The sequence below is a fragment of the Gavia stellata genome, chromosome 1 (genome assembly GCF_030936135.1).
Source record: "Gavia stellata isolate bGavSte3 chromosome 1, bGavSte3.hap2, whole genome shotgun sequence".
Lineage (NCBI taxonomy): Eukaryota > Metazoa > Chordata > Aves > Gaviiformes > Gaviidae > Gavia > Gavia stellata.
In genome coordinates this window covers 83,142,982-83,203,929 of record NC_082594.1, presented here as the reverse complement: position 1 = coordinate 83,203,929, position 60,948 = coordinate 83,142,982, and the positions used below count along the sequence as shown (strand labels likewise).

Sequence of the window (60,948 nt, the reverse complement as noted above, 5' to 3'; positions counted from 1 at the left end):
GAGAATCTGAAAGGGAACTGGTAAATGGTCACTTGCTAGAAATGCTCCGAGACGGGGACGCGAAGTCAATGTCAGTTCTCCGTAACACCAGTGTAAATCAAAGTCTCAGTAGTGAAATCAGATGAGAAAAAGATTTACATAAACATGGCTGAGAACAGAATGTGTCTCTGTATCTTCAGCAAAAAGCTTGAATGCCAAAGCTGTGATAAATGATTAAAAATGTTCTTGCCTCCTGACTGAAAATCAAAGAAAGGCAGAATTAAAAGTATCATTATTAAAAGTATCATTAATCCTATACAAAACCATCATCTTTTTTTGATTTATACCTCATATAGCCTTTTTTTATAGGTTTGTAAAGCACTGAATTGGCCACAGGATAGTTTTGTATTAAATCTCTGTGATAATATGATGGTAAAGACAAAATTAAAGGTGGCAACAGTTCAGAAACCCTTTATTAGCATGGCTGAATAAAATGGATTTGCTCAGAATTATGGACATTTTCTGGCACTGACTTTAAAACATGATTTTTATTATTGCATTTCCTGCCTAGGAAGAATTAGATCACATTATTTGGTCATAATGTTTACTTCCTGAAGACCTGGGGTTTGGAAGGGGGAGGGTCAGAGAGACTGAATGTCTAACTTCATTGAAATCAAACTTTGAAGTCAGGTATTTGAGAGGTTAATAACTTTCAAAATTAGAAATTCTTTTCCATCCGAAATCTTTTGCTGTGATGAGCTTTTATGTAACAGTACACATATGACCAAATAAATTATTATCCATACCTTCTTGTTATTTACCTTTTCATTAATATATTGTCATGTATTTCAATACCTCCAGTACATGCAGTGTATGACTCTGTCCTAAAAAATATAGGAATTATGAAGTAAATATGAGTGGCAATCAGTCATTGAAAGCATCTCTTCATTATCTTCATCTTTATGATCCTTAAAAATTGCAGTGGGGAATCCTTATTTAGTGTATATAAAAAAAGTCTAATAGCTGGACAATGTTTTAAGTTCCTTTTGATTGCAGGTTACAAGATCATCATCTTGTGAGAACATGTCTCAGCATTTCCATGTATTCACGGTTGACAAAATGAAATGTCTCCTTTAACTCTTTTGGCAGTTGAAGAAACGTGATCCAAAACTTTTGTTATACAAGTTTAAGATTAAGTGATCACATCTGTTGAGCAGTTTTTGAAGGATGTATCATAGATTTGGGTAATTAGCTAGAAGCTCTTTTTTTTTTCATTAACTTGTAGGCAGGGTACTGTCTCCAAAGTTTATTATCAGACTTAAGAGTTGCAAATGATGTTATCAAAGTTCGAGCCACTTTATTATAGCATACTTTTAACATTTTAAAATACTCCCAGTGCAGTTTCCTTGCTGTCTAAAATAATCAAGCAGATAATGGATTTCACATTTCAGGAACATTTTGAGGCATTAATGACTGTGGGCATAATATGCCCTTTAACTGTTTTCATCTGAAGGAGAAACATGTAGATTTGCCCTAAGCAGTTGCATCTTTTGAATGAATGTTGCAAACAATACCAGTTAATTTGCTGATGCGCTGATGTGGTTTATATGAATGTCTATACATAATAGCTTTATTTTGTTGCTTCTGCAGAAGCTATCTTTGAATTTATTCACAATAAAAAAGGCTTCAGTTTTGCTCTTCAGTTCTTATTCCGCTAGAATTATTTTTATGATCTGCTGTGATGCAAGCTGTCTTGTATCTGACAAACCATTGCAAACAAATGAGAAACAACTTCTGCATCTACTACAGAAAGCCTTATGGCAGCTATTGCAGTCTGTACTGATCTGTGCAAATTATTTTCTTACTCGTTCCATGAAATGCAAAATCTTTTCTTTTTATCCTGTCTTTTGGATAGAATGTTACTACTGAAGTAACTGTCATAGTCATGACTCATGGTGGGCTATGATTCAACCAACAACAAATAAATGTCAGCATATTTGTCTCCATATCAGACTATGTTCATTGTGTTTACTCTTTATTGTTTGTGTATCAAGCAAGTAGTCTTTAGATGTTCTGCCTTCCACAGGCAGTATTTATCTTTCCATTCCAAATAACTGCCAATGCAAGAAATGCCTACCTGCACTTTTTTAGGTAGACTTGGTTTGCTCCACATATATATTTCAAATATATCATTTGCACTGTAATGCTTGAGACTGTAATAATTCTTAGGCTTCTTAGGCTTTAGGGGCACCGTGTATGTGTAAATTATTGCTGTTTGAAGCTAGACACAGAATCTGATTTCAATAAAATTGATCTTTCTTTTTCTCGGTCTTCAGTAACGGTAGTTCAACTTCAGAGAGTCAGATGAGGAGGAGTGAGTCCAGAAAAATACTTGTTTCACTTTTCTGCCTCATTCTGACCAGGTTCTTTAGGCATCCTGAGATCACAGTCAGCACCCGATCCACTTCCCTTTTCTTTGAAACTCCCAGAGTCTTTGCATGAGATTGAAGAGAATTTGGTTTTCTCAAGTCCTTATTCTGTAATGCCCTCAGCACCTCCAGAGACACCAGGAAAGAAATTCATATGTCAAAGCTGAAGTCCATGTACAGTTCTCAGAGTACCTGTTTCATAACACAAACCAGTTCTAACAAAGAGCAAGTATTTCCTTATTACATAGCTGTTGTGAACTTTCCAGACATTTCCAGTCTTGCTTACCCTTTCCTCAGCTGTGCAAAAATAGGTGCTTCATAGGTGCAATTCAAGGTGTTTGAACTTTTGGAGTTGTATTTTGTTAAAAAGCTTAGGTTCGTATAGGCTGAATTCTTCAAGGCTCTTTAGTGTTTCTCTATAAAATTCTATTAAATTGTTTTGGACGTCCCCTTCTTCATATAAGAAATAAAATCCTTTTTTTTTTATTTTATAAAATACTAATAATAAACAGTGAGCAGCCAACCTAGAAGGGGATACACAGAGCTAACCAAGAGGGAAATGCATGCACACACGTTTAACTGATCATTGCCTGAACCAGGGCTTCTCCATTGGCATCTCTGTCCTCCTGGGATTCAGACTGCTAGGTACTTTCAGAAGAGATCACAAGACAGAAGAAGATGATCTTGTCCTCCACAGCATTGTCATGCGACTTCTTTTCAGAAAAGGTGGAACCTGGATTCTAGACCCTCCTCAGACATGTACATCTATGTGCCTGTGTATGTGTGTGTACATGTATGTGTGTGTGCATGGGCGAGCATGGTGGGAGGTGGCAGAGTGGCAGCTCCTAGTTTGTGGGAGAAGGTTCTGCTTATCGCCTTGCTCCTGGGGATGGCGGATAGTGTCCATCCTTTTTGCTGAATTTTGAAGGGACATGAAGGTACTCGCAACAAAGATGTTTTTTTTCAATTGTGTAAGAAGGAGCCTTATTGGGTGACCACTGTCTACTGGAAAATGAAAACTGTTCTTTCATATGGGGTAAAGTAGGCCTACAATCCAGCAGGCACCCATTTGTTCCTGAAGGTCAGTACATAATATGAAGCTTCTTAAGTGCTAATAATGGGTCATTATTTTTGTTCTTTTTTTCAGTGCTAGTTGGTAACATCATCTGTTCGTGATGAACATTAAATGCTTATAAAACTATAAAGGGATCATTTCTAAACAATGATTTGTGTGACTCAGACACTGATGACAAACAAGATGTTTTACATACTTTATTAGTAATAAAAATATTCGTCAAAGACATGACTCCACTTACAACTTCCGTAGCTCAATCAAGAAGGAAATGAAGTTCCTCTCTTTCCTCTTACTTGTTGAATAGATTGAATATCTACACACTAAGTGGGAAGTTAAGATTACATCACCAGAAGTAGTAACATCCTCTTATATACTGCTTTATGTTCTTGTGGAGTAGAAGAAATGAAATAGAAGACTTAAGAATAGCCTTGAACAGAACTTCAAGGAATAAAAGCATGTGGGATTTGTAAAAAAGCTAGACAAATAATACTTTAGAAACCCTGACCTTGAATTATAAAATACAGTAGTGCTACACTCAAAGCATGTATTAGAATAACTCATAAAAAAGTGTACTCTGCATCTTGCACATGTCAGTTTTTCTGTTTTCATTGCTGCATTAAGTTCAAGGCACAGTTTTTATGGTTTTGTTTTTTTATAAAGAAAATGATACAAAAATACACTACTAGTAAGGCAAATATTAAAAATAGGATTAAATCCAGTATACTCAGATATCCATTATCAGGTATCTTCTGGGCATAGACCAGAAATTAGTATAACATTGTCCACTCCAATTTCTCCAGTTTTGCCCTTCCCACGTTCTGATTCAAAAGTGACCTGTCATAACAAAAGAGATGTATTAACAGTGAAAATATAGTTTATCCAACCATTTAGCAACTCTTAATGTCTATTAGTTATAATGCTATATCTGAGGAATGTTTTATCACAATACAGGACTTAATGACTTAAACCCTTGCAGTTTTTAGAGTTTCTGTGTATTATTTGAACTAGACTGCTAATCCTCTGCACAGATTTACAATACCAAATGGATTCCTTTAATAAGATTACTTATTTTCATTGTACAAAGAAAATGCAAATTGAGTGAAATCCTATTATAATAATGTAGTTTTATCACAATATGTGATGTTAGTGCACTCCTTTTCTTGAAGGCATTACAACTGTCCATTTTTGATTTTTTGATCTGTTTGGATCCTTAGGTTTTGGGTGTATATACTGTATATATATCTCTTTGCTTTCTCTCTATATATAGTGTATAAAATACAGTATGTATACTCTATATAGAGAGTAGGTTCATTTTTATGAATAGGATGCCTGGGTTTTTGTTTTATAGTCTAATTCTCATTTATGCACGGGCTTTTCTACATCATTTCAGCAATGCAAAGAACCTGAAAAGGGCTTGCATTTCATTTATAGTCACAGGATTCAATTATATAGTAGAAGCCTTTACACAGCTCTGAAAATGTTCAGTCATGTAAATGAAAACCAGGCCCTAGCATTTCAAGGAGAAACTTGCTGAAGCCCTGATTGAGGCAGTTTTCTGTGCACAGTGTTCCCTATTGGCTAGTATGTCCTGCTCCGAGGATAATTGCCCACCCTTGATTATATATGATATCTCCTTTTGCACTAATTATCTGGTTTAGTGTGGTTTGACAGCATCCTCTTCTATGAAACAGGGATAATTTTCATTCTTCCACGAATATATGTATGCTTCTCTTGCATGAGATATTAAACAGAGATTCTCATTGTTTGTGTTAATTCATGATCTGATGCAGTTTTTACAACATGACAGGATTACTGGCATCAATGTTCAAACCAACTGGGGTAATTCAGTTCTGAAATTGCAACCAGATAATAACTATTCTGGCTTGTAAAATCTGTGCTCCCGTTTCCCATTTCAGATAAGCTTTTCATTTGCCAGTAAGCAATGCCTATAAAACAGTTAGTGGAAAACTTGAAGTTTAGGAAATTAAGCTGTTGATTATGGTATTTGGCTTATAAATTGTGTTATACTTACACTGTTCGTTGTTTCAGCCCCCTGAAATATCTCTATTTTTCCAGTTCTCCACCTTTCATCTTTTCCTTTGTTCTGCTCCCAGACAGGAGCGTTTTTTTTGTTTGCCAAGAACACTCGAAGTTTCCCCACTCTCTCGCCAGCAAGCCGGTAACTGAAAATCAAGCAGTAGCTGCTCTTTGGTTTGAGGTTGGTGAGGAGAAGTTTTAGACGCCCCATATCCTTCTTGTGCCCCACAAAAGCTGGAACTGCCATGTAGTACCCATTGCCTTGTAACAAAAAAAAAGAAAACACATCTTTAATGGACTTGTGTTATTAGCAAATTGAATACATATTTATCATCTTTGATAAATAATATCTTTGCTGGCGACATGGACAGTGGGATGAGTGCACCCTCAGCAAGTTTGCTGACGACACCAAGCTGTGTGGTGAAGTCAGCACCTGAAGGGAAGGGATGCCATCCAGAGGGACCTTGACAGGCTTGAAAGGTGGGCCTGTGCAAACCTCATGAAGTTCAACAAGGCCAAGGGCAAGGTCCTGCATCTGGGTTGGGGCAATCCCCAGGACAAATATAGGCTGGGCGGACAGTGGATTGAGAGCATCCCTGAGAAGAAGGACTTGGGGGTGTTGGTTGATGAGAAGCTCAACATGAGTCAGCAATGGGCACTTGCAGCCCATAAAGCCAACCAAATCCTGGGCTGCATCAAAAGAAGCGTGACCAGCAGGTCGAGGGAGGTGATTCTCCCCTCTACTCCACTCTCATGAGACCTCACCTGGAGTACTGCATTCAGCTTTGGGGCCCCCAACATAAGAAGGACATGGACCTGTTGGAGAGAGTCCAGAGGAAGGCCACGAAGATGATCAGAGGGCTGGAACACCTCTCCTATGAGGACAGGCTGAGAGAGTTGGGGTTGTTCAGCCTGGAGAAGAGAAGGCTCCGGGGAGACCTTATAGCAGCTTTCCAGTACCTGAAAGGGGCCTACAAGAAAGCTGGAGAGGGGCTTTTTACAAGGGCATGTAGTGATAGGACAAGGGGTAATGGCTTTATGCTGAAAGAGGGTGGATTTAGATTAGATTTTAGGAAGAAATCCTTCACCATGTGTGTGGTGAGGCACTGGAACAGGTTTCCCAGAGAAGTTGTGGATGCCCCAACCCTGGAAGTGTTCAAGGCCAGGTTGGACAGGGCTTTGAGCAACCTGGTCTAGTGGAAGGTGTCCTTGACCATGGCAGGGGGTTTGGAACTACATGATCTTTAAGGTCCCTTCCAACCTAAACCATTCTATGATTCTATGAAAATACGTGAAAGCTGTGTTACAGACTGGAGAAAAGCAGCAGGGAGTGTATTTTGCAAGGAATAAGCTTGTGCTGTTGGAAGTCAGATCAGTTTACAGAGGAGCTGAGTTCATATTTCACTGGCAATTACAGTCATTCTTCCTTGCACTATCTTTGAAAGGCAAAACCATCTCAGTTTTTCAAATGCAACAGCCTGAAACACGCTGCTGTGCCTCTGTGGTCAAACCATTTCCAGTACTTGAGGTAGCGCAATACTCTCTCCACTGTCCTCTGCAGTGATGACAAACTCGTAAAAGAACTGATAGCTTATTCCCCAAATTCTGGAGGACCAATGAAATGACAGAGACACACAAAGTCATAAAGGGATAAAACACCTGGGACCATAAATAAAGTCATAATCAGCAGATGTAAGTTCAGGGAGATGGAGTAAGGTCAGGGTATGGTCTTCCTGGAAGTGACATCACAGAGAAGGGACTTGGGGAAAAGGAAATACATGGAGCAGGAGAGGAAGGATTAGTGAAGAAAGAGTGGGATGGAAAGACTGTGAGGGAAGAGGGAGAGAATGTGTGTGTAGTAACTGGAGCAACTGGCCTGCAAGATCTGCAGGATCCACCGGTCCCTACTGCAGCAACTTCTGCAACATTTCCCATGTCACAGGGGAAGAGTCATCCTTTCAAACAAGTTTCTTCAGCCACACCTTTTTATACACGCCAGCACAGCAGTCACACATTGCATTCATGGAGCTCTTTCTGAGGTTTTAGCAAGCCTGCAGCTGGTACCAGGTCAGGTATGGGTTGTTCTTGAATAGCCCCCTGCCCTTGGCTCGTTCTGAGGAATGATGTCACTAGTTCGTCTTGCAGAGTTTGAGATTTCTGAGCAGTTATCACAGCGTTGTCTAAGCCATGTGAGTGACTACATTGCCACATCCATCTAAATGGCAGACGTGTGGTTAAATGCCCTACCAGTCTTGGAGAGACACAATGCATAACTAACAAGGTTTCCACTGCCTTGTACCTTGCAATTCTGAACAGTTGTACCCTAATAATTTTTATAATCTTTTGATTTGTTTGTGTTGAAATATGTTGCTGATTACCAGTTGCCAATGGATATTTCAAAGAAACAATTTCCACTCCCAGCATTCTCTGCCTCCTTTTTTCTTTTATAAAGATAACCCACTGATAGGAAAGCTAATTCTTGATACTGTTTTCCCCTCCATCCCCCTTTTTAGGAGGGGCCGAGCCATGACATCAAAGCACAGCTAGAGGACAGATATTTAAATACCTCTATCTCGATCAGCAGGATTCCAGTCAAAGTCATCATCAGCATCTTGTTTCCAGTCACAGACCCCTCGACTGAAGCTGCAATCAACTGAAAAAAAAATTGGCAATGGAGATTCAGAGGTAAGAGGTGCACTATATCATAAGTACTGATAAAAATAATTTTCTCTTTATTCACCCAGTTATGAATGTGTAGGTCATTCTAAAATTATCTACAATCTGAGTTCAGATAGTGTTGACCTAGATTAAATTGCAAAAAAGAAAAACATTAGAATTTATGTAGTAATTCTTTCTTTAATTCACAAGAAAATCTGTTGTGTCTTTTTACTGCTAATCTCCCATCTGCACATGAATTATATGCTGTGACTCCTGTATACTGAGTGCCTGCTGATCGCCAGGTATAGTTGAAGGTGTTAGTTTTGAACTCTAGCATCATAAATGGTTTGGGATCTGCCAACTTTAGACCTTCCCTTTCTCCATTTGTTTACAATGGAGATTACAACTGCTGTAGTTGTAATCAGCTGAGATGCTCAAGCTCCAGTTCTATCCATTCAAAGAGAGAAGCTGGCCTCCCATGAGAGGAATCCTTTACATCAGCACTTGATACTCATCCTACGTGGAGCTGGGAATAGCCCAAATCAGTTGACCTTTAGAGCACCTTGAAAAAGGGTATCACCCAGAGCACACCACAGCCTTCATGATTGTGCAGATGAAAAGCATTACATGCACAAAGAAAGAAACACTGTGCAATGCAAGCATGACAGATCAGATTAATACATCAGCCATCCGAATTTCCTCAGAAAGAAGCATCCTTCTTGTTCTTTTCATATATTTTATCATGAGACAGAGATGTGCTGTACATGACATTTAGAGAGCTTTACTGTATAAATCCATTGTTTCTGAGACTACTGCTTTCTGAATAGGAAAAACCCCACTATCTTACCCTTCATGTCAGCCAGAATATCTGTCTGTTTGGGAGTTTTTTTGTTTTCTTTAAGATTTGGAAGCATTTGTGTATTGTTCTTGCGTGAAACCCACCTTGTCCTAAAAATAATCTCAGTTACAGCCAATCCTAGCACTTCAGCCCCTGCCCACTTGGCTGGTAACTCCCCAGGATGCTGCTGCTGCCCTGTAAATGCATCAGCCTAATACGATCTATCAGTCCCCCCTTTTGGATTCTGCTTTTTTCCATGGTTCTCATAACCTGGTCGTTAAAGTCAGCTTCATGATTCTGTCCAACACAGGAAAACTGTTTCCTACCAGGAGAGCAGGGGAGAGTGCCCTTTGATCTGCCTTTATGCTCTGCTTTGACCAGAGCTACACCGCAGTCTTTTATAGTTCCCAAGAGGCAGTGAAGTTTTCTGTTTGAAAATGTGTGAAGCAGTTTCCTAAGGCATGGCAGAAGCTTCAGTTGTGTACATAAATTGGCAGGTCTTGGACCTTGCATGCTCCCGTAACTGATTTTACAGCATTTTTTTAATGTGAGAAAGAACAGGTGGTGTCATCTTACTCTGATATCCACAGGACTTACTGATGAATTGGGAACTATCATAAATTCACAGCCAGGCTATTTAAGATTCAGGGTAAATATTTATTCAGTCTTGTTCAGGGGAAATTCCTATTGACTTCTGACAGAGGACCAGGAGAAAACCAAAGAGAATATGGCATATTTTTGCATGCTATGCAACACTCTCCTAACATGGTTTCATGTTATAGACAATAGAAATTACTTTATTTTTCCATGACTGTGAAATAAATCAAGTGAAATTCAATTGCAACTCAAGTTTCAATGGCTTATGAACAGTTAAAGTGTGCTTCAAAAAGGACACAAAACCAGCTTTTGACATTGGAACTGGCAGAATGGTTTGGCCAGATACTGTCTCTAACATGCTCACCAAACCTTTGTTTTATGTTAAAGGCTTTTAAACTGGTTCTGGCTTGGTTAATATAGATTGTCATGAAAACACACAATACACAGGAAAATAAATACTGTAGAATAAAAATAAGGTACCTTCTTGCTCTGGTCTTGACACTGGAACTTTCCTCTGTGCCAGGAGAGGGACAAAGGCAGCTGCTTCTTTCACCTTGGGAACTAGGGAAAACAACTTGTCAAGTGCTGAGTCATCACAGGAGCAGAAAATGGAACTTTATTCCTTTATACCAGTTGCCATCATTTATTTAAATAACTCAGTGTATGTGTTTTCCACTCCAGCACCAAACTCACATTCCTAACCCCGGTTAGATACTAACTCTGATTTTTAAAACTTGTCTGAATTGCTGTTTTCCACAGCACTGTGCCTTCTAAGCAGTGGGCAACGGAGCTACAAGATTCACAGGGTCGTAAAACATTGAACATGATCTTTCTTTGGTCTGGTGATCTGCTTTCTTGCTACAAAATGTCAACTAATGATCGAAGTACCTGAACTCTACCAGACGGTGAAGACGATGACTTAATGGCTTGGCAGCACTTTGCCAACGGCAGCCTCAAAAAATGAGTAATGATGTCAGAGACTTTGTAAAAGCCATAAATGTTGGGGGATCAAAGGCCCACAGCTCTGTATTCAGATAAGTGGTAGCTGGTGCTGCTGTAACAGAAGCCCCAGGAAATTATTTTTCTGAAGCTGTACTCTCTGCTGGGGTACATGTTCTCCTGCAACCCTGATCAGCTCTGCTGTCTGTTGGGAAGGAAGGGTGCAGCAACTGCCCTACCTCTTCCTCACCCTCTCTGCAACATCTGGCAAGCACAGCCTGATGTTTTGATAACCAGTCCTGGTAGAAACCCCCAAACAAGTCCTTTTGTAAAAATTGGTTGACGTGTCTTGTGCCAAACTGGAAAAGTCAGTATAGTAGCATGGTCAATGAATGTTAGATGCATTCTTTAAGATAGTGGCCTAAAGGAGGTAGTTACTCAAGAAGCACTATTTTGCAGCAGCAGCCTCAGCAAAACCTCTCCTGTCTGATGAGCTACGAAGATAAAGAAGCTGGCAAACTTTTATTTATTCTAATTAATACTCTAAAATACTCTTTTAAAGTTCTGTGATCAAGCTTCTTTTGTACTATTTTAAGTGATTAATAGCAAAGTGCGCTCACTAAAAAAAAATTATAGTCTCAACTTCTTTGTGCACAGCCTGTGTAACTAATCACACATGAGAGAAGGGCAAGAACTGCTTTCAATGGCAGAGGATTCTATCCTTTGCAAGCACATATGCAAATGATACCTATGATATATACATAGACACCTATTAAAACAGGAGGAGCTTAAATGTGCCATTTTAGAGGAGTGAGGGAGGATCCTTTGGTTTACTGCTTACAGAGGGTGTTAGTGGAAAACCTGACAGACTGAAGTTCACTTTTCAGCCACACCATATGGGCAGCAGTGCCAAGAAAAGCTCGGATTTCCTCAACAGTGCCAGATGATAGGAGCTATGGAAATGGAAATTACTTTTCCCTACTCAGCATTGTATCATACATGCTATTAGAAAGTCGCAAATGCCAAATATTTTAAAAGTCATTACTTTCACATGCAAGCACATTTGTTCAGAGGAGAGTTTGTTCCCATGAGTTCCACTGAGCTAGGGCTTTCCATCGAAATACTCCAACATACTCATAGTCATAAGCACATACTCAATTTTAAGAATATACTTACAATCCACTGCAATCCAGAGCCTCCTAGCACCATAAAGACTATGCCATCTACTTAATCTTTCTTCTCCTTCAAAACTGTCAAAAATTGCTCTGTGTGTGCACCGGAGAAAACACACACTAACAAAGAGGCCCTGAAGGCACTTCCAGAGGTGCTGAGTTGAGCCAAGAAAGGACACTCATGCAATCTTACGAACTTTCTGATGAATTGCCAGGAGCGTGTCCTCTCTTGTTGCCCTTGCAGCCTTCCCCTCACCCAGACCATTGCTTAAATCACCTGGATGATATTCTTACTTAAGGCAAGGATTAATATATCTTTCTCCAAATTAATATATGTCTACATATACACATTTAGGAACAGGCACATAGAGATTAGGTGTTAAGTTTACTGTCATGCTGTAAACTTGGCCTTGTACTTAGTGAAAGGGGCTCAGGCTGTGAACACCCTTGCCAAAATGAAGAGAGCTATTAAAATATGATCAGTTCTGCAAAGAGTGGAGTGATTTAACAGAAGAAAACAGCTGCCAGAATGATTTATTTATTGAGTCATTGAATTACACTTGAATTCACTTGAGGGATATACATGCAGGTGTAGCTGTGTGCTGCAGATGCTTCAAGTGAAGAACTGTCATGCACATAAAGAAAGCCAAATTCTGTATCCAAATCTATTTTTGTTTTCAGTATCAGGCAGTACACTCAGGTTCTCCACTTACTGGAAGATATCACCTGTGTATTATGAGAAACTGCAAGCTTCAGCTTACAGAAAGGTTTCCAAGAAACCTTACTTCTTGGAATGTGCCTACGTTTTACATCAGACCATCATTGGGCATAGCCAGGATCCAAAGTTTACACTCTCCTAAGTACTAGGCAGGAGTCAGGATTGCTCTTTCAAGGTCTTCTGCTGTCAAGTGGTGCTTGCAGAAAGGCAGGGCTCATCTCACGTTCCCTAAGAACATACTCTCACCAACAAAAGCTCACATATGTTCCACTTTAGGCACAGCAGAGTCTATTCTTCTTTCTGTACTGCTGGTGCCCACCCATCTACTTATCTGCAGCACTAGCTACTGCATAATCTTTACATATAAAACCCTTCATATCATGGTGCCACACATTCTTAACTGTCATCATGATGTCATCATGATACTCTTATGAGGTAAGATGGGTTGATCTTATGAGCGGGAATTAGTGGCAGAGAGAACTAATGCCCAGGTCTTCAGAAGTACCTGTGTAACTAACTACCACCAATTTCCACAGGAGTTGTGTTTATGAATGTCTGTGATGAGCTGAGCATAAGTAAATTGGTGTCATTCTGGTCCTGAGAACAGGCACCTTGTTGCTGACAGAGGTTCTCGCATCTGCAAGAAATTCAGTGTTGCTATCTGCAACATGTTTCAGAGTATTGCCCCTGTTCTGAGGAGGGGGATTCTCTTTGAGCCATGTTAGATGCAGTTTGTCAATTGTATTATATATCAGGAACTGCAGCAAGGAAGGAGACTTTCTGCAAAATAGAATGGCCAGATCTACCTGGCTGCAAGGACTTCCCTAAAAAATAATAGGACTCAAATAAAACAACTCTGAAACTACTTGAGGATGTCTGCAACCATGGAAACACTTCCTAGCAATAACCTCAGAAAATGAGAAAGTAGTGCTGAAAAGAAGCATTGAGACATTGTTCTAGTATAAACGTGCCTAAATAGAGTGCCATGAAGGGGATTTAGAAAGAAATTTGTACATGAAACTAGAATTCTACATTAAAAACACCAGGCTTACAGGGAGCACTGCGCATAATGAAATAGATGAGGTTTGAGAGCCACCTCCTAGCTATCCCCCTGTCAAGAGACCTTTAGGCAGCTAAGTAAAGACAGATGACAGACTGACACTAAAAGATATAGAAAAAGAGCTAGTTAAGTTCAAGCATATACTTTTGTGCAGTGCACAGCAGTGTCCTCCTAGAAGTGCAGGCAGACACCAGTTCACTCTGCCTGTCAAACAGGTTTGTTAGCACTGGTCTGCCAGTTGCGCCAACTCTGACTACATGACTCCTTGGTTGGAGCTGGCTTGTACCTGGCTTGCTTGGAGCACAACTGCAGTGAGCTCAGGTCCACCTGAAAAGTGCCATGTAATCAGACCCTCAAGTCAATCTGTAAGTCAGATAAGGGCCAATGAGATCATGAAAGCAATAGGAAGCTTCAGGAGCACATCTGGAAAAGCACTGCTTGGACTTAGCGGCAATATTAAAAGGTTCAAAGTAAAAAAAAAAAAAAAAGCTGAAACCCCAAACCCAACAAGCAGAAGCTCAGTAGAATAGGTCTGTGGAGCACTGTTTTATGGGCAGCCTTCAGAAACAGTACAAAAGCACTGGTAAGTGACTGGTGAGTGACTCTGTGGTGCTAAAGGAGCTTACTGAAGACAATGATAGATTTTCCTTTATGTGCACTTGGTTTCACCTCTCTGCTTTGCCAACTGCTGTATATAAAATTACTTATAGTCCATTTGGAAATGACATTTTTGTCTGAAAAAATATGGCTTGGTTTATAGCTTGGAAGTAATTTTCTATTTGTCTGCAGTAATGCATGTGCTGCCCTTGAAGCTTTAATTCCTCTTTTTTTTTCCTATTAGTGGGACTGTATTTCTTATAAATCATCTGTGGCATCCCATTGAGCCCTTGCTGAGGCAGCTGTACTCGAAGAACAGATATATAGCAGAATATAAACACCCATGTGTTTAAGTGTTCTAGTTGTGGGCAATGCGGTATATTTTTATTTCTTGTTACGGCTGTTTGATTTTTCTGTCCCCTGGAAAATGCCTATGCCTGGTTTTGCCTAGGAAGTCTAGTTAGTCTAAATGTAAAAATAACACACAAAATTTGGAAAAAGTAGCTCACTGTTGGTAATTCTACCACATATAATTCTAAAATGCCTGAAACTGCAGAATGTGGGAACTCTCACAGAAATTGTACTCACTGTCTTTCTAACACTGCTCTCTGATGTTCAAAGCCCATTAAAAAAACCCCAGAAAACCAGAGTGGGCACTGTAAAAAAATCAAGCAGCATATAAGAGGTAGTAAAATGAAGACTAGCTTCCTATATATACAGTATATCACTATGTTGGACTGAAAGGAATATGCCACATCTCTGCTACCACATCCCCCTCTGAAAGAATGACATTTGCCAGATGTCTGACATCTTTTGAGCCCTTTATCTATTAGCTGTGGTTTGAGCATTATTCACTCACAGAGTGGTCTAATTATCAGAAAAGAATAAGATTAAGAGCAAACATCCTGTTTAACTGAGAGAGTGCTCTTGTCCAGAATTAAGAGCCTAGAAGCCGTAAGGGAAACAGTCCACTTTTAGTATTGCCAAATAAACCAGAAAACCAAAACCTCTTTATTGTTCTTGGTGCTATCAAAGGAAGGGGCTTTGTAATTAATACAGCTGGCTACATAATACTATGGGAGTGTTTTAAGCACAATATGAGTTTCATAAACTCATGAAGTACAGAATATGGAATTTAGTTGCAGTTGGCAATACCATTCTGGATCATGAATGGTACACGAAAAGCACTGAAATGTTAGAAAATGACAGAATTAAGGTTGTGCACTGTAAGTTCACCTCTAGCTTGAGTGCAGCATCTGTACAGTCATTGCTTATATAGCCAAGCACTTTGGTCCACCTCTCTGGATCTTCTTCCATGTGCAGAAAGGACATTTCTCACACAGTAAGGAACTTTCCAATACTTTGGTTTACTCTCATTTTCTATACATCTGAAGTTTTTGCACTGAATAGGACAGAGTCCTATTTATTAAACTGCACCTTTCACAGCAGGACAGGTCCTTCCTTCATACTGAACAAGGTAAGGATGCCATGGAGAATAGTGATTTAAAGTCATTACAGACTGTATCATAATGTATAAAAATATAAGAAGAAAAATTTAAGTTTTCACAGATGACCTTAATGTTGAGGGCTTCACTTTGCTATCTTTAACTATTGTGTTTTTTTAAAAAACTGTGAGTAGTAGTTTGCATTAAGGTCCTGTATTTTGATAGTTGGCCTATTTTAATAATTTCAATCTCCATATAATAATTCCTTTTTTCCCTACAGTATTTTTCTATGGCTCCTTATACATTTATTATGTAGTAAAACTACTGTGATAAAATAATATCTAAATTTAAAAATAATAATTAGGATCTCTGAAAAGTGTGACCTATCCATTTTTCCTAATTAACTACTCTTCCTGGAAGACAAACAATGCCAATATTAATAATACAAAAGGCAGATGCTGTGTGAATACTTGAGGGGATTATATGGAAGAACTTAATGTGGTAATAAAGGGATCCCTGCTGAATTAGACATCAGCAGAGGAGGAAAAAAAAGTGTAAATTTACGAGCTGTAAATTTGAGCTAATCATGTACTCCAAAGGATCATTCAATATCATTAAAAAGTAAAGTGTTTTTAAAGCCAAAAGTTCAAGCAGTTAAGTGCTTGAATCATGCCTGAATTTTTATAACAAGGATCAAGTACAGCATATGAAAATTTAAAAGGAAAGGAAACAGTTAACGTATACCACACATCCTGAAAGAAAAATGCAAATGGCACAATGCCTTAAGTCCTATACATAGTTGGTATCAAACAAGAAAGCCATAAATAATACAAGTTCACATACTTAATGAAACTACATCTTGGGCATACTAGTATCCCTGTATAAAGAAGCACACCAACCTTCTGCCAGTATCCTCTGGTGAAATAAAATCTCTCTGGCATGATCAGCATATAAATCCTTTATATTAATAATGGAAAATTCCAGCCAAATGTGACTGGAACAAAGACAGTATATGCAAAAATAGAGATAAAACACAATGCTTTAATATTTCCAAGCAATGATATTGTCACTGCTGTCAGTTGTAGTGGCAATTTTGTAGAGACAGGTAGTGTCTGCCTAGCCCAGGTATGTGGTGTTCAAATGTTCTGGTTTGGTTGAGAAAGTCCTTGAAAAAGAATCTCACCAAACATCACAACAAAATGATCTCATTTATTATTTTGACTTGGCTTTTCCTATGGACAAAGGATCTTTCCTGTGTGCCCTCACTGAAATTTAAATCTGGGAAATAAATCTATTCCAAACAGTGCAGCACCGAGTACTCAACAGGAAGGTTCCATGATCCACCCGTTGCAACTGGGTCAAGTCACGTAGCCCAGTACAGGAGAGCACGGTCCCCTTGTAAAATCTGGCACAGAGAGCAGAGCCCTATGTCCTTTTAACCAAAAAAGACTGTGACCCTACCCTGGGAGCACTATTTCTGGCAATCCTTCCTGACTTGTCCAAGCAGGTTACAGAAGAAACCTGTTGAGATGTCTGAGCTACCTCCCCCAATCCATCAATCCATCCATCCATCACAGAAGGACAGAAGGGGTTTGGAGGACTGCCTTGGATGATTTTTTGTTTTCTAACAGGCTGCCTTGCTCCACAATTGAGGAAGCAGAAAAGCCAACAGTCCTTTATGGCACAGAATTTTGAATAAATGTATCTATAACTAATAACACTATTACTTATAAGTATTTAATTCATTATTTATAATAACTATTAAGATAACCTATTAGAACTATGCCCCTAAAAGTGCTAGACAGCAATATTCTTGCAATTCTGTTTGGAAAGAAAAGCTTTTGTCCCTACAGATATCACAACTATGGGGAAGCACACTCTGTCCGAGTAAATATCCCTTCGGGTTCCACTAGCATTTTGCAGTTAATTAGTCAATCTTTTTGAGTCCTTCCCAGCCTAACCACATTTAGCTGAACGTGTCTGGTACTGCCAGTGCTGGTCAGTTCGCACCACTCTCTTGGCACATGCAAGCTCCCCATCAACCTAGCTTCATGGAGAAGCTTGAGTACCTGAGAACCTAGTCTTAACAAAAGTCGCTATATATATTGCAACTGTCTTCTGCTCACTTTCTCCATACTTCCTGAAAAATTATGGCCAGCTTTGGATTAATTAGCATGACTGGGAAGAGTTATGTCCTTCTTTAGGATAGTATTTCAGTGGAAATTATCTAATTGTAAAAGTATGAGATTGGCCATAAGAAGACTGGGGTTTATTGCTTCTCATGAGAGAGCAGAGGCAAGTCACTTAATCCTTTGGTCGGAGACTCTCAAATGCATTTGGCAGTACCAGCATGGTGAGGCTGAACCCCAAGGATAGCTTCCCATCCAGTGAAAAGCCCAGTTTGGCTTCAGCTTCTGTACCTGCTACCTCCTTTAGGTAAGTGGTTTATGAAGTGATCCTTAGAAGATGGATAGGCAGTGGCATAAGCTTGTCAGGAGTGAAAGGCTGAGTAGAGATAGGCTGAGGCTTAGGTAATGAATCTGGTGTGGTTGGCCAGAGGGAGAGTGGCATCCTGAGCACAGGATTCTCAACTTTGGAGGCATGGCACCATTAGCCAGAAACTTTTCACAGAGAGCAGAAAGATTGAGTATAGCCTGGAGCTTAAGACAGTCATTGGAGAAGGTAAGGTGGGTTGAAGTCCCTGCTGTCTGTGCAACACTGATTTTCAATTAGGGGGGATCTCCTGTATGGCAGCTGAGCTTCCTGATTTATCAGATGGAAACATGAACATGCCTCTTTTGCTCTGGCTGTTGGGGTTTTTTTGTTTTTGGTTTTTTCCAACCTGAGTATCCTGCTGTTCTCTTTTTGTGTTGGCCTGTATGCCAACTGCCTCCTACCTCTGACAGTCATAAGGTCTGATGAGTGCTGTCAATACACCAAGGTCCCACCATGAAAGAGAGAGCTTTATCTATCATTCCCTCACTTTGGTAATCCCACCCTGAGCTTTTTTTCTTGTGCAAGGAAGGGCTTGAAGTGGCATGTCAGTCCTGAGTATTTTCACCATTTGGTCAGGTAAAAAGCTGACATGCAGAAGTGTATTTTTGCATGTGGCTAGGTGGCAGCTCTTCATATTTTGGAAATATCACTGATTCCTGAATTGTGAGCTTATGTCCTTACAGTACCAGAGAGGCATCTAAGCATCTTCCAGGATGCAGGTCTACACACACTGGATACCACTATTTTCTAAACTGCTTTGAAATGCTTGGTTGAAAGTATAGAATGAATCATAGAATCATGTAAGTTGGAAGTGACATCTGTAGGTCACCTAGTCTGACCTCCTGATCAAGAGGTTGCTCAAGGCCCAGTTCAGTTATATTATGAATATCTCCAAGGATGGATATTTCACAACCTCTCTTCATACCTGTACCAATTTTTGTCCGCCTTCATGGTAAAATATTCTTTTCATTATATCTAATCAGAATTTTTTTTTCCAACTTGTATTCATTATTTCTTGTCCGATTGCTGTATATTTTTAAGAAGAGTCTGGGTGTGCCTTCCCTATAACCTTCCATTAGATAGTTGAAGACAGCTATAAGATCTCCACTTAGCCTTCACGTCTTAAGGCTGAAAAAGAGTTACTCACAGCCTTTCCTCATACACCATGTTCTCCAGGCCCCTGACCTTGGTGGAGCACTGCTAGACTCATGCCAGTATGTCCACATCTGTCTTGTAATGGAGATCCCAAAACTGGACATAGCACCTCAGATGTGCTCTCACAAGTGCCAAATAGAGGGGAAGAACCACTTCCCGTTTTCTATAAAGCTTCTTCTTAAGCAGTCATCCCATGTCTGTAATGTTGCATGAGGCTTTTCTCTCCCTTTGCATTTGCTTTTGTTGAACTTCATAATATTCCTGTCAGCCCATTTCCACAGCTGGACCAGGTCCCGCTTAACAGCAGCACTGCCTTTTAGCGTATGGGTTTGTTATTGTCAGCAAACTTGAAATATGCCATAAGCACTCACTGTTAATATTTGCGGGAAGAGAGGAGGTTGGTGAACAAAGACCTGACTTCACTCTGTTTGTCAGCTTGCTAGCATAATTTGGGGAAGGAATATTAGTGTATAAGTCTATATCCTTAGCCTGAACTGAAACAGGCCAATTACCACTAAAATGAAAAAAGGCAATTTTAGGAGAAGAGTGCCTTTGGCAAATAAGCTTGTATTCTCAAATGTATTTAGGTGAATAATCACATTTTTTCTTGGCTTTCTTACAGTAGCAATATTACAGACCATTTTTTCCAGAGGACTTTAAAATGATCTTTCCTTTAAAAAAAATTATGTGGCTTTCTAAATCAAATAGCAACAATTTGATTGCTAACTTGAACTTCATTTATGTTCATTTTTATTGCTATGAAATATGCTGCATAATTTTAATCGCCGTGGGATAGTATTTGTTATTTTTCTATACTTGGGAAAAGAGACAGTATCATGAATAAACTATTAGCAGGGTGTATTTTTCATATCATATGCTTTTGCCACTACCTTGAAGAATGTTTGACTGAGCCAGATGTACTAAAAGCCAATTAAAATGCATTTGAAAATTTTAAAGAACACAGCAAGAAATTGCATAGCATACAAGATAAAAGTTGGAAGGAAACACCTGAAAGCAGACTGAGGAAACCTATATCAATCTTCTTGATAAATGACTAATGTCAGAAATTAAGCAAGACTCCTGTTCAAATACCATCAAATGCTTTAAATTTGAGAGTGTCCATTCAGATAAACTCTCACATTTAAACAAAAGGGATAAAAAAAACCCCTCTGTGATTCACGTCGTTACTTTTCTGTTGGCAATGACATGAACAACAGTGGTACATATTATATGGTCTATATTACTTTAACACACGGACACCGAAGTCTATGTTTTTCCTCTGAACAATGCACACTACTTAGGATGATGAGTATGCCTATCACAAATCAAAGCTAATTATTGTCTTACTCGTAATGAAGCAGCACACTATCTTGTTTTGTTGGGGCTTCTGTGAAGAAAATGGGGACAAGCTATGTGCTATGTCTAAGCTGCTCTGAAAGCACAGCCTGCAGAGGGGCTGTCAGGATGGCCTACTCCCTCTCTGCTCATACTGACTCCAGACAGATTCCCCTAAAAGGGAGATTCAGTACCTTTAGTCTCACCAATAGGCATGTTAGGTTGATTTTCATTTTCTACAAGTAAATTCTGATAAAATGGCTGTAATGTTTTGTGATGTTTTTGATAATGTTTATATATATTTTTACATTGAAACCAGATTTTTTAATAAATTAAGAAACTTACAAAAGACGTCTCCTCTAAGGCTTTGCTCATGGTCAATTTGATTCTCAAAATCTTCCTTCTCCTCTTTGTCTGGCTCTTCTGTCTCTTCTTCTGCAGTAGGTTCAGTTTCTTTCCCTTCCTCACTGTGGCTCTCACCAAGATCGGTTCCACCTTCATAGTCCAATAACTGCAAGTGGGTCTTAGAAGCCGGTGTCACGGCTGCTTCTGGGATCGCATTCTTGATTGTTTCATGCTTTTTCACACTGTTTTTATGTGCAAGAAGTTTCTTAATTGTGTCCTTAGCTGTTCCAGGGGTTCTTGCAATTTCCTTCACTGACTTTTCAGGGATAACTAGAACCAAGAAGAACATATTAAATATTCACCTAAGGAATCATTCAGCAATGACAAAGATTATAAATGGCACCATGGTGTCCTTTACAATGTCCGGAGACTCATACAGCCAAATTCTCTTCTATGAGATATAAGTTCAGCTCTGCATGGAACTGAATACACATACATGTGTTTAGCTCTGTTGTACAGACAACCCTCTGTCTGAGTTACAGTGAAAAGACCAAAGCGACCCTCTGTCATAATCTCATTTGGACTCCTGTGTAACAGACCTTAGAGCCCCTTACATTAATTATTTTTACACTGGAGCTTGGGTAAAAAAAAATTACCCTTCTTCAATTTGTGGACTACTAAAAATTGTCCATCGAGGTGTGATTCCCAGCATAACAAATGTCAGCCTACTAGTAATGAGCATATTTCTTAGCTATCTTTTGTGAACTTCTCTGGCCTAACTTTACTTGCACCACAGGCTGCAAGCCACTGAAATGGAATGTATTTTGAGAGGAGATGCATCAAGCTGCTCTGTCACATTTCATTTAGCTCTAATGGATATTTAGTTCTAAGGGGTAAACCCCAAAACTTCAGAGAGGCATCCAAGAATGCCAAATTACTTTCTTCTTGCGATTCCAAGGTGGACTAGAACATAAATGCAAAATTTCCAGAGATTTTTACTATTTTGTGATTCCTCTTGGCTACAAAATACTAAAAGGAAAGCCAGCCTTGTAGTATCTTGCAACTTTGGATTCTGCTCAGAACACAAAGGCTGCCAGAAGTGAAAATCTTAAGAGTGGGGTAAAAGACAATTGAGATTGTTCAAATCTGTAAAACAAAAGAAAAAAACTGAATTTGGGGTTTTCCCTATTATGAAGTATAATGAAGTCAAATATCCTCTATATCCAGGCAAAAACTTCAAAACATTCATTGGTAAGAGGACATTTTTACATTTACATGGCAGCCCTGATTTTCAAATCATGCTTCCCTTGTCAATGTATTGAGTTTCAAGACACAAGCCTTTTATTTCTTTTAAAATTCAATTTTTCTTTCTCTACAATCATCAAACTATGTTTGGATGCTTGGATGAGGGACATTCTTCATAGGAACTCATTTGAAGATGCATTTCTAGGGATGTGGGGAGGCAGGATTGATTTTCCACCAGTGGTGGGACCCAGTAGCAGCACAAAGGGCTCCTTTGAGACAGTATGTTGGCCAGCTGTTCTCCATGTTCTCTTAAGATAGGAAAATTATCAGTTTACATGAAATGAGGAGAGATTTTAGTTACATATTATGAAAAACTTGCTTACTATCCTTGCTATAGGATAGTAAAACACAGGAGCAAGCCACTTAGATTATTTGAACTGTATCACTAGAAGTTTTAAAAAATTGTTAGGCTACCATCTGTCATTAATATGCTAGACATGATCTGCCTCAGAGCAAAAGAACAAACTAACTGATCTTTTTTAGTCCCTTCCAGATGTACTTTTCTGTCATCTGACAAAGACTGATGGCTCTTTGTACTGATGGCCAAATAACTGAGTGTTAAAGCCAGGACTACTTTGGATCAGTTTGTTCAAGGTATGTGTACAGTACAAAGCAAATTCAAAACAGAAATTATGGCAATACTGCAGGTGTTGCTTTTTATCAGCAACATCAGCTGCTGCTCAACATCAGTCAAGGAACACCACTGTGCTAAAATTAGGTCTGGAAGGGTTTGTGTGACAAATATGCAAGTTTTAGAGAAGACATAAATCTGAGGAGTTCTAGTTTATGAGATGATCTAATCCCACCATAAGGATTCCACTAGAGTTAACCAAGTCCCTACATGTCACAGTACCAGAGCAACTGAGGAAGAGAGTGTCCTTGGGGTTTAAAGTCCCTGGCAATGGACTTTGAGGCTTGAGACAATGAGGCTTTTGAATCAACTCAGGATTTCATGACCGCTATGACATGACCAGTCAGTATGCAATTATGTGCTCAGCCCTCTAGAATTGGCCACAGCCTGAATCTGTGTGGGTGAGGAAGAAGGACTGGTAAGTAGGGTAGCACAACCATGTCATAAGCTATTGACAGCCTTCTGCAGTTTGAGTCCTTTACATAAAGTACCTAGGAAGTAATGAGAGCTGAGCAGCTCCAGTGTGCTGTACAAAAGCTCTTCCATAGATGGAGACCATTTCCACCACTGGGTCAGAATAGCCTTATATACTGCTTCCCATCTTTGAATCTCAATCAGTATTGATGCTGCAGTGCCTACAGTCTTTTGGGACTGCAAATGGTGGGGGAAGTCAGCTATTTTTATTTCCTTCCGGTTTTGCTCTCTAGTGATTGTGTTATCAAGCAAGAATATATTTCTATTTTGCTCCTCACTTTGTAATAATAAAAACTTTATAGTAGTATTTTGGGACAGATGGACTGGACTTGTAACTTTGGGTAGTACTTTTTTCTGTGTGTTTATTTTCATAGAAACATAGCAGAAGAAAAAACACCAGTTAATAAAATAGAACTGTAGTCTAGTAGGAAAAGGGGAGAGTTCCCTGAATTTATATTCTCTCCTGGAAAATTCAATCCTATCGCCGTGAATTCATCACATTTTATTTACGGCAAATGCAACTACATGCTATTTAGTATCCCAGGAGCAAAATCAGACACTCTTGGTGTGCTCACTGGAGCATTCAAATTTTCTGAGGGTGCAGTTAGACATATAAAGCAAATGGATGCCAATAAAAAATAAATCAAAAATGAGGATTTTATTTTTCTTTTCCTTTGGATAAAACTTGTAGTCTTGCTTGCCAGATCCTTGCAAGTGAACTGTTTACTAATAGTCCACTAAGCGAACCTTTCCTCTGGAGGGTGATGTCATGTAGGATGTAAGGTTCTCTGGGTCTCAACTCAGAATGCAGCAATAAAAATTAACAGGAAAGCTTCATTCCAAACAAATTTCCTCTTGACAATCAGTAACAAGAAACTTCAGGCTGTTAATAAAGAGGCTATGGAGATTTTCAAGCCACACTGACTGCTCAGCAAACCCGAACATCTGCTTTTAGTTTCTGCTTTGAAGTCTTCCTAGTGAAATGAAAAATTCTTAACAGCTCAACATAATAACCTCTGTGGTGTCAGAAAACCAATCTCCTTGTGTATGCAAAACTAAGCAGTGCAGAAAATCAGCTGACAGGAGTGACAAAAATAGGGGCATGAAAGTGTATAAATCCCCATGTGCTTGCAGACTCCAGTTTGCTGCTACAATATGAAAATCTGCATGCTCATGGGGACAAAGAGGGACTAGACACCAAGCATATTTTAGGATATATCACTAGTATCCTTCTAATCTACATTCAGCTTTAGAGTAGCCGGAGATGCGGATTTAAGGTTTTTTATGTCTCTCTATAAATTGCAGGAGAAATAATCCAGTGTAAGGATAGACCACCTTAAACTCAGTCTGTTCTGTTCAATCCACTGCCTGTGGACTTGCCTGAATGAACAGCTCACCTTCTCTGACAATCTGGGGTGCTCCAGCTGAGGCAGTGATTTTTCAGGACCCTTTGCCCGAAGACGTATATAAATGCACACGTGTTGCTCACAAACATTTTTGCATTTATCCGTCCACAGGACTGCATAGAGAATTTTAGAAAGTGAAAAGAAATTGAGTGCATTTCATCCCAGCACTTCTTTGTGAACCTTCCATCAGGAAGCATGTAGATTAACACCTCCTGCTCTTGTACAGTTTGTGTTTATTGCCCTAGTATGAAAATATCACAGCTTTCAAAGGTATTTTATTTCTTTGCATTAGAAAGAGATGGAAAAACAAAGGCAAATGGTGGCTGAGGGCTAAAAGTAAATATTTTCTGTCATCAGTTGCTGTGCAAGATTATAAGACCAGAGAAAGAGCTTGGTGTAGGATGTCTAATGGCCAAGTTGTGAGAATTGAGTTGGAAAAAATAGAGAGAGACCAGATGCCAACCCCCTATTTCTGTGCTGTATTGTGTGAAGGGAAATACTTTGGGGGTGATACAGGAGAGGGACAGACAGTGATCTGTTTTCCTCCCACACGCCCTGTGACTGCAGCCAGCGCTGGTGGCTGCGACAGGAGACAGCTTGCTCTGCACTCCACTGCTTCCACCTTCACACCTAGCAATATATTTAAAAAACTGGTGAGAGGCAAACCTAGGAGACTGGCTTACAAGTTCTTTTGTAGCTCCCTTCAAAGCTTCTGTACATAAAAGTTGGAGAGGGGATGAGGGATACGGATAATCTTCTGCCATGTTTAGGGGGAGTCTGTAGATGTGACTAAAGATTAGATCAGCAGGGCACGGTTTCAGAAATCACTCTAAAAGTTTTCAACCTCTTTTAGATAGTCTTAAGAGAGTCTGAAAGCTTTCATAGATAGGTTAAAACACATATTCTAGACTATTATTCTCCTTTATGCACCATGGAATATCATCTAGCAATATGTATTTCTAGCCTTTTTCATTTGTAAAATTATTACCATCTTATTTAGTGAAGGATGCTGTGAGAAATCAGGGCACGTTCATTACACTGGACTGTGCTTAATACATGACTAAACCAGCCAGCAATGCTTCCAGTAGGAAATGTGGTATGACAAAAGCTTAAGTGTTATTCATTAAAGGATGACAGCAGTATTTGGCTCCATACTGAATTAAATCATAAGAATCTCACCAGTGATATGAGCAGAATCACTTTTTAAGCTTTGAAATTTTGTGATGTGAAACCCAACTTTTCTCAGGACTGGCAAGTTAATAAGAAAGCAAAATTATATATGGAGTTTAGGGGTTACCCTATGAGCAAAAAAGGAACCTGAGTAATACAAAAGGGACAAAAGGGAGTTGTCATGACTCTGTATTGCCATTTAGATATCCAGCAAACATAATGAAGACTAGTAGCCTCTGCCTCCAGCCAGGCAATAACAAGAGTGCCATTGTTGAGCTCCTTAGGGTGACGCCTGAAGGTTGTAGGCTTTAAATTAGTACTGCTTTTTCCTGTTATTTTGTAGTTTCCTACCAAAAAAGTGAATCAAATATAGGTTCATTTTTCTCCCGGGAATCTTAATTGCTTATGGAACCTTGTGAGACCCTATTCTTCAATAAAAGCTGGAATACACAGAGAATCATGTGGTGGGGGAAATGTGGTTTTTCAATGCACAATAGGAAATCAGGAAAGACATGAACCTGAGAACAGCAACAGACTGCAGCAAGATAGAGGCCAGATGTGGAAATGGCTAGGACACTTTTAGGGAGCATTTGAAAAGTTACCCCTCTGTGGATTCTCATATGAAATGTTTGCTAGAGACAGTTCAGAAACAACCTCCAACGTTCCGTGCGTGTAGGAGTGTTGAATGGCAAAAGGGTGCCTGAACAATCACAGGTCTTATCCATACAAGCAGCACTGTTTGCAGCCTGATGTTTCAGCAGGTTTCTCCTAAGTATATTGACATACAAATAAAATGAAATAATTTCCTCCACCTTCTGTGCAAAGGTGAATTTTACATTACCTCACTTATTAGGTTATTTGCTAGCATGAGGAGATGTGGCCATAGAAGTTTCATTATAAACAATGTGCTTAGTTACTCTCATTTCACACTCTGAAAATTAAGCTATATATTAAACTGGTTTTCATTTGTTATAAAAAGCTAATACTGCTGCCATGGTAGCCAGTTTGTTATATACTAGAGACAATTGCTATAAAGAATTAATGGTTCCCTGTGAAAATGGGATTCCCACCCTGTGGGAATAATTATGTGGAGTACTGAGGACATATTTAAGAAGCCTTTCTTTTAGCTGCAGCACAACCCCGGGCCCATCTGTTGGGAGCTGGGATGGGCTGCAGGAGCTGCAGCCACTGCCACTAAAAGAAATGTGAAGCCACAGCCTCCAGGCTCCAAATTCCCAGAATGGCATTCTCGTCCTATTAAACCCAACAGCAAAGCTTCCTTTGACTTCAGTAAAGCCAAAGGTTTTCACACAATTGCTGTATGACATGGAGAACACTTAGCGTTTCAGTGTAGGTTGGGACATCTAATTAGTGACACATCAGTTACACTGATCATACTTTTTTGAGGATTGCAGCAAAAATCAACTACTGAAACACTTAAGGTTAAAAGAACCTCCTCTTCCCTTTAAAAAAAGGTGTATGTGTGGGAATTGCCACCAGATAAAACAGTCTATTTTTAGCACCACTGCTTTTCACGTTTTACCTACCACTGATTCTGTATTTTTTCCCACTCTCTTGTTGTATACATCTCTCTAGCTAGACCCTTGCCTTTTGCCATTCTGCCTATGGCTCTGATTTCTCCCATTACTTTGTGTTATTCCTCTAGCCTCTCTTGCATTAAATCTCTTTCCCATTTAGTGTGTTCTACTAAGTTTATGAATGCACAGCTCCTGCCTCTTCTAAACAACTAATTGACTTCAGTAGTGGGAAATATGACATGAGGAAGTATGAAGAGAGAGAGTAAACAATTTATTAGAAAAAACAGTGAGAAGGTAGAAATAATCTATCTTCAGCCCTGATTTTTTTACAGAACTAGACATTAAAAAATGCATCACAGCCTCTCCACAAGCTAAAATATTTCCTTTGTTCATATTTAAGCAAGCATTCCTGTTGAATTGTTTCTGCTTGAGGAAAGAACATTTTATACATAGACTTGGTCAAAAAGATATTTTCCTTTGGAATGTTCAGCTTCTCGTTAAAAAGAAAAAAATACAAAAAAAATCCCCAGACCCTTTTGCTCAGAGATATATTTGTTTAACATTTCATCCATGGTACATTTTGTTTTAACACAACCATATCAAGATGTGTCATGTCAGTTTGCTTTGATATTCAGTCAGGTCTCAAGCCCCATTGCATCCTGCCATTGCCGTAAGCTGCAGTGACATATCACAAGGGATGTGGTCTAGCAAGGGAACTGGCTCATAATATTGAATTTGAGCATAGAAAACCTTCTGAAGAGCTCTGTTGAGGCATTCTGTATCCAAATCAATCCTTTTAGTACCAGTCAGGTTTTTCTCTTTAAAAGTCAACATTTTTCACTGGAAGTAGAAAAGTAACAAAATTTTAACTTAGGAGGAATCTCTGTGCTTTTTTATTTTCCAAAATATAGTTTTAGCCCTACTAATGTATCAAGTTGCTTTGGCTTTGTGTTTAATGTATAGGTTACATTATAGGTACTAATAATAATTTCAGATTATAACAATAGGTTGAAAACTGTCCACTGGGTTTATCACTCACTCTACTTTTCACTGGAATATCCCATTTTTTAGACCAATTTTGGGCTTGAAAAGCTACTTTTGCATAACTAAAAAAAAAAAAAGTATGTAACATTTGAAGTTGTGTTTCAGTGCAGCACCAAAAGCATGACAATGCAGAACAGATTATAACAAAACCACCATACTTCGAATGAAGAATAAATTCATCATACTTTTAAGCCTGGAGGAGTGCAATATATATATTTTTATGAGTTCCAGGAGTGTAGGGTAGGAGAAACAGCATACATACACATACATATATATGCATAGATATGTCATATATATACACATACATATATATATATGTATACATACAGTTTTAGCATAGCATTGTCAAGTTCTTAATCTATAAAACAACCTGATTGAAAACAGATGTTTTGGGTTGACCCTGACAGGGATCTTCATGATTTTTAGATACTAAGTACATTTTTGGAGTATAAAACCATAAAATGTAAAATAACTCATACCTGAGATCCAAAGGGTGCAAATGGCTTTGGAGTTGGAACCATTGATTTCAAACCAGTGCTCATACTGAGTGAATATATTTCATGATAAATGCAGAGAAGATAATGGTTGATAAACTATCATACAGATAAAGTGCTATTCCAAATGCAGCAAGTGTCAATATTGATGTGATATTGGAGGCTTCAATTACTATTATAATGGGAGCAGGAACATGAATAACAGAGAGACTCATAGAACATCTGTGACCATGAAGTATAATCGCAATACATATCTGATCCAGGATTACTTGAAAAAGACCCAGGAAAAAAGGTTTATACTTTATGTAGACTTCATCTGCTATAGACAAGAGCTTTTAAAATGTTTCCACAATGTCTTCTGTTCAAAAAATTTAAGCAGGACTTACATGTCCTCCTGAGGAAACATCTCTAATGACATTGCGGGAGAAATCTCTGCCAGGTTTAATACAGGAATGAAATAAAAAGGTTCATTTTAAATACAAAGACAAGAGCAGCCTTTTCCTTCTTTCTTCCTGGAGGGTCATATTCAGTTAGAGCCAGGCAATGACATCTTTATAGGAAGTCTTTAATATTCGATAGACAAACAAAGGAAAAATTATAAGTGAAAACAGTTTAGCACGGAAGTCACAGCTTTCCTCCCTTCTCTCACTTTTTGCTAAGTTAGCTTGAGACTTTTCTGGAAGAGACTGTGCAGCCTTCCAACAGGCTAGCCATGGGAGTTTGAGGAAAAAACACAGTAGACTCCTTAAAGCTATTTTCTCTGTTTCTTCAGGCCATTCTCTTCTCTGTTCTACCTGTGACTCCTAGTGATACTATGAGACTTGGGTACGCGTAGGCAAAACGAATTTGAGCTAATAATACTTGTATCAACCGTGCAATGACTCATACAATAAATATATTATTTCATGGAGAGGTTTGCCTTGAGCAGTATCGCAGCACAGTTCAGCACTATCTTTCCTAGAAAATGACTTATAACCATCAATTATTGGAGAAAAACAATATAGCACTATTCCTGACATCCAGTGGTACTCACTCACCAGTGCAATCAAATCCATTTCCTCGGTAGCCCTGTTTACATTTGCATTTGAAGGATCCTTTGGTGTTCAGGCACTCTGCATGGAGGTTACACCTGTGTGTATTTGTCACACATTCATTTACATCTAGGGAAAGATATAAATGCTTTAGTCAAAACTGCATTGAAACCCAAGCTTCATGACAGCCTGTTTGTGCCACCCATTTGTTTCCAGGTATTGTAATCACTAGTGTTAGACCAAGATGGTCCAGAGACCATCAGAGGCAGAGGAATTCACACTAACATCAGCTCCAACTGTACAACTACTGGCATATGCATCCATGGAAAATGTAGAGCATCCCAGTGAAGACAAAGTGAACATAGTGATTTTTTGACTGAGAAAAGGATTCAAACTACAGATTGTACACACTGTTCTATTAACAAAAAGAAAAAGGCACCAAGAGAACTTGTGGCATCAATTAAAAAACAATTCACCAAATCTTTATCAATCTTTCATTCACCCTAGAAGAAATGCAATGGAAAGTAACCCTGAGCATGCCAAGGTGTTGAGATCTCCTATCTACCTTTAACATTCCAGCATACATATGATGCTTTATGACAAAAGTATAATCAGGAAAAAAACAGTAGAAAATACTATGTTCAACTGACAGCAAAATGTACAGGCATCAAGAGTAACTGATTTTGTTCTCATTTTCCCTTATCTTGCTACATCACAGAGACACTTTTGATTTCTCCCACATGAGGGAGCCAAGTTGTTGCACAATTTTTGCACCACTTGCATTTTATCCAGATTGCTTCATTTTTAGCAGCTGACAGGTCCTCTCGTGATGTAAGTCAGCTAGGAGACAAGTAGCAGGAAGACGGACTCAAAAATATGGTATGTCTGAGAGCGAGGTTTAGGTTTGCAGATAAAATCCTGACTATTGAGACCTCTCCCATTTTTCCCCCATGCACACATACAATCTGAAAAAGTATTTTTTCCACTTTAAGAGTCTCAGAGTTTGCATACAACAGAAAATACAAACTTGTGTGTCCAAAACCTGCCTTACAGGCAGGTTCCTCTCACCCCTGACTTCTAATATCAAGCAAATATAAACAAACCCCATGAATTCTCTTGTATGCACTTGTAGTAGTTCCAACCCTTCCAGGCCCTTGTGTAGTCAACTGCTTGAACTTACACTTTGTTGTTCTTCCACCATTCAGCTAATGGATTGAAACAGGAGTAAAGGTGTTTTGACATTTGTTTTAACACCTGGGCCTGTATTTATTTTTGTTAGGGAGAAACTTAGGCATGCAAGAGAGACCTGAAAAGTAATTAAAACCCACTATTTTCATACTTTTTTTAAAAGTTCTGTACTGTCCATCCAAACAACTGTTTTTACAGTCATGAAGGCACTTGATTCACATTCCTCATTAACAACACACACACAAAAGATTGTGGGACTGCTTGTTCATCACAGGTTGAAAGCCAAGAGGACAAAAAATGGCTCTTTAACTAAACCTGTACCAGAAATAACACTTCTTTGTAGTCAACTGCTGCTAATGTACTACAAGCCCTTGCACATCTTGACTTGATGAAATGAGGCAATTTAATTTACAAGTGCTAGTGATTAGGTTTTTCATAAGGCCACAGAGAAAACCCAGAGAAAAGTCCAAAGCATCACCAAGAATATCCTTAGCGACATCTTTTATCCATTTCTGAGGCAGTGTCCCCAGACTAGGCCAACATGCTTCAGGTGATGACAGGAAAGATGCATGGTGTGGGAATGAAAAAGAATGAAGAAGGAAAATTCATGGGCGAAATCTTACCTACACAGTCATAACGGCCGCTGACATATTTTAGTTCATAACCAAGCTGGCACTTGCAGTAGTAGCTTCCAAATGTGTTGACACATCTGCGGTTGTAAGAGCAGACAGCTTTGCCAGTGGAGCATTCATCAATGTCTAGAGCAGGAGAAGAGATGCTGATCAGATCCATGAGAATGTAAACCAGGAAAGCAAGAACTAGTTGGGATTTGCATATGAATGGTTTTGTCTTGGCTATCACCAGTTGTTTAATAAAAAAGTCCTATAATGTCACACTTGGGGATGTCTTTTCCATGCGGTAATATAAATGAAGCAGCAAAATGTGAACTAACTTCATGGAAGATCTTGAGACCTGGCACGGTGAAAGAAAGGGCAACTGGCAGTGGGGATTCTCCCCACTGGGGACAATGTTTTGCCCTAAGGTCATGGAGCAGGGTCAGGAGGAACTCCATAAATTCCATTATTTCCCTGAGAAAGGAAATGTCAGAGAATAGTTTAAGAGAAAGCCCCAGAAACAGGAAACTGAGAGCAACAGCAGCTCTTTCTGCTGAATCTCTGCACCTCCCCTGGCTGGGCTAAGTCACGACATAGCAGGGAGAGTTCCCAGACTGCGAGTGCTCTGCCAAGCAAGGTAGATGACAGGGACAGATGCTTTAGAGAGAGAAGGAGGAAGCTTGGTATGGGAGGAGCCTAAGAACATTGTTCAACAACCATTGTAATTAAATGTTACTAATTTGATTTGATTTGTTGTAATGCCAAATTTAAAATAGTGCCAATTATGATATTTGGCATTTGTCCTTCCCTATCGCATTTTAGCACATAGCAGTGCCTTTGCACGTAATTCATCGTGCCATGCTGCTGCCCTTTACAGCTTAGAATTGCTGTGAAGTGCTGCTGGACACAACTATGATTTCTACCATTCTTTTACAGTGTTTAGGTGATCAAAGGAAAGTGGGCAACAGAAAAATATTTAAACAAACCTGTAGTCAAAAAAATCCCTCTTTCTGCCCATGCCACACATTTCTGATGATGGTCTCTGTCCCTAGCCTCCAGTGCATTCCCAGACCTCTCCAGGTTCTCAGTTCCCAGTGCCTCTGCCAGGACCAGGGTCTGTCACAAGCTAAAGGACAAGCCTGCTGCACTCGATCCTAGTGTGAAGTTTATGTCTGCAATGAACACTGAAGACTCACTGTACTCTTAGAAACAACAGGTTTAGGTTTAATTAAAATTTTTAATCTAGAATTGTTATTTTTTTTCTTTCACCTATGCACATGTAGAAGAGGAAAAGTGAAACACATTAATGTGCAGTTCTGCTCTGTAGGTCCAGGAATAATGCAGCTTCTTAGGAGGATTAAGACTAATAGCCAGGGATCTTCAGACATTTGTCTGTTTATAGTGTTTCTCTGACTAATACCAGAGTATTAGAGTATCTTATAATCTGTTAAGCATTATGCTATATGGCAGGATGTTACTATCTGTCTCATTTTATAGATGGAGAACTGGTGACATACCACAAGTCATGCAGAAAGAAGGAGTCTGATATTTCCAACCACTGGACATATCTTTTTGTCTGTTTTACCTTCTATCATATGTATCAGCATTCTTCCAAATCCATTTGAGCAGGCAAGGTAAATACAAATGAACTCAATACAAAATAAAAAGAGTTGCCTGAAAAATTCAATAGGAAATTTAACAGAACCACTCATCTTGTCTATTGTATTTAAGTACATATATATATCTACAATGTTCACCTTCAGATAGCTCTTAAATAATTCAAACATGTTAACTGTGACTGGTAGTAGTCAGAAAGCCTTGCTGATTACTTAGAGCAGGTAATTTCCAATTACAAACTCATTTAATTTGAAAAAAAGAAATAATGTTCTTATGTTGCAGTTTTTATAGTTTGGAAGTTGAGCCAAGTATCCACATTGGTTTATCTGAGAGCTCCTAAAAGTGATAAAGTAGTCCCAGGCCACACAGCCTTCATATGTGACTTGGTATTACAGCTGTGTGTTAAGGAGAACAATTCATATAGTAACTGTCCTTCTACACAGCAGTGTCTTTTGGTTGATGCATTTATTTAATCTTTTGTTTGAAATGTTAAGTACAATATTGTTTTGGCCATTGCAGGTAAAAATCATTTTTTATGTTTGAATGTTAAACTTCTGAACATTCTGATCATTCAACCCGTATGTATTGGTAAGCAGCATCTGAAATGGATTAGCTACTGTGATTCTTCTTTGCCTGTAAGGTATCATGTCCAAACTGCCCATTATGATCTGGAGGACTTGCACCATTGTGACAGAAAGAATGTAAAAATATGTGAAATCATCAATGTCATTATGTATGTAGCTAAGGGCAGGTTAATAAATAGCACTTGTTGCAAAATTTTTTTCACAGAATCAGAGAATGGTTGAGGTTGGAAGGGACCTCTAGAGGTCATCTGGTCCACCCCTGGTGCTCAAGCAGGGCCACCTAAAGCCAGTTGCCCAGGACCATGTCAGAATGACTTTTGAATATCTTCAAGGAGAAATTCCCATTCTCTATTTTCCATCCTCTTTTGGGCAGCTCTGGGAAATAAAATATTTCCCAGCTGCAATTTTCAATCTTCTGTGCTTGCCTGAACAGAATAAAGATTAAAAAAACCACAAAATATCATTCCCTGGGGTTGACTAGGGGTATTAGCCATTTAGAGGCAGGTGAGACTAGGAAAGAAAGGCTAGATTGGGAAAGAGGGAAAGTAGGAAAGAATGAAACAAAAACCATTTTCTGGATGATTTTTTTTTAAAATTGATATTGTTCAAATGTTACAAGTTAGCATTTTACAGGAAAATGTATTTACTGATTCAAAAGGACAACTTGCATTTCAAGAATTAGCTAAAGCTATTGTAAAGAAGAAATCTGGAACTGAAAATTCTTTTGTTTTTTTCTCATATGAAACTCTGTTACTGGTCCTATGTTAAAATGAAATGGCATAAAGTACATACAAAGCAGTATTTCCCTTAAATTTAAAACAAAGAGCATCTGGTCTGAAAAATTAACACTTTCAAGAGCCTTTCAGGTTTGTCTGTGATGAACAGCAACAAGAATATTGCAGCTTTTGGAAAGATGCCCGGGCAGACCCTGGACCTGATTTATCAGGGCACAGCCCTGCAGACGCTGGGGTCAGACGTGGCTCCCAGCTCACAGCCCTGCTCCTGCTGCTCCCTAACACGCACTTCACTGCTCCTTCTTCTCTAGTTGTTGGCGTGGTCCCTGCTTTGGAGGGTTTGTTTCACATCTATTGGGTTTTGAAAGGAGCTCATTTAGCTTCAGTATTGAAATGGGTACCATTTCAGCTTTGGATTGCAATGCTGTAGCACTGCTTTGTCAGACGACAATGTAAAATGGTATGACAGAACAGTACCGAGTGTTGTAAGTAATGCTTTCTTCATTACACAGGAAATCCCCAGGTAAAGTGGTGTGGAGGCTTCTCTAGAAACATCTGGAAGCTTGTATTGGGGGTTATCACAATAAAACAAAACCCCATCCAAACACAACCCCCAAATCCTATAATGCATTATGTCAGTAGGACAGCTTCCTGCAGGCAAAACATTGTAGACCTCAGAGTAATAGGGAGAAACTGAATCTGTTGATGACTCCAAATTATGTCAAAACATTTAATTATTTATTGGGGATGGGACTCACCTGAAGATTTACACGGCCAATATTATAAGAACAGTTTAATAAAAAAGCATGCAAGCTTTACATCACACTGCAAGTAACAAGAAGCGTTATTCAAGCCAGTGAGGAGAGCTAACTACTTATTAACCTTTCCCCAGACTGTTAAATTTTTTGGGATAGTATAGAAAAGAAGCCGAGAGTGAGTTCTCTAACCATACCAATGCATGTCCTTCCGTTCGGTGCCAGCTGAAGGCCACCTGATGGACAAAGACACTGTACCTCCCCTTTGACTTCTTCACATCCATATTGGCAATTCACCATGACACATGTCCTAGAACCTGAAAACAGTATTTAAAATAACAAAAAGAGCAAAAATCTAGGCTAGGATCACACACTTAAAATTAAGTTAGATCTGGGTGAATGCAGAAAATTAATCAGAACAACAAAATTCCAGTCATCATTAATCAAACTGTTTATACATTAACACATTAGTAATACAATTCAGGAGCCCAGGAGATACATCTTAAATTCCCCCTCTCCTTCACTTTGTTCTTTCCTTATTTGCCCTTATTTCTCCTTTTTTTTCTCTGCTCCCATTTCTGTGACTTCTTACTACTACCTTTTAGTTTCAGAGACAGAACTGCTCAAAGTAGAAAAAAAGGGTTTTTGTATTTTCCACTGGAATGGTTTTACCATACAGAAAACAGTTATTCAGTAGTAAATTGTATTTATTGCTTACCATTAAACATAATTCTAGTATAGAATTTGATTTAAAAAACTATTTAGCCTGATGGACTTAAAAACTGCCCTTTGGTTTGTTTACGGAACAGATACCTGAATCTAATGAGGCACTAGCCAGAACACAAGTCTTGGTTGCCACAGGTTGGTTAGAAGTGTGAAATATTGGCGATGACTTTGATTAGCCTCTAAAGAGAAATGTAAGGGTCTAGATACTGTCTGAGAAACCTATGAGAGGCTAGAAAAGTAGGAGAAATGTATTAAGTATATAGGGAGATATTTCTAAAATCCTGAAGATATCCAGGAAGCATTAGCGTTACGAAGCCAGGGAGTGAAGCAGCATTTGGAAGAGATGGAGGTGTGTGCAAAGGAAGTACTTCTGGCTACTTCACTCTGATTGTGTTCAGGGAAACAGAACTGTATATAGGTTCTTCGTAAGTGGAAAGCCTGGAACAGCTGTCAATTTATTTGAGACAGAAACCAACTGCAAGAACTTGAAACTAGCTTACCACTGAGGTAGAAAATTACATGAATTTTATTTTAAAATGCAACATGTTTATTGTCAGAGGTACTAGCACTTTCAGAACAGTGTACAATAACAGAGTGTATAAAAAAGACAACAATGTGTGTAAGTGCATATATAGCTACAGCCATATTATTTGATTTGAATACAAAATATAATGCGTATTAGCTCTGTGTGCTATTAAAATTAATCTGTTTATTCTGTGATAAAATTATTTTTCTTAGTCCAGTTTGTTTAGACTTTGTGGCTAAGTGATAAATATACAAGGCCCAGAATACACTGTATTTGCAAATGTGTTTTACTTGTGTATGAATGAGAACATACAGGAGGTAAGAGGTAAAAAAAGATGGACTGTAAATAATAATACTTTGTCACATCATCTACTTCCTAAGTGGTAATAAAGAAACTTACTAAACATCATTCTTCTCTAATTGCTAATTGGCTGTTTTCTCTTCTGTTTGAAACTCCTATTCCTGGCTTTGGTTAGACATAGTACTGGGTTAGATGAACTAAGATCTAATCAGATCTAGTACAGTAATTCCTGCAGGGTTTAGGTGATTTTGTGTTCGGTACTAACCTACTATCTATTTTAAGAAATGGTTCTCTGTGGCCCTTAGTCATGTTTTTCTGACACCCTTCTTCCAGCTCCACGGTCTCTTGGCGTGGTTGCAGATAAGCCTGACTACTCAGACTAGGTGGACTTCATCTTGCTAAGGAGACTTACGTCATGTAGAATTTGATTCAAAAGGAGCAACATTATGCTCAAAATGTTTGACTGAATAAAATTATGAGAATTCTAGAGATGATTAAATATCCTAGCATTTCATGCGAGCACAAGCTTAAGTTAGCATCAAGTGAAATGGGAGGCTAGTAGACTTAACCAAGAATAATGTCTACTTGAGTAAATAATTTACTACTTCATTTCATAATCATAGTTTCACCTTAAGAAAATAAAGGCTCCTCAGAACTGGAAGGTGGCAGATGGGTTGGTTAATGAAGCACAAGCTGGATGAACATTTTTTGCCTTCTTCACTAGAGCTGTGAAGAATGAAGACTTCCCTTCTACAGGAAACCTGGTTTTCCTCCTGAAATTTGGTTTCATTCTGTGTCAGCATTTGTCGGGGTCCCACTGAGAAATAATGTTTCCGTGTGCCGAATTGAAATGCAAGCTCCAGGACTCACAGCTGCTCAGGCAATTTTTTCGTATATACTCGACGCTGGCCACTACTGCTGCTGAGAAATTCAGCATTTTGTGCTGGCTTAAGCAAGAGACAGTGCAATTGCACATTTGGTACAAATTTGGTACAAATGAGGTACAAATACAGTTTCTTAAACCAGGAAACTAGTCCTGAACTAAAAATGGCTTAAAGCTAATCCAGCAGCAATGGTTAGTAACAACCTGGATCTAGTTTTCTGACTTGGTTCAGAAGTGTGGCTGCCGGAGCGGGAGTGAGGGATGGATGGGACAAAGCTGCTGCTGGGCTCGAAAGGTAGTTTCTTTTGACTGTAGTTCTGGCTTTTGCCAACTTCAGCTGTCTATAAGACAGTGGCCTTACTGAAAAGTGCTCGGTGTATGATGTCAGCAGATAGATACACAAATTATCTTGGAAGAAACGGAAGGAATACATATCCATTTCTCAGGGGTCTCAGGGCCCCACAGCTGTTGTCTGCTGGTGATACCCACCGTGATTAGAAATGCAGAGGCACAACCCTGAGCTGTGCTGCAGGGAAAGGAAACCCTCCAGAAGCTCTGGCCCCAGGCACTTTTTGCAGCAATTTCAGTCTCCCTGCAATGAGAGAGAGAGCAGGAGCTCTGGCTTTTCTGCCTGCCCCAGAGCTGCAGACCCTGCACTCCTGCGAGTGTTTACTAAGGCTGGGTATTTTTCCAGTTATCCCAAAACTGACAGTAAACTTGCCAGATGGACACCCTGCCTGGTGAATGGTTGTCTCCAAGGTCTGGAGATCAAAGCCTTTCAGAGTTTATGGTTCTCTCTCATATCCATGGGGAAGATTGTGCTGCACCACATACATAAAAGGTCCATTTCTTTAGGACGGACCTCTCAAGCAGATCATTCCACTGCTGAGACCAACTAGCTTCCTTGTCCAACTGATGGATCTGCTTCAGTCCTGTGGACTCCAGAAAGGGTTGTCACCATGTTACCTAGGGTTTTTGTGAAATTCGAAGCCAAAATACCTGTATGGAACAGCTCAGGTGAAGAAAAAAACCTATTTTCTACAAACAAAACAGTGTCATTGAAAAATAAGAAGCTTCCTCAGGTCTGAAAAATCAGGTTGGCTAAGAAAACAGAATACTTTCCATTACATTGCTGGCTTAAAGACAAAGAAAATAGGTAGAAATACAGTTTAGATAAGCCTTAGCTCAGTGAACAAATGTTTGCAAGAAGCTGGTGGCAAGTGTGAGAAGCATATCAACACTCAGAGAAAATAAATGAGTCAGGGAACACACAAAGATAAAGCAAGGAGTAATGGCATGAAATTCAGCACAGTAAAAAGTAGTCTATATTGGTGCTTTGCTTGGATAGATTAATGCATCCTTATTCAACAGATGAACTGGCAGGACTACATACCAAGGTTATACTAGCTGTCCTTCATCTGAAGTAACACTGCAAATATTGTTACTTCTAGCAGGACAAAAATTCCTCTGAACACCAAAATACAAGTATGACCTAGTTTGCTTATCCAGATACTGCCAAATAGAAGGCCTCTTTCAGCTGCTGACAGTACCAGAGAGCTGAGGCAAAGACCCTATCCTGAATAAGCTAAATCCATTCATCACAAGAAGAAAATCTGCTGGGATCAAATGCGATTAGATGATTTCGGTGTGCCTGTCCAATTAGCTCTATTACTTACTTGCACATGTGCCATCTGGCATAAGCATGTACCCGTTGAGACAATAGCACTTGTAGCTGCCGTGTGTATTCATACATCTGTGTTCACAGGGACGTGGTTTCAGTCCACATTCATTCAGATCTGCAGAAGTCATTGGAATGAAGTGAGTGCTGGGTTTATATACATAGATTCATACATATAGGTGGATAATATTGCCTAATGCCTTGAATTCCCCACAGTAAAATCGCCTGGATTGAAAATGAGCCAGCCCCTTGCAAGATGAGAGTTTAGCAGACCATCTGGCTGAAAGACTGCTAGCAAAACTAACATACACAGACCTCTACACCTGAAAAACTAATGCAAACTCTGGCCACATCTGGCAGCTTGTTAGGAAGAGGTGGAGGGGTCGGGAGAGGGTTAGTCTCTTTTCTGGGAGTTATTTTTCTGGATTTCTCTGATTCTAACTGGAGATTTTAGCCCTCCAGTTAACCTCTGTACTAGAAAGGCAAAAACATGAGACTAAGAACAGCAAATCAGCTTGAGATAAAGTGAAACAAAGACTTTTATTTTTTTTTTCCTGAGCTACACATTGGCACCAAGGTTATCAGTAGCAGAAATGAAATATGATATATGATAAGGATTATGTGACTTTAAGAATAAAAGGACAAATCTCAAAAATCTCAAAATCCTGAGAATAAAAGCATCCTAAATCCTTCTTAAAATCCAGGATTTAAAAGGCTTTGCAGAAACTAAATTCATTTCAAATTTCCAATAGCTATCCTTCACAGAGAGAACACTAGAATCCTGAAAAGTTTAACTTGTGTGGTATAGGCAGAGCAGTGCTGACAATGGTATTGGTCCTATGACAAGGGGACAACATCTGTGCTTGTGCCTTCTGGGAACTGACACGTCTCCTGCTTGTATTTTGAAAACTCATTAGTAAACATACAGAACTCATTAACAGAATGCACCAGCATATGCAGCCCATTCAACATGTGTTTATCAGCACATACTAGCAATAAAATAATTTCAATAAAGATGCAACTCTCCAAGCACCGAGCTTGTGCAGCTCCACTTCTAATGGGAGAAGCATCTGTTCTCATGTCTATGTGCCCTGCAGACCACAGAAAAATCTCCAGACTATTCAAAGCATAAACTTTGTGGTGGTTATACATGTGCAGAATTGTTTGTTACAGATCAGTCCAGAGAGGAAAAAGAGGGTTGCATTCTATTACTTAAACATAGGGTCTGTTTGAACGAGGAAAACCTATCAGCTTGCCAATCACATTGGATTTTTCTGCTACTGTGGCTCCACTAAATAACCAAGACTCTTGTAACAAAGAAACCAGAGGGGAACAAAAGTTATTCCATTTAGACCATACATTTTCAAAAGTGCTTAGCTGCACCTATCTTGCACAAGGCACAGTACTGCACAGATAGCATACACACCTCTAAAAGAGAACCTATGGAGATAAGGCTAATTTAGCTCAGACTCAGTGGCAGGCTAATACAGTCCCCTTATCTCTGTTATTTTAGTTAGCTCATGTTGAGCTTGCTCACCAGGGCATTCTGCTGTAAGGACAGACCAAGGCTACATCTGCCGGTAAATTAAAAGTGGCTCTGAGCATTCCTGGGTGCTGGAATATGACCACCTATATGGCTATACTATTGAAATAGCTCCGTGACATTTCTAGCCTGTGCCAGCCACCACTTTACTAAAAAATTCCTGGCCATGGCTCAGAAGGTAGAAGAGCCCAGGGAGCTAACAGGCAATTTGCACATGTAGGTCTGTGTGGTGTTTCCACCAAGCCTTGGACTCTGAATCAAGTGCGCAGAACTCATATGCTTGCGTGCGGAGGGCGTATCAAATCCAGCTGGAGTTACTGCACAGAAATAACCTAAGAGCTGGGGGCTTCTCTGTTGCCTTTTGGTAACATTTAAGCTGCCAAATAATTTTTGAGGTTAAACTTCTGGGTTTAGAGGCTGAAGTTGTAAGTGATACCTACATATATATTACACACAACCACAACTGCTGTTTCACTTTGCTCTCTAGCGGTACTGAGGAATTGACTTATTTCCCTGCAATCAACGTCAAAAGTGCAAAAGATGGAGTTTTCTAAAATACTTAACAGTATAGCTTTATAACATATTGTTTGAAAGATACTGTGTAATAAATGGGTTGTTTTGACTCTGAAAAATGTGAGTGTTTTTAGTATGTCAATGCAACGTTTTCAAGCAAAGGGTGCAGGTGCTCAGGAAGGTAGCAAGGACAGACCCATCCATTCGTGTGGCCTTTATGTCCTGCTTCCCTCACACACCTGCAGTTCACTCATTTGCACTGCAATAGGACGGCCCCTCTCGATGCACAGTGACCTGCTCCTTTCATCTGATCCCACACAGGGGTCTCACATATTGAAACAGGAAAAAAAAGCTTAGTTGTCGCCAATGTGTTAGCTGAAATATTTCAATGTCTAACTGCAAGTTTATGGAGGGAAAGTGGTGCATTCAAAGTTTCTGAATGCGCGATCCTATAGAGTCCAAATTGTGTTCTCAAAAATACCAATCAGCATATGCGAACAGATGGCATTGGCCCAGGAAGCTTGAGAAATTACATGTCTAGCATATAATTGCATGCCTTTCTGATGAGAAGGTTAGTTAAGAAAGTAACATGGGTTCCTAGTTAAGAAAATAACATGGGTTCTAGATTTGACTTCTGGCTCTTCTAATAATTTCCTATATAATCTTTCCATGCCTTAATCCTCTGACTATAAATATGACAGTTTGCCCTTGTCATCAGTCTGCAAGAGATGCATGATATAAATTCAAATTTCCGTGTGCTGAAGGAGGCTTAGAGCTTGTCTGGGATGCTGGAGATGCAAAAGCCTTAAACTCTAAGCTCTTCTATGTAAAGAAAATACCTTGCTTTACTATTTTGGTAGATGACACAATCATTACTACAAGATAAGGAAACAGAACATCAACAGTCTGCTTTCTGGAGTAATATCCCCATGTGCACAAACCTTGATTACAGGTTTTCCCTGTAAATCCAGGGAAACATTTGCATTTGTTTGGTCCCATGCACTCGCCATACTTGCAGCCATGTCCACAGGTAGCTGGGGGAGTCAGGCAGAGAGAGGAGAGAGAAAAAGAAAAAATTAGAAATACTCTATTTGAGAACTTTTGCCCCGCTTAGTTGCCTAAAAACTTGTTGCACAAGTTCAACATCCTCCATACCTCTCCCTCTAGTTTGGGCATGGTAGCTGCTGATCAGCACTTTATTTCTGCCAGAGAAAAGTGACCCTAGCATGGATTACACAAGTGTGTGCTCTTCCAGGTTTGTAAAGAACTGGAAAAGAAGGGGCTCCTTTTAGCTCTCTCCCTCATGCTTTTTCTGCCATGCTTACAATTCACATTTAGTTTTGTACTCTTGCCCTTTTCCTATTTTTAAGAAGCCTATGTGAGAAGCAGCTAGCCAGCAGCTTGACTTGCTGTGCTTGGCATCTGGAGTAGGAAAGAGGCAACAGCACTCCTGCAGCCACAGGAGACACATTACCCTACAGCAGTTTTCCACTCTTGGACCTCCTCACTTACAGACGAGGAACATCTCCATCCCTGGTGCAACATCCAGAGCACATCCGTCAAACAATCAGGCAACTATCCTTACCACACATCCCAATATGCATAACTGCATCAGGTTTACAATGACTTGAGAGGGCTGTGCTTAACCTGGATGCATTAAAAAGTAAAATTTTTCTAACTCTCAGCCCTCTGGATCATTAGTCAGAAATTAAATTTTGGCTTTTATAAAGCTTAAGGCTCCTAAAGTCAATGTGATTGTCAACATGAGGGTTATCCAAGAAAAGCAAACCAAACACGCATTTAAATCAGGACTAGCTCTGGAAAAACAGCAAGGGTATGCACTGGGATGCACACCTCACTACCTTGTGTAATTAAGCTGCTATCCAAACAATAGGAAATAGTCACAGTCATAGTTACTATATAGTAAAATTCCTAATTAAAATTCATACTGCAGAATTCAAGTACCTTCTCTGCATTTAAAGATTCATTCAGATGTACTAGCTCTGCAGATTAAGGCTTATTTCAACACTACCCATATCCCTGAATACAACATGGCACAGTGCGAGACCAGCTGAGTATTAACACTGAAGCAGAGAACATCACTGCATCTGGATTTACGATGCAGAATTACATTATAGTTGGCTTAAAGAAATCTTCCAAAGAAGAATCTTAAAAGTTTATGAAAACTGAATTTTACTAATAAAGCACTGCATGGCTTTACAACAAGACAACTTACTCCACTGGCTGGTCAAAGTCACATTTGCCAGTTGTCCCTCAAGGTATTCATTTGCATCAAAACTAAGGTGCTATTAAGCAATGCATAAATATTAATGAAGGTATTAATCAGTTTTTCCTTTTTTAAACTGTCATGCTATATATACTGAGCAGAGACTTTTTGCATCTTTCCCTTTTAGACATCAGTCTGTTGATTTTCAGCAATGAATAACCCTAAGCCTCTATACAAATTCACCAGATATACAATGCCAAACTCTCTGGGACAACAGGTGCAACATCTGAGAAAGATTCCTAAAACATGTATTTTATGACTTTGTTGTGTTTTGCCCAAGTACAGCTAGAGAGAGATTCCACACCACCTTCTCCTTGGGATCTATAGACCTTTTACAAATTAGAAATGTCTTAAGAGTCATCAACTCTTCATTAAGACAAAGATCCACAGACCGGAAAACTGGTTGGCTACTCAAGCTCAAGTCAGCTGCACTTAGTGCTTGGGTTTTATTTATCTTTTTAGAAAGTTAAAACCTCCTGGTTCTCAGAGGCTGTATACTCTGAAGGCAAAGGATACCAACTGATAGAAAACCATTTTAGGAGTCCATATGTAGCATTGGAAAACACTGCATTTTTGGCACTTACTCGACAGCTCTAACAGTATAGGCATTGACCAGGGCTGTGCAGGAGGTTAGAACAGATGGTCCCTTCTGGACCGAAGAATTTCTAAGTATGTATTTTATTGTTTGGTGTTATTTACCCAAAGCTCTGCTTTTTTGAGGTCTCTCAAACATGTTTTATTCACTCTCTCACAGAGTTAACAGATTTCACTCCTCAGAAGGTTTCTTTCTGTAGCTTTGGGAGACATATATGAAATCCCTTTATTAGTACCAAGTACACAGCCATGGAGAGGAAACAAGCATAAAGTGTTAATGTTACCTTCGCAGTGGCCCTTGTTGTTCTTTTTCCAGCCATAACAGCAATCCAACCTAGAGCCATAGCGACACACCCCAGGCTGGCTCACAGCCACCAGCTGCCCACGAGCTCTCGAGCTGTGTAAGGAAGGATAAACACTAGCTCCAGCAGGCACATACACTTTAATCCATTGCTCCGTATACTCCTTTGTACATTTCCCTTATGTTTTATCCACCGTCAGGCATTTTCATTTCACCAAACCTAGGGCAGTGTTCCTAGATGGGAAGGCAAAGTTTCATTTGGTTGGAGAAACAGGGGAGATGGGAACATTTCACCTGTAATAAATTAACAGTGCAACATAAATCCTTTTGTCCTGGTTTCAGCTGGGATAGAGTTAATTTTATTCCTAGTAGCTGGTATAGTACTGTGTTTTGGATTTAGGATGAGAATAATATTGATAACACACTGATGTTTTAGCTGTTGTTGAGCAATGCTTACATTAAGTCAAGGACTTTTCAGCTTCTCACACTGCCCTCCCAGGTGCACAAGAAGCTGGGAGGGGACACAGCCAGGACAGCTGAGCCAAACTGGCCAAAGGGATGTCCCCTACCATATGACGTCATGCTGAACAAAAAAAACCCGGGGGGCATTGGCCTGCGGGTTGCGGCTGCTGCTCGGGAACAGGCTGGGCATCGGTCAGCAGGTGGTGAGCAATTGCATTGTGCATCATTTGTTTTGTATATTCTTTTATCATCATTAGTATTATTTTCTTCCTTTTCTATCTATTAAATTGTTTTTATCTCAACCCATGAGTTTTACCTTTTTTCCGATTCTCTCCCCCATCCCACCGGGTGGGAGTGAGCGAGCGGCTGTGTGGTGCTTAGTTGCTGTCTGGGTTTAAACCACGACACCTTTCTAATGAGAAACATGGCAAAGGCAAAAAATACAGCCAGGTCCCCTGCTAGAGTGAGTGATTTTTAATATCAGTGAAGTCAATGGGGCTACTCCAGCTTGTGTCACATGAAGAATCTGGATTGGCTATATGATGCCATCCATACCTGACAGTGCTATTGCTTTGGATGACGAAATACTGATTCTACAGAAAAGCAGCTTTCTGAGCATCAGTCGGCCCCATAAAAGCTAGTGACTTGCAGACTCATAGCCACTGCATATGTGCAGATTGATTGTGTAAGTGCAGACAGTCCTGTGCACTCTGGTTGCATGGGACTCCCTGACCAGACAAATTAACATTAATTTAACCTGCCAACAAGCCCAAGGGGTTCAAAGTCACTGTGCAGCTCAACAGCTGCAAGAGTTGGAAAACCTGCAACATTAGTTGCCAAATTTATAAATCTGATGGAAATCCACAACTGTATAAGTCTTCTAGACCTACTCTGTGCTGCAATGGGTGCTGTGACTCTGGTTCTCTTCCCCCGCTGCTTGCTGTTACTTAAGTTCTCTATTACTACACGCCTGTCGCCTTTATGAAACTCTCTTCTTTATCCAAAATCCTCTGTCCTCACTGCTTTTTCCAGGCCATAATTTAAAAAGCACTTTCTTCAAAGAGTCCAAAGTGTTGTTTCTGACACAGAAAACACCTTATCTGCGAGAGCTTCGTAGCAAGTGATTAGGGGTATTGAGGTGGGGAATACATAGCAACAAACATCCCCATGGTGGGGAAAAAAAAAAAATCAACAGGCCAGGAACTTTTACATTTTTTAGTCTGATGCACAGCAACGGTATTGCTTTATCATCTTAGGGCAGTGCTTTGTACATACCCTCCTGGGCTTATCTGTAAGGTTGGCACTCTTATGGGAACAATTACTGCAAACATCACTAAGGCAAACTAGTAAAATAAATATATGCATACACTTCAAAGATACAAGGTGTTACTTCAGAGTTACTTCTACTGGAGAGAGAAGGGAGTTCAGAGGAAATGTGTAAGCTCATGTATCTGAGATACCCCGAATGAAGAGATGGTTCTAATGTCACTGCCAAGTAAAAAGACTTCAGTGTTGGAATAAGCTGTTCTGAAGTCACCCAGCCTTTGCCAGCCACCCAGGGGTGCCATGTACAGGGCTGCATATACCCCATCTTCAGACAGGCGAAAGAGTGTATCAGAACAGCTGCAACTCCTGTATGGGTGTCTATTAGAAATCATCACCCTGCCTCTGGATTTACAGACAATAAAAGAACACTTTTTCATTTTGTTCATCCGAATGCTGCTGGCTTACATCACTTGCAGTATACAAGTTAAAGAACACGTGTTCTGCTTACATGCTAAAAAGCTCTCTTGAATTCACCAGGACAGTAAATGTATATTCTGTTTACATCTCAGAAAATCCCCTTGAGTGCACTGGATAGTGCTATGACTCTCCTGGAAGGTTAAAATGCCTAAAGCTTGGAGGAAGCAGGATCTCTGTACTTTCCAAAAGGTGCTCATTTCCACAGGAAGACAAACTCATTCAGTAACATTTTATTTAATAGTTCACTTCAAAATCAAATAATGGAAGTGTCTTTACAAAGTGTACAATATCTCACAAGATTTCAGAACAAAATTCTCTTAAAACTGGGAAATATTCCATAAAACTGCGAATAAAATGAGCATAGCTGAACTGCCCTGGACAAGGTCTTTCACTTGTTCTGACTTCCACAACAAACACCAAGTTGGAGCCTACCTTTGGCAGCGGGAAAGGTCAACTAGATCATTGAAAGCCCACCTGGATCCCAAAATCTGGGAAGAAAACCGGTTTTGCCAGGTTAGTCCCTTAGACCCATAAAGAACCACCAGCCATCAGCTCAGCTATTGCTGTCGGGAATTCAGCATTTTTTGCAAAAGAAAGAATTTTAGAAAGAGGAGATCCTTTCAGGCAGGCAGATCCTTTCCAGAAGAATGTCACATGGACCCTCCTGGACACTGGGGGAGAAGTAATGCCGACTGGAGACAGAGGACACTTCTGATCCCTCCCTATAAGATATTCTTATAGGATTTCACAGGGAGTACCTAGAGGCCTGAGTGAGATTGCTGTGCTTGTCACTGTCTGCTCAGTGTGCAAAAAATGCCTGGTCTTGAAGTACCTGCAGCCTAAATACATGACTGAAGAAGAAAGGCAAGAGAGGGTAGACTGTGCAGGTCGAATCGCTGTGCAGGTCAGTGGCAAGAGTGGTCTCTGCATTTCTAGTGAGGAACTCTGTCCTCCAAGACTCAGCAGCCCACAGCACTAGTGCTTAGAGTAACAAGCGGCAGAGTCACCCACCCAGGGTGCCCAGGCAGCAGAGAAGTAACCGATTTTACGTGGCTCTGACATTGCTGACCAGTAGGATGGCATTTAGCAAAGCACATTGAAGATGAATAACAAGAACTCCTACAATAAGCCAGGGCCTCCTTAGTCGAGGTGACAGAAAGAAAGAGCTGGCCATATTTGCTATCACAAGGTCATTTTGAGCTACTAGCAGCATTATAAAATAGGTGGGACCCTCAGATGTTTCAGTCAAAATTCCAGGAAGGTTTTACTGCTGCCATATCAGATTGTATAGTGTACAGTTCTTAACATCCATGTTGAAGAACTATGAATTATGTATGGTATATATGATAAAAGGTATGAAGAATGGAAAACTCGTTTTAGAGAGGACGAGAAAACTTGGTTTCAGCTGAACAAACCAAAAGCCAAGAGGGGATTTGATTGCTTCCTACTAATGTCAGGCTGCTCCAAATGAGAGAGGGAAGAGCTTGTTAAGAGAAAGGCCAATTTTTATCCATTTGCTCTTCTGCTACTGTCCATTAATGCTCTGAATGGGATACAAAAGCACGAACACAGCTAGGAGAGGGGTGTGAGTCTTGAAGAGCATTGAAGAACCAGGAGAACAATTCCTACCTAATTTTAAGATATATAGTCTCTTTCACAAACAGAGAAAGATCTAGTGTTGCTTGTAATGATACTAACATAGGCATGAATGAAGTTATGTCCCATTTACTCAGCTGCAGCTGAAAAAAAATGTTCCTTTCTGGAGTAATATGAAGATCTTAGAATTCTATCCCAAAAGAAGTTGGATCAATTCAGAGCAAAGCCTTCAGAAACTGGCCAGGACCAGGTAGGTATATACCTAGGTATAGGTATACCTACGGTGGTGTGAGCTGCAGACAAAAGAAATAGGGTGTGTGATGTGAGGACAGACATTAAACTACTACACAGTACCTTTGACTTCTTGCAGTGATTTGATTAATTTGATATTAAAAAAGAAAACATGTATTTACAATAAAACATGTGCTGCTCCACTGATAAAGTGGCAAGGTAGATCTTCCAGCAGAGCTAGGTTGCTGATAGGGTAGGACTGATATCCCCAATAGTTTAAATACAACTGCAGAGGAAAATATTGTGATAACTGGTGAAAGAGGGGAAATAAAGCACACCTGAATGTTGGGACTTGCTTATCCAACAGATTCCCTCTGCCCCCCCTTTTTTGTTGTTTCATTCTATAAAATAAGAAAACAGTTTTACATTGCATCAGTTTCTCAAAATTAGTTATGACCTAGGCCAAATCCAAGCTACTAAAAATATCTGTATACCAATAGGCAGTCATAAATTTCAAATACCATAACTGGGCTGATAGCTGTGCTGCACTGTAATCCTCATTAGCAGCTGCTTTACCAGTAACAGCTAAAATAAAAAGAAGTAAAACTCCCAACAGTGAAAAAAGTTATTTGTCATGTTCTCCTGACCAGTGATCATGAGCAGTGTAAGCCCTGCCCGAACTGAATTATGTGACAGTAACAGCTGCAGAGGATGAGCGAGCAAGTGTTCAAAAGCCTGATTTAACCGGGTAGGTAGATAACAAAAGTCAGGTATGGTTTGAGTTAGTACAGCTGCTTGTTTTCAGGTCCTATTAATATTCTGTATTTTACTAAAGTTTTCTCTGGAAAGAGCTTTTACCTTCTTTTTTCTTTCTTTCTTTTTTTTTTCTTCTTTTTCCTACAGGACACAGCTGCTGAATAGATTTAGCACACTTGTTTCCATAAGATCTCTACAGGACACTTTTGGTCAGTTCTTGCGCACAGAACAGCTGCCTGCTGCTGGGGGGGAGGCAGTGGGAGGGGGCGAAGGTCTCAATTATATTATTAGCCACTTCCAGTTAACTTCAAAGACGGGATATTATTCCTTTCTTTAATTTCCCTCTTAAAGATTTCTGGACATTGTTGCTAGTAAAAAACAACTAGGACCAAACCTAAGATTTTGATTAACCAGTATATTCAGAAGGACAAAAGGATGGTATCCTGCAACTTAGCAGTTTGAAAGAAATTCCTAAAAAGTCTGTTATGAGTGTATGTCACGCAGAGATAGATTTGAACATTTTTCCAAATAAAGGCATAGGGGTTTTTTGTTGTGATGGTTGGTTGTTTTTTTGGGTTGGTTGTTTGTTTGTTTTTACCCAATTTTATTTGAAAGGTGACTTCCTTCTAGAAAAAAGTTCACCTATAATTGTATTAAGTAAAACGAAGAAAGTGCCACCCATTATCTTTTAATAACTGTGTCTTAGATGTCCTTTCAGCCAGTTCCAGGCACTCAGCATGACAACAGTCCTGCTTCACTGCGAGTCCCTCCCAAAACATCAAATGAAGTTTAGCTTGTGCTTGCAGAAGTTCCTTTAAGGCTTCATGTGCATGCCAAACTCCTTAAAGGAAGTGCTCAGAGCAGAAAATTTTGAAGTCCAGGTATGAGAGCTACACTTCTAAGAGACAAAAATAATTGTAGTTCATTTTTTCCAAACTGATTCTAATTTTCACTATTTCCTGTTCCTTCTTCCCAGGTATTCAGAGCCGATAGGATTTCTTTGTCTTCTTAAATTAGTATCCCTCATCATCCAAGACTTCTATCAAGATGTTTAAAAAATCTCTTCTTTCCCCTTCTTCCCAACGGAAAAGACAGAATGACAATCTTGGCAGAAAAGAGAGATGCCACTACCAGCATCAACTTGGACAAGACAGGCTGTAGAGCAATCAGTCTTAGGTAGGTTGTAGGTTTCCCATAGATTTCACGACTTACTGTCAAATGACATTTTTACCGAACCCATGCCTCTTTGCTTCAGCTAACTCCAGGCCATACTTTCATCTGGAAGGAGATAATGCTCTTATTTTGCAGTTTTACACCTTTCAAAGTGTTTGAAATGCAAATACGCAACATCAAGAAATTACTAACATGAGCATTTAAATGGAGCTCTGCTTTGAGAGCAAATGTGTTTTCTGTAAGAGCGGGTATGGAGTTTATAAACTTCCAGTGCCCGAGGAGCTGGCCCCTTGATAGCCCTGCGTGTGCCGGAACAGCGCTCTGCCACTTGTTGATCACAAACATTCCCATTCACAAACCTGATACTAAGCAAATAAACCACACCACATCTTGAAGGCTTCATCCCCAGTTGCCGGGGATGCTCCTTTTACTGGCTACTCCCTTGCTGCAGCGCTTGCGGCCTTTTATTTGCTTCTGGAGAACCGGGAGGGGGAACAGCGGAATGGCTTGACCTGGAGTAAACAGTTTTCTTTATCCTCTCTCAAAATCTCATTCTGTTTCTGGAGTGTACCTGTCTCTGCAGAACCTAACAACTGCCATGCTAGGCCGATTTTAAAGCGTCTGTTCAGAGGAGCAAGCCGAAGAGCGGAGCAGCTCGCACCTTTCTATAGGTGGTGCAGCTCTTCTCTTCGTTTGGATCGTCACTAGCGCACTGAAGTTACCGTTTGTCGCAGAGTAAAAGAGCCCACAGCTTTGGTGCGGTTGCTTCAAGGGAAGCGGCACACACGGCAGCTAGAAAGCCTGAGCCGTTCCGCCAACGGCGTTCAGCACCACGGAGCCGGGGCCCCGCCGTACCCGCTCGTACGCGGCACTGCAGGGAGCGGCCGGCGCTGTGCAGCGCGGCCCCGGGGGCCTGCGGCCGCCGGGGCGAGACCCGCGGACACGGGTGGAGGAGGGACTCGCTTACATCCGCACCAGCGGGCGAGCACAGCAGCCCCCGGCACGGCAAGGAGCGCACGCAGCCGCCCGGCCCGGCCACCCGCGGAGCCGCCGGCCGAGCACCCGGACCCAGCCCCGGCCCGCCCGGGCGCCACGGGGCGCTCCCACACCGTGGCGGGGCAGCGGTCCCCGGGCCCCCTCCCGACCACCGCCCCGCCCTCCCCGCTCACCTGTCCGCGGCGGCCAGCCCGGCGGCCAGGAGGGCGGCGAGCAGGGCGCCCCCGGGCGCCGGCACCATCGCCCGGCCGGGGGGAGGCGGCCCCGGCCCCGGCCCCGGCCCCGGCCCCGGCCCCGGCCCCGCGGCGGTGAGGCGGCGGCTGGCTGGCCCTCGGCGGCGGGCGGGCGGATCGGAGAGCGGGCGGGCGGGCGGCGGGACGGGGCTCTATAACCTGGCGGGGCGGGGCGGGGCGGGCCCGCCTCCGGCCGCGCTCGCCTCACGCGTCCCACACGCGCCGCGACGGGGCGGGCAGCGACCCCCGGCGGGGCAAGCGGCTCCGCCGGGCGAGCGGGGCCGGGGCGGCGGGGAAGAAGGGCGGCCCCGCGCCGCCGGCTCGCCCCGGCCGGGAGGAGGGCGGGCTGCCGCCGGGGAGCCGCTGCCCTGCGGGTGCGGGCACAGAGCCACGGCGGTGTCCCCCCGGGGAAAGCCACGTCGGCCCGGCGGGCGGTACGTCCCCCCAGCGCCGTCCCGAGACCGGGCGCGGCCGCTGCTGTAGGCTCGTCGCGTGCAACAGCCGGCGCTGTCCCGCAGCGTCTGCCTCCGCGGGCACCCGCCGTCCGCCGGGGCACCTCTGCGACGGGTTTGTACCGCAGGGAAATGACATTTGCGCTGAAAGGTTCGCGGGTTTTGCCTCTCAGTTGCAGGACATTCCGTGGCCAAACTTTGTTTAAGCTGCTAAGGCAACTGCCCCGGGCTAAGTTTTTATTTAAGCTGCTAATGCTAATTGGTTACATTACTTCTTGCTAGCTGGTCCTTCGGCTTTGGGGTTGCTGCCACGGTATGTGACCTGCCTCACCCCCTGGTATATCCTCCTAGGGTAATGCTTGCATTTCGGGGGTGCTGGGTTTTAGGTTTTCATCGGGTTGTTCGGTTTTGTTCAAGATTAATTAAGGACCCTATATTTTTGCATTGATGGAGAAACTTGGTTAAGATGTGACTGATGTTTGCCAGCAAATTAAAAATGTTTCAGTGCAATACTGGTAAGCTATGTTCTGCCTGCGTTGTATCCCTTGATGCCTTCCTCATACTACAAAAGCACCCAGCAGGAAAAGGATATGTCTGTCTTTTTTATGCTAATGTTCACACTAGCCTACTTGCTAAACACTTTTTGGCAATAAAGAATATTGCATTGACTCTGTTCCCAATTTCCAGATCCGACAATGAACAATTTTCCCAATCCCAAGCTCTAGATAGTTGAAAGCAACTCTGCTGTATTGAGCATATGGAGAGGGCAGCCAGAATCAGCAGAGACAGCATAGCACCTGTACAAAGCAGGGGATATTTAGTCAGATTTAGTGTTCTTATTGAAAGCATCTGGATACCGGATTCTGAGCCCATCTTTACTTGGACACATTCAGAACTAGACCAGGGAGTGTGAAGAGCAGCTGTTACAAAGGCCAGGTTGATGGAAGGTTACAACCTGAGTAATCACAAGGAAGTGGTAATTAATACTTAAAAATCCCAAGTGCTGACAATACATATGCAATGTAATAATCACAATCAATCAGTTGATTCAGAAAGCAGAAATATTTATAAAAGTAGCGTTGACACAAATTTGAAAGTTTAAGTCAAGAGAATTCTGACCTGCAATGCTAATTCTGGAGTAAAAATACCCATCACTACAACCAAGCAACATTTTTTTGCTACGTAAATTTCTTAGGAAATACCTACAGTAGCTCTGTTTGCAGCGATAAGGTATCTAACACAAAATGAAATAGGGAAAGCTTTTATCACTCTTGACTGTTTGTGTTTGAATGACACCATCCACTCAGCCATCTCATAGAGCCTTGTGAATGTAAGGTCGGTCCTGGAACATTGCTGGGAGTTTGAAAGGACTAATTTTCCTTTTTTGACAGAAGGGAAAGCCGAGGACTAAGTGACGTGTCTGGGATCACCCGGCAAGTCTGTGGTAAAGGCAGGAAAAGAGAACAGACCTTCTCACTAGGTCACGTGCCGTGGGTCACCCCGATCAGTTCAGCGGGTGTCGACAAGCATGCCTCAGCAGAGGGGGCCGGATGGTTGATACAGTCAGTGCCACTATCTGTCTGCAGTCCCCAGGGACTGCCAGGGGTGCTGCAGGAGAGCCTGTGTACACTGGCATGTTGAACTCAGCATTCTAAGCACAAGCCTTTGGCCAGCTTGTTCTTCTGTGATCCTTGCCATGGGAATGGGAATGTCCAGGAAAGCTGGGATGGCAACTGTTTTAGTTACTCCAGCTTAATCCTCTGCTGAGGAATATCAACACCTACACTCAAGAGAGGTATTTGAAGCAGCAGTGCCTATTTGGGTCAGTCTAAAATGATTACCTGAAACTCTGTCCTTGATTTAGAACAGTAATTAGAAAAACACGAACAATGGAGTTCATAGAGCATGATTATATTTGCTAGGATACTCATATTTGCATTCTTTAGCCCTTCTAGCCCACAAGATACTGAGCTTTCCCGAGGTCCCCTGTCACACAGCGTTTTGCTGTATGATTCCCAAGATGAGAAATTCTCAAGTATCAGGTCATGATCCATCCCTGAAAAGATGGTACAGAGTGAAACAGGAAACAGATATTATTCACACTTAATTTGGTTTTGCTTTAATCGTCCAAAAAGTTACATGCATCTTTGCCGCAGAAGAGGTCAAGGCTCCAACTACACTTTTACTACCTATGACTTTGGGAAAATTCTTAAATTACACTTGCCTGACCTGGTTATAACAGGAATGCAAATGTTTTGATCAGCTGTTATAATCAACCTGAGCCACAGTGTGTAAACCATGATTCCTATCAGAGTGGAAGCATGCTGATTTGCCAGTAGGAAATGCAGTTTTATTGGGATACTAAAGAAATTTTAGTCTCGCGCCTGACATCCTCCTCTTCATTCACACTGGCCAGTGTGGCACATACTCCCATGTCCCACCGTGCAGTCCTGTAGCTTCCTCCTACCTCCCAAGGGTCACATCTGCAGCTGGCCCGAGAGCAGCACAGCTTCTGCTCAGCTCAAGGTCTGGAGCCCGTCTGCTTGCTGGCTATAGAAGCCACCTCCCTGTTGCCTTGCAGTGGAAGACAAACTCACGTTTGCCCACTGTAAATGTTTACTCAGCTGCCAAAGGATCGCTTTTGCTTGTCCATAGTGTGAAGAGTTTATTCAGAGGACAAAGGGAAAAAATTCAAGATAATTTGGAAAAGGGAAAAATTCTTTCAATATGACTTCTGCCTTCTCTTTGTTCTTTTTTCCATTCAAACACACTAATATTAAACTTCAGACTTAAGTGCATAGTAGGGTTTTTGTTTGTTGGTTGTTTTTTTTTTTTTATCCGGAGAGCCAGTGATTGTGTAAGAGGAATATGAATTTGGTAACACCTTCTACAAAGCTTTCTAGTACCGGTGGAAATGGTGACACGGCAGTACAAGTACAAAGCTTTCTAGTACCGGTGGAAATGGTGACACGGCAGTACAAGACAGAAGAGTTGAGAAGAGTCTTCAGTCTTCCTTATTGGGGATAATTTTAGATAAAAGTGTAATTTTTAGTAAAAAAACAGATGAGAGAACAGCATCTGTGTTGTAGGCCATTTTTAGAAGTGTTTGTGGATGTCAGGACATTTTACTTTCCCCTGGGGTGCAACATTAACCCACCAGAGCAGAGCACTTATTAAACTCAAACCCAAGCTGGAGCATATTTTAATGCATTTATGATTTCTCACTCCACTTTATCCCCAGCTACTATTGCCAGTGTTGACCTTCTACACTGCTAACCTCTACATGCTTTTAATCTCTGCTGTGTAGAAATAGAGAAAAGAAGTTGTGAGGGGATAAAAAGGCTCCACCCAGACTTTCAAAGTTATTTTTCAGTTACAAACAAAACACACAGGCTCAATGTAACTTCCTAACATGACAGATTTATATACAGAATGAATATATATATATATGTATTCTAAATTTATAGAATAAATCTGTGGCTTCCTTCCTCTGAGTATGAAAAGTACTGCTCTGGCAGAAGATGAAGATGAAGAATCGGTAATGCTGAGAGATTATTGCAGCAGACTGAGCTGGGCTGCACTGAGTAAATGACTCACAAAATACGCAAGGTATGCTTCTCCAATACCAGTTTTTACCTGGCCCATGGCCAGGAAGCATTTGATGGGTCAATATGTTCAAGGGGACTACTAGTTGAACAAGGGGGTATAGGAAGTCAGTTGTTACAATGTACATTTGCATGACTATGCAAAATCTTAACAAATTTATTGCAAAAACTAAGTTATTTTGACATTTGTTTGGAAAATATGTGATTTAAGCATCTATATTTCTAAACGCGTTTTAAAACACATATACATTTTTCCCAAAAGACAGTTATGAAGAAGAAATGTTCTTTTGCAATAGATGTATAAATGGCAGCACATAATCAGTAGCACAGCTGCAGAGCCCTGATATCATAACACCTTGTTTCCATGGAGCAGCAACACAGAAAAATGTAGCAGAAAAAAACACTAGAAAATAATTTTGGAAAGAAAAGAGAAGATGTAAAAGAACTTTATCACTCTAAAAGAAAGGTATCTGAAAAGGAAAGTTTCTGAGATTTTTTTTTTCTATTAGAGGACTCCTTGCCTGACCAAGATTTTGCTTCTTTTCACTCATTAGGAGACCCAGCCTACTGATGAATGTCAGTAAAGTCATAAACACAAGTAATATTCTGTTGTAATGTTTTTGTTTTGCTTTAAAAACCAATTCCAAAATAACAATAGGATGCTGTGAGCCATACAAAGACCTAGCAAATAAGTACATCTTTGGTGCCACTCTTACCGTTTCAGCTCGAAGAGGCAGCAATCCTCTGGAAATGCTGTGCCTAGTACAAACACACTTCTGTATATTCCTTGGCCATGTGTAGAATATATTTTTATTTTTGTCAATACTGCCGTTTTGTACCAGTGAATCTGTAGTTATTTTATAGTAGCAAATTTTGGTGGAATAACCCCTCATTCACACCTGTACAAATGAGAGGAAAAACCCTGTGGCAGGACGCAGGGGAATACACTGCCTTTCTGGGCTGCTCCCAAAGGTCAGCATGATCTTCTCCATCGTCTCTCAGCCCTGGTGGTCCCTGGTAAGTAGTATTTCACAGCAATCCCTGCATGAATGGGACTGGCTCTGGGTCTCCCCCATTCCCTGTGATTTATTAGGGAGGCCTTTATTGGGGCTGTAGTCATGGTTGCCTCCTAAGTGAAAGCTAATGGGCAGTTTTTGGACCATACTCCCAATCTTGCCCCGAGCTCTCACAGGGGCTGTTTCATACCAGGCTGACATAAGAGTGGCCTGTGGCTTCCAGTGTCTTATTTAACATGTCTTACAGGAATCTCCTGCAGCTTTCAGCAAAAACCCTTTTTTACTCCATGTAATCCTGGTCCCAAAGCGGAGCTCATGGCTCCCCTTTGTCCATGTATTTTCTTGAGATCTAGAATGCAAAATGCGAAATTAATGGGATGGCAATTATTAATCTTGTTGCTAGGCTGAACACTGTTCATGTTATTGTTTCACGAAGCACTGCCCCTAGTTTTGGGTCTTAGCTATGTCTTGTACTCCAGTTTGTCATCTCTGGACTCAGGTGAGGCCCCATGACAGGACTGCTTTGCTCACTGAGGGTGCTGTTTCCCAAAATGGGGAGAACGGACTAAACAGCTCTGAATTTGTGCGTGTGTGGGTCCTGCTCAACCCCCTCATTTCCTCCTTTGCCTGACTCCCAGCCACGCACTGATATCACTGGCCCCCACTGCTGCATGTTGGACTGCTAACATGATGATGGAACTCACTCAAACCTATCCAGAACAAAAAAAAAAAAGTAAAAAAAAAGTAATCTTCTTCAGTTTTGGTGAGTTAAATTGGTTTAGTAAGAGCTCCAGTGAACACCAGGATCAGCATCCATACTGCAGGTGGGAGGGAGGAGCAGGGGAACAAGATGTCTTTCTCGTGGCCAGGGAGAACTTGGTGCCTGAGCTGGCACAGCAAACTAAATCCTGTGCCCCTCAGTGCTGTGTTTATGCTAAAGCGCGTGTGTATGAGCAGACTACTGGAGTGGAGCTGTTGACGTTTCAAATTAAAACCTCTGATCAGGTTGATGTCTGCTTGACTTAAGTATTGTATCTCTACAGCTGTTGGATCACATCCTCCATTGAGATATGTGTGAAAATGAGCTTATGCTGAGGAAGTGAAAATGTCACACATTCTGTAAGCCCATTTCTGCTCTTATTACAACATTGCAGCACTTTGCAGTTGATTTCATTAAAGGTCTGGGCTTCGCAAGAAGAGGTAAGAAAAGACAAAATTTTAAATTGCACCTCCTGCAACACAGTGACCTCTATCCTGATGAAATGAAATCCTGTTTTTATCACAGATACGAAATTGCTTTTATGTTTAAAGCAAGAATTACATGTATAAAATAATAATAAAAAAATACTGCAAGACGGATTTGACCCACAAGGAGATATGGCTTTGAGATTAACTAGGTTTCTTACTAGCACAGGATAATCCCCCCATATTTCCCTTGTCAGTCACATGAAATGATTACCATCACTATGTTTAATAAGCAGCTTTCAGTCATGCACAAAATACTGCCAGTAAAATTGCTTGGTCAATAACAACATAATGAAAAAACTTACTTTCCTTTGATTTACAGGTCATAAAGATTGCAATTATTTACAATAAAAATGCTAAACTAAATGATACATATTTTGTCTTCAAAATTAAAAAGATGTTTTAAGGCAATTTTATTAGCTTAATCAGAAATAATCTTACTGTAAAATTGTCACAACCTTTATGGTTATGAATTTAAGAATCAGATGTTGCTCTCAGTAATCACAGGAGAGCTTCCATTTTAGGTCATTACACAGTTCCTACGAGTAAGGTTAAGTGGGTTTGAGCCCCAATGTATTGATCAGATTAGCTACTAGAGAAAGTCACTGTTCTTTTATAACTCATCGTCATCATTAACTGTCATCATTATCAGTGACAACCCCTACTGAACTGAGACTGAGCTGGTATAGAGAAGCATTTTCAGAATCTCTACAGAAAGATATCTCTGGCCTTCAAGAACCTAAGAAACAAAATTTCAACCATATTTTTTGAAAATGCCCATTAGTGATTTTTAAAGGCACAAGTGAAACACACATGCTTTCCTCTTATTAAAAGCTAGTGGGAAGTTAGTATCTGTTTCCTACTTACAGTGGCAACTCAATTGCTTTGGCAGAGATCTGCAAAGGCCCTTTTGCCAGAAATTGGTCAGGTTCCTGGTGGACAAAGAACCAAATTTTTTGCAGATGTTGCTTTCTTGGCTTTCATGCTAAATGTGTTTCATGGCTCCAGGTGAATGGTAGCGACAGCAAACAGAAAGAAAACACAACAAGGGGAAAAAAAATGAAAACCAAAGCTCATTATTTTTAACAGTGAAATTATTTTTGAGGGCCTTTTATGACTGTCAGTATTTCTGCTATCTTTTCACCAGGATTTAAATGTTAGCTATGCTATAAGGTAGTTATGGTAATTATGAGAAGACTTGTGTCTCTCACATGACTGCTTCCTTCTCTATAATCTCTGAATCCAAATTCTGGGTGGAAAAGTTATTTCTTCACCTTGATACATCCAGACACTTAAGACCTTGAGTCTCCTCATGCACTTCAGTCTCCTCATGGTGTATTTTGCAAAGTGCTGGGAAATCCACCAAATTTGTACTTGCTTAGGTTTTTCCTGCTTTTCGTACTTGATACTTCCCCTCTGAAAGTTACTGCGGAACTGCTCTGAAGACTCACGGATCCTGAAGCTTCCATGCAAGGCAAGAGATTAAGTCTTCACGGTGTGCTGAGGGACATGAAGTACAGGCAGTGACATGACTCTGGCTGAACTTTACTGTGCTTTTTCCTCTGAGGCAGTAACGCTCGTACTCAAAGGGATGGAAAGGTGGGATGGAAGGTGGCTTCCTGAGGCTATGGAAGAGCTAAGCTAGGTTTGCCCCTTTCTTCCCCATGCTTCAAGTATCCCTTCCAATTGATAGGAAGGGTTACATTTTCAAATTAAACCTTGAACTCTGAAAAGTGCTTCAAGTCCCATGTGAAGAACACAACACCAAGTATTAATACATAATGCCCCCCATGTGAGCCCTTGTTTCCCACCTGGCCTGTTTTAATTGATACCTACACAATCCATGTATGTATCAGGGATTGCCATTTCCAACAGCTTTATGAATGAGTGTAATAAGAGATCACTGTGTGGTTTTTAATGAGGAATTTTGTAAGTATAAATTCCTGGCTTTTGACGTGTTCTTCTTCAGTTTCAGGTCTCCTGCCAAAAAGATTTAGACTTTTTTTTCTCATATTACCTCTCTACATACTGAAGCACAAGTCTTTCATTGCTTGACTACATTAGCCTGTAACAATAATTCAATCACTGTTGATCGTCTTATATATAACTCTTTCCATATGGTAGCCCAGTAACACGGTACCTCTGTCTTAGCAGTTTATTCTTCTTCTGACAGAAAAAAGGCAGCATTTTTAAAGTTTGTTCAGCAATGCTACATTTAAAAAAATCAAAAGCTCATGTAATGTATACCTTTATTTTATCGTATTAATAAGTGCTAAATGTTAATTGACTGTCTTGTAATTCTGTGCTTTGGAGCTTTAAACTTTAACAATTTGTCCTTTTTATTTGAATCATCAAAATGTAACAGTTCAGCATGTGGCAAAAGAATGAAAAAAAGTCAGAATTAAACCAGATAGGGCCAGACTGAACTTATTATGGGTCCATAGTTGCTGCTCTTCAGCTTTTCCTAATTTGCTGTTGCCCTTTGAGATTACTGTATGGAGAATGGCAGTAGATTTCTGTTAACTTGGATCCTCAAGACGCACCCTCATTTGTTCCCCTTGAGCATCTCAGTACTGGCATGCTCAGTAACAACACAAAAATCTTAGCTTAGTGGGGAAGCACAGGCTGT

The 60,948-nt window shown here is 40.5% G+C and overlaps 1 protein-coding gene across 1 annotated transcript; it reads right to left on the bottom strand.

Annotated features, from left to right (window-relative positions):
* Positions 1 to 4,221: 4,221 nt before the first annotated feature.
* EGFL6 (EGF like domain multiple 6) lies at positions 4,222 to 52,009 on the bottom strand. The gene is made up of 12 exons (XM_059825405.1): positions 51,942 to 52,009; positions 44,795 to 44,907; positions 42,571 to 42,663; positions 39,572 to 39,691; positions 35,658 to 35,777; positions 31,780 to 31,914; positions 29,975 to 30,097; positions 20,876 to 21,205; positions 10,094 to 10,174; positions 8,087 to 8,173; positions 5,516 to 5,781; positions 4,222 to 4,317 (listed from the first exon to the last, which is right to left on the bottom strand). Exons 1-12 carry the CDS (start codon positions 52,007 to 52,009, stop codon positions 4,222 to 4,224), a joined length of 1,632 nt encoding a protein of 543 aa, XP_059681388.1.
* Positions 52,010 to 60,948: the final 8,939 nt, after the last annotated feature.

What these genes read in the sequence shown, in the direction of transcription:
- EGFL6 (XM_059825405.1), bottom strand. Translation starts at nt 52,009, where the DNA reads ATGGTGCCGGCGCCCGGGGGCGCCCTGCTCGCCGCCCTCCTGGCCGCC. An exon ending in GTCAAGACCAGAGCAAGAAG is followed by an intron (nt 8,174 to 10,093) that starts GTACCTTATTTT and finishes TTTTTTTTTCAG; the next exon opens with TTGATTGCAGCTTCAGTCGA. An exon ending in TCCTGCTGATCGAGATAGAG is followed by an intron (nt 5,782 to 8,086) that starts GTATTTAAATAT and finishes TTTTGTTACAAG; the next exon opens with GCAATGGGTACTACATGGCA.